Source organism: Prosopis cineraria, unplaced genomic scaffold, assembly GCF_029017545.1.
Source record: "Prosopis cineraria cultivar Desert tree isolate PC_DT_omini unplaced genomic scaffold, ASM2901754v1 PC3, whole genome shotgun sequence".
Classification (NCBI taxonomy): domain Eukaryota; kingdom Viridiplantae; phylum Streptophyta; class Magnoliopsida; order Fabales; family Fabaceae; genus Prosopis; species Prosopis cineraria.
The window spans coordinates 35,809,902-35,881,990 of NW_026555334.1; the positions used below are offsets into that span (position 1 = coordinate 35,809,902).

At 33.5% G+C, this 72,089-nt stretch overlaps 4 protein-coding genes and 2 pseudogenes across 4 annotated transcripts in view; 3 read left to right on the plus strand and 3 right to left on the minus strand.

Moving 5' to 3' along the window:
• Positions 1–7,496: 7,496 nt before the first annotated feature.
• LOC129305563 (long chain base biosynthesis protein 2a-like) lies at positions 7,497–23,568 on the plus strand (annotated as a pseudogene).
• Positions 23,569–23,694: 126 nt separating this feature from the next.
• Positions 23,695–24,504, plus strand: LOC129307324 (B3 domain-containing transcription factor FUS3). The gene is made up of 3 exons (XM_054948260.1): positions 23,695–23,763; positions 23,877–23,953; positions 24,133–24,504. Exons 1-3 carry the CDS (start codon positions 23,742–23,744, stop codon positions 24,418–24,420), a joined length of 387 nt encoding a protein of 128 aa, XP_054804235.1. The 5' UTR covers positions 23,695–23,741; the 3' UTR covers positions 24,421–24,504.
• A 9,586-nt stretch (positions 24,505–34,090) lies between these two features.
• Positions 34,091–40,781, plus strand: LOC129305740 (long chain base biosynthesis protein 2a). Its single transcript, XM_054945774.1, has 12 exons — positions 34,091–34,751; positions 34,834–34,899; positions 35,296–35,384; positions 35,512–35,657; positions 35,738–35,862; positions 35,952–36,045; positions 36,316–36,479; positions 38,901–39,062; positions 39,385–39,511; positions 39,638–39,804; positions 39,912–40,019; positions 40,393–40,781. The coding sequence occupies exons 1-12, from the start codon at positions 34,626–34,628 to the stop codon at positions 40,483–40,485; spliced, it is 1,467 nt and encodes a 488-aa protein (XP_054801749.1). The 5' UTR covers positions 34,091–34,625; the 3' UTR covers positions 40,486–40,781.
• Positions 40,782–41,143: 362 nt separating this feature from the next.
• LOC129305741 (mitochondrial phosphate carrier protein 3, mitochondrial-like) lies at positions 41,144–46,734 on the minus strand. The gene is made up of 6 exons (XM_054945775.1): positions 46,229–46,734; positions 44,659–45,020; positions 44,505–44,548; positions 41,880–42,094; positions 41,545–41,669; positions 41,144–41,466 (listed from the first exon to the last, which is right to left on the minus strand). Exons 1-6 carry the CDS (start codon positions 46,532–46,534, stop codon positions 41,403–41,405), a joined length of 1,116 nt encoding a protein of 371 aa, XP_054801750.1. The 5' UTR covers positions 46,535–46,734; the 3' UTR covers positions 41,144–41,402.
• Positions 46,735–53,179: 6,445 nt separating this feature from the next.
• On the minus strand, positions 53,180–56,709 carry LOC129304628 (uncharacterized; annotated as a pseudogene).
• Positions 56,710–58,979: 2,270 nt separating this feature from the next.
• The window catches only part of LOC129304513 (nuclear cap-binding protein subunit 1), an 18,313-nt gene continuing 5,203 nt past the window's right edge, over positions 58,980–72,089 (minus strand). The window contains exons 5-19 of the mRNA XM_054944199.1: positions 71,007–71,069; positions 70,428–70,604; positions 69,540–69,671; positions 67,513–67,579; positions 64,819–65,018; positions 64,245–64,315; positions 64,022–64,106; positions 62,850–62,918; positions 62,565–62,683; positions 61,797–61,935; positions 61,034–61,531; positions 60,454–60,753; positions 60,143–60,321; positions 59,903–60,014; positions 58,980–59,639 (exon numbers count right to left, since the gene is read on the minus strand). Of these exons, the coding sequence (XP_054800174.1) occupies positions 59,529–59,639; positions 59,903–60,014; positions 60,143–60,321; positions 60,454–60,753; positions 61,034–61,531; positions 61,797–61,935; positions 62,565–62,683; positions 62,850–62,918; positions 64,022–64,106; positions 64,245–64,315; positions 64,819–65,018; positions 67,513–67,579; positions 69,540–69,671; positions 70,428–70,604; positions 71,007–71,069 (2,322 nt within the window). The 3' untranslated portion in view covers positions 58,980–59,528. The remainder of the gene's footprint in view (positions 59,640–59,902; positions 60,015–60,142; positions 60,322–60,453; positions 60,754–61,033; positions 61,532–61,796; positions 61,936–62,564; positions 62,684–62,849; positions 62,919–64,021; positions 64,107–64,244; positions 64,316–64,818; positions 65,019–67,512; positions 67,580–69,539; positions 69,672–70,427; positions 70,605–71,006; positions 71,070–72,089) is intronic.

Below are 72,089 nucleotides of genomic sequence, written 5' to 3' on the forward strand. Positions count from 1 at the left end.
TTTTGCTCTTTTATTCCTCCTTACCCTTCCCACCTACTCAAGTCTATTCCTCTGTTCATAATTGTGGATTAGGATCGCCATTATTGACTCCCATAATAGTCCCGAGTTTCAATCTTCTCCATTCATCTTTTGTTTGGCCGGCTTCATTTAATTATATTTCTGCTGCCATGCCACCTGTGCCCCGTTTTTTTTTTTTTATGGATATATACACTTTATTTTAAATAATTGCTGTAGCATTTGAAACACCATAAAATTTGATCTTTACAATTTTCTTTTACCATTATGGCATACTAATATAACTATCAAATGGTATACGGTTTTGTTCGATTGAAGTGACATATGTTAGTGAATTTACTGATTTTTAAAGCTCAATAATATTTTTTTTTTTTTTTCACGTGCTTTTCCCTGTGATTTCCAGTGATAATCTACCAAATTTCACGATCTACTTTTATTTACAATTTTTTAACATCATACCATGTGTGAGAAGTAGGGAGGACGTACTTCCTAAATAATTGATTAAAGGTTTGGTTTTTAATTCCTATACACGTGACAAATCTAATTTAAAGAGGTTTATCTCCTATCTTCTATATTTCAAGGGAGATTTTTTTTTTTCTCCTATTGGCAGATCATGATACTTCTAGTCTCACAAAAAAAATAATTTTAATTTTAAATGAAAGAACTTTGGTCTATTAATTAAGTTTAATTGTAATCCCATGTTTCAGAAAAAAGTTTTCCTAAATGAATTGATAATTGATGCTGGACTCCAATTATGGAACGTGCAAGTAATATAAAAGACTTGAAGAAAATAGAGTGGGGAAAATGTAATATAAATAATTGAATGTGTGTGCGTAAAAATGGCGGGAGTGATGTGGCCCCCGCAGGCAAAGCTAAAGGCCATTCAATTAGGCGAAAACGCACCGAATCAGGCTTTGGCTCCAATTGTAGAATTGGAGTTGCTTTCATTCGTTTCTAAAAAGCCTGACCCTGTGCTTCCCCTGTTTTGTTGTTAACTGCTTTGTACCTTTGTGCTCTCTCTCTTATTCCCTCTTCTCTTCCTTGGACACTCTTACTCATCCATCCTTTCTCTCTCAAATCCTCAAATTCACTCTTCGATTCCTCTTTTTCTCTCGTCGCTCTTTCCACGTTCATTCCTCCACGCAGCCGCCAAAGAAAGAACACTCCATATTCTACATTTCATACTTTACATGAAAACACCTACCCCAAAAGAAGACAATAATCCCCACCGATAAATCATAGTTAAATTATTTAAACACTTGTTATTTTTTTTTAATAAAACACATGATGAGTGATTTTCAAAATGAAATACATCCCCTGACATGTACTAGGATTCGTTGAAGAACTTGATAGCGATTAGCGAGTATCCTAAAGTCCATGTTTAAACTTCTGTCCGCGACGGTTCATATAAAACAGGCTTCATGCGGAGGTTCAAACATACGGAGCATTGAATCCATGAGGTTATGTTTTGGGCCGTAATGAGTCCAGTAATTTGGAAGCTTCGTGATCTCATCTCATATTCATTGAAGATCCAGCATGTGTCACGAAAGCCAAACCACGTTGCTGACAGGTTAGCCAGTGAAGGAATTTCTAGCTCTTCACTGTTTGATACGGTTCCTCATTTCTCGAAGACCTCAGTGCCCAACTAGTGTTTGGGATCTCAATCCCGATCCCCTCTGGGTTAGCTTTCCTGATGTAATTGGGCTTTGCCCTATCACCAAAAAATATATATATATATATATATCGCCAGATCTTCTTCGTCTCTCTCCCTCTCTCTCGATGTCGACCTGCAATCAAAACAATGAAGTATATGTAGCTATTTCATGGATTGAAAAATAACGGTTTATAATGACATCCGAATAATAATCGCTTCTACAGGTGACGTTAGATTCCTTGGTTGCACAAGGCCTCAGGACGCAGGGTGGTTTGGTAAATTCAAACCTAGAATGAAGTCAATGAATGAACCATAGACCATGGTTCAATATTGCTTGACTTTGTTCAGGATGTCTTTGAAAAAAATAAAAAGTTATTAGAATTATAACGCGCCAAATCAAAATATTAAATATGTCTCATTTTTACATTGCATCTGTACCTTTAATAGCTTTCTTGTAATTTGAGTGCAAAAATTACATTCCTTTGAATGGCAAGGGCATAATTAAAATGCTGTTTAACATGCAAAGCAACCTAACAATTTTTTTTTTGGCAAACTGAGTAATATTCAAAACATATATGATGCGATCTATTTATTTATTTTATCATTTCTTTTCCATCTAACATTGGCAGATCAATTATTATTAACTTAGCTATAAAGATAATTGTGGGGGATCAATATTCAATGACAGGTCCAAGAAAGGACCGTAGTTTGGAGAAAATCATTACTAGCACCGCCAACGACTTCCCTGCCCCCCACGGTCCATGCTCCACTATCAGTACTCAGTGGACCTGGGAACGAGGAGCCTGGTCCACATGGGCCTAGATGGTATGGGCTGGTTTAAAAGCTCATTTATTATTGAATAATTAATTTCTAAATATAATTTTTTAACTTTTTATTAATTGGACTGAGATGAATTCGAAAGCTTGCTAATTTTTTAAATTAAGCTCAATATATTACATATCTATACTCTGCAGTAAAAATGAAATATCATAAAATTTAAAATAAGTAATAAAACATCTAATTTTAAAGTACAAACACATTCTCGAGTCTACATCTAATTCAAAGATATAAAATGCATTAATTATTTGGATATAAAATAAGTATAAGCTCAAATAAATAGTCTGAGCTCTTTTTTTTTCAATACTTGAATACGTGAGGCTCAAAAGTTATTTTATACAATGTTTTGAAATTTAAACCAAATTAGCATTCAATTGTCACTCGGGCACCTAATTACTTGTTTCAAAATTTTACACCACTTGAGGGGTTGGACTGGTCTGAGCCATTCAAAACCAATTTTTAAGTTGGAAACTCTAGAACCCAGGGCAATTTGTAAGGAATCGGACACCAAGAAAAGAAGGAAAAGAAAGGGAAGGAGAATGAAAATGAGAAAGAGGAAGAAGATAAAAATGTATACTGAGAAGAAAATGAAGAATCAAAGAAGAAGAAAGACGGTGGAAAATTGAATGCCTCCCTTCTCATTTCTTTTGGTAAATGTTCCTATTTCCACTATTTATCTTCTTTTAAAAATGTGCAATTTAGAACTGACTCAATTGAGAAAGTGTTTATTTCAACTTTATTGTGGTGAAGAAGAAGCTACATTTGAGATAGACAAACAAAATGAAAAGCAAAGAGGCAAATTTGATTTAATAAAAAAGGGGAAAAAAGGTATATTCGCCTTGGAAATTTTCATCAAGGATGCCTATTATTCTTAACTTTTTGTTAGAACAATGTTGAGTTTCATTTTTCAAAAAGAGCACAATGTCGCTTGACAGTAACTTCAAAAAATTTGATCATTAAATAGCTACATTTGACTAATGGATGCACATGTGGAAAATCTTTTACACTGAATGGGACTCTCGTGTGAATTAGCATAAAAAATCCCACTCTCCTAGCACCCCCCTTATGGCCTCCTTCGACACACCTCTCTCTCTTGCAACTGTACAAGTCCCCTTTGTCTCCCTCTCGCTCCATTCTTGGCTGTGGAATTCATTATCCTCATAATTTGTTCCCTCTAGTGCCACCATCAGTGTGGAACATGCCATCCTCATTTATGGCGTCACCAAAACCTCAACCCTAATAGCGGCATCATTACATGTTAGGTTTGCTTAAACCTTGACCCTTTCATCTTTAAAGGAGATGTAGCCATGATTTTTATCATTCCCCTTACCATAAAATGCCAGCTCTACATCTTGATTCTAGGACAACCTCCATCTATGCCTTGAAGCCAATTTGAAGACCACAATAGGTCGGAGACTCATAAGTGCTATGAAGATTAAAAGCTCATGACCAAAATAGGCTAATGAAGGATACAAACCTTTTTTTTATTGTTGTGAAAATCTTGTTTTGATTTTTTATTTTCTCTTGTTAAAAATCTGGAACTCAACCTCTATTAAGGGCATCTTCGTTTCTCTCTTGTTCTTGCCCTGCCCTCCTATATCTAATTCTTTCTCCAGCTTTTAAACTTTTTTATGGTTGTTAAAAATTTGAGTTTCATTTTTCTGCTTAGTGTTTCATTATTGTCTTTCAAAATCTAATTGGGGCTTATATTTTTAGGATGCTAATTGAAGTGAACAAGTTTTCTGATTGGAGGTTGAGTCCTTTTAAGATCGAAGTGAATGCACCAAAATGTTTTGAGAAATTGTCAGCATTTGTCAACAGCAATGCAGATGGTTTAGTCAATAAAGAAGAAGAAGCAGATGAAGATAGCTAGAGAGGAGGATGTTGTGGATGAGATCTTGGTTTTGGGTTCAAGCTAGGAAGAGGATGCATATTTTTTTTATTAACCAATTATCAAACTTAATATGCAGCGTACATCTGTTGGTCAACATAAAGCTATTTAACAGTAAACATCTTTAAGGGTTAATAACAAGGCAACATTGCTTTGACTTTAAAAGAAGGATGACAACGTTGTTTTAACAAGAAGTTAAGGATACCATGTACCTTTGGCAAACAAGTTTTAGGACATAGTTATCCTTTAATCCATAAAAAAAAAAAAAGAATTCCCAAGGTAAAAAAGTTTGACTTGGTAAAGAAAAAGTCAAAAACATCATGAAACCTCACTCACATTTTTTAATCAGCAGTACACAAGCTGCTGCATATCTAATCAACCAACATAATGTATTAACATATTGCCCATTGTCACAGCCTTAAAACTCCTCTTTTTTTGAACTGTATTGGCCTTAGCTTGATCAACTTCTTGATTTTTGCTAAGTTAGACAAACCTCAAAACATAACTAAAGAAACTAAAAAGCTTATAACATGTGAGAAAGTAGAAAACTTAAATGAGAGAACTTGAAAGTTTTATTGCTTTGCTTGATGGTTACAAATGAGGGGTATGAGAGTATTTATAAACTTCATTCTTTGTTCTGAAACTTTCTCACCTCCTTAATGGACAGTGGTAATCAATTCAATCTAACAGTCTATATATCTAAGTAATTATTCAAGATATTTACAAGGACTTTACTAGATACTTTATTCAAGATATATCTCGAATATTCTAAAATATTCTAAAGGGTTGATGAGCAAAATGAATGCTGAAGTATTGTGCAAAAAACACCCTAAACCTTTAAAATGTGCAAAATAGACCATAAACTTTTAAATTTATAAAAAGTTAAATCCTATCATTAACTTTTTGTTAACATCATTACTATTTATCCTGAGCTCCAGTCAAATGCTGATGTGGCAATTCCTTATTGATGTGTCATTTGTTAATTAGTACCACAAATCCTAAACTATTATGCGGGCAACATCTTAGACCCTAAACTTTAAAATTTTGAGCAAATTAACCCCTACTGTTTATGTATAGAATGTTGATTATTATGAAGACTAAATTAGCCTCGGTATGGTTTACCATGATGAATGCATAGTTGGCTGTGGCGAACGACCCATAATTTTATAAAATGGCATTTTCGCCATTTTTTTCCAATGTTTTTCAAATAATTGATATCTCATGCTTTTGTAGACTATATAAATATGATTTAGTCTTATTTTAAATAATAATTATTTATTTAATGGTAAAAACTTGGGATCCCATTGAAAAAAAAGTTTAAATATTAAAAAATTTTAATTAATCGGTTAATTTGAATTTTAAATTCGTTGATGTAATCGTCAACTTTTGCATCCATCATTTATAAAACCCTATGACACTTAAGCTTCCTTTCAAACAGGGTCTCAAGTTATCACCATTAAATAAATAAACATTATTCATAAAAAGACTAAATCAGAGTTATAGAGTATACAGAAGCATGGGATATCAATGATTTGGAAAACATTATAAAAAAGATCATTTCACAAAATTATGGGTCATTCACCACGGCCAATGATGCATTCATCATGATGGACCACGCTGAGGCTAATTTAGTCTACATAATAGTTAACGTTCTATACATAAATGATGGGAGTGATTTGTTCGAAATTTCAAAGTTCAAGATTTAGGATACTATTCACATAATAGTTTAGGGCTTATGGTGCTAATTAACAAATGATACATTAGCATTTAATTTGAGCCCATGGTGAACGATAATGATGTTAACAAAAATATAACAATAAGGTTTAATTTACTATGAATTTAAAAGTTTATGATTCATTTTGTATATTTTAAGAGTTCAAAGTTCAGGACGCTTTTCACACAATACTTCAGGGTTCATTTGCTCATTAACCCTATTCTAAATATCACAGAACATTTTAGACATCTTTGCATTCACCTACACGTTTCTAAATCCTTATAGTTTTCTTTAGATATTTTAAAATTGTTTCAAATGCTTTTAAAACATACTAGATTCTTTTTAAATGTCATGAAATTCTCTACATCATCTTGGAGGTATCCAAAAACTTTTCAGCCTTATAGGCTTTGCTCTTTTTGAACACAGGTTGTGACACTATGCCTTATACCTAAAGATGTTTTTTAAATATAATAAAAATTTAAATGGAAACATTTAATTATTTTTTACCTTCTAATTTTATTTCCAAATTTTTCTTTAATTTTGTTGTGAATAATTTATTTAAAATCTTTATTGTACATTATTTTTTTTATTTAAAAGTTAAAATAAATAATATTAAATTTAAAATATATATCTAGTTAATTATTATATCATTAGTTTGGTCACCAATTAGTTTTATTTAACTAGTTCAACCACGAAAGTTGAGACACACCTTGTCTGTATTTTCCACTTCACTGTTAGTACTTCCAATGCACAACAATACTGTTTTTTAGAATAGGAAAACAGGGCAAAGCCCAAACAATTAAAAAACTAAGACACAAAATAAAGGACCGAAACCTTCATGAAATCTTGATACAATGAAGAATCAAGTTTTTTTTGGAGATATCTCAAGAGTAAGGCAGTTGTCAAGCTGGCTCACACTCTTCTTCGTGAGCCAATGTATACATCAACATGCTTAACATGTTAAAACATGCTTAACAACAACATCAATACCAGGATTAAGAAACTTGACACCATGCTTGAGTAGCCAAGAATACGTTTGTCCGGAGCCAAGGGAGGATTGAAGAAGTTATTAAGTACTTGGCTTGTCATTAAGAAACCTGATGCACCGCAATACTTTTATTTATATTTTATAATTTATAATTTATACAGCAATTATTTTCTATAGTGACCTGTCCTCTGGGCCACGAGGAAAACCTGTCCCCCAAATGAATAACACATGCAAGATACACAGCATCGACGACTGTAACTTAAACCACTAACAACAGCACTAGCCCTCATTTGTCATTCTCTCTCCTCTCACTGGTGCACTTCTCCGCTAGCTCGTCCTTGATATTTTTTAGCGTTCCGGCTTTGATCAGTTTCAGGTTTATAGCTCGTGATTCAACATGACTGCAGTTCCCTACTTCACTGCATTCTCTGCCTACTTCACGTTTGGCTTGCTCTTTGCTTTCGCTCATATTCGAGATTTCTTCAGGAACATTTTGCGCTGCTGCATCTCTAATTACAAATTCCAGGTTTCCCTGTTTTTCCTTCTCTTACGATGCATCAGCTTGATTTTGTGACTCGCTTCTTCTTCTATCCTCACATTTCTTTCTTGCAAGTAGGATTTCGAATCGATAGGATCAGGATTCAAAGATTTCTATCTTCCTAGACTCTATTTTCGTTTTCAGGTATGTATGTGTGTATATATATATATATATATATGTAGATCATTATCAACCTCATCGGCTCGTCATGTTCATATCACATGTAGTAATTAAGATACGGAAAATCATTGACCGTGTTGTATATGATTAACATGAATTGACGAAGCAGTTGATGGTTTGATCTTTTTGTCCTTGCCAGGACTGCTTTGAAAAATCAATATCAAGTGCTCCTGATGTGTGGTTTGATGTGGTGGAGCACTCCTCGAAGGATGATAACAGGACCCTGAAGTACAGCTACTCGCGCTATTTTTTCTTTTTTTGAGATTTATTTGGATATCTAAATTTGTCTTTACATATTGCTTCAGTTGTAGAGAAGAAAAAATTTAGATCAAGCACATCTTTTAAATTCACTCACTTATGAATGCCTCGTTATGCTTATTTGGATTTTATCAACATTTAAAAATTATAAAAATAGATTTTATTTCAAAAATTCAAAATAACATTTTCTATTAGAACACTCTTCATATACGCTGTTTCATTCAAAAATTTAATATTTGATATTTTTGGAGTATCAAATGAAAAAAAATTTATGACAATAGTTTAATTATATCAAGCGAGTATTATCATGTTACGTTAGACAATCATATTAAATTAGTGGATTTGTACTATTCACACGGATTTAAGTCCATAAAAAAGCACGAATAATTCAATTATTCATTCATAACTTGGCATGCAGAAGAAGAAGGAAAACGAGTAGGTGCCTTGATTTGGGATCATACAACTACCTTGGATTTGCTGCAGCAGATGAATACTGTAAGCCCCGAGTGGTTGAGACGTTGGAGAAGTATTCTGCAAGCATGTGCAGCAGTCGTGCCGATGGGGGTATGTCCGTATATGTGGCCTTCGGGGAAGCCAAGGGCCCAAGACTACTCCTAATCATTAGTGGGGTCTTTTTTTTTTTTTTGAGGTTTTTTCATAATTGTTTATAGTTTATCGTCCAAAAACATATTTTTAAGGCATATTATTTAATTATAAGTATTATTTTTGGAACTTTTAGATAAAGAGAAAATTCAAAAAATATTAATCATACTTTCTTATCAAGGGGTTTCATGTTTACATAATATCCATTAGCATCTCATCTTGTAAATCGTCAGTATTCATCTAACATTTTCTAAGGATAGAAAAAAAAAATTGACACTTAAATAACATCATAAACTTTAATTTAATGAATAGCAGTTCAAAATATTTTGGACAATTATAAGGACGGTTCAAGTAGAAATTGTATTTATGGAGAGTCACAAAATTTATTTTATCTAACAACACATGATAAGGTTCCTCAGTATTTCTGCAAGATTAATATATTTAAAATCATAATTTGACCGAGATACAATAAGAAGGAGGGAAGAACATCAAGTTGAAAAAAAATATTGGGGTGGAAAGGAAAAAAGAAGCAAGGTGTGTAATAAAATATAACTGAAGTCAAGAGCTATTCAACAAATAAAATGAAATGTGGGGAAGGAAAAAATAAAATAAAATAAAATAAATGAAGAAAATAATAAACAATGCATGATAGGAGTTCAAATCAAAATATCAAATAATAATATAATGTATACGTGAGTTCAATAAATTTATTAATTAAACTAAACAACAGTTTAATCATTTCGGACATTACAGGTATAATAATATCAAAATTCACTTAACCTCTTGGTATGTGTATTATTAGTTGTAGTTTATTGCCAAAACAGAATTTTGTTTGTCAATGTATTCACAAATCATAAAAATATATATATATATATATATATATGTATGTATGTATAATATGGCTTCTCTAATAGGCACAACTGTACTGCACAATGAATTGGAGACGTGTGTTGCAAACTTTGTTGGAAAGCCGGCGGCTATCGTTTTTGGGATGGGCTATGTCACAAACTCTGCTGTTCTTCCAGCTTTGATTGGGAAGGTCTGCAAAATATTATTAAACGGCACCGTTATGAGCAGCTTTGATTATTGTTTTAATTTATATCAACATGACTTTCTTTAGCTGCAGGGAAGTTTGATCATCAGCGATTCATTGAACCACAACTCCATTGTCAATGGTGCACGAGGTTCTGGGGCTACTATTCGTGTCTTCCAACACAATAGTGAGTGTTTTTCATCACCATTGTATAGAGCATCCGGTTTTCAATTTCCTGAGGCCACGTTTTAGATATAGAAATAGAACCCTCACTGATGAACTACTTTATTTCGAGTTTAGTTCTTCTCCAACTCCTCATGTACTCAACAAAAAATGCGGGTGTTGCATGCTTCGAATTCCTGTCTTTCTTTTTCTCTTTCTGCGATGTTTTGTTTTAATATCATGGTGCTCCCAAAGATATATAGAGTTTTACCCGTTTAACCATGTTATTATTTGCAGCCCCATCACACCTTGAAGAGTTTTTGAGAGAACAAATTGCCACAGGACAGCCAAGGACCCATAGGCCCTGGAAGAAGATAATTGTTATTGTGGAGGGCATATACAGCATGGAAGGAGAGCTTTGCAAACTTCCAGAGATCATAGCTATCTGCAAAAAATACAAGGTACGTAGATCAAAATGGAACCTCCTCTTACCCGCACCAAAAAAAAAAAAAAAGAAAGAAAGAAAGAAAAAGGAAAAGGAAAAAAATGGAAGCTCTATACGACACCAGCATTTATCCGTACGTCGCTTCTGTTTATCATCACATGCCTTTCTGTTCAAGATGAGGGTGGTTGTTGTATCTTGTTAGTGTCCATTTCCATGTGAATTCATAATTTTTCCGTCCTCCAAATGCTAACAGCAGCGGAACTTCAAAAAGTTGAACTCAGTAACTCCATTGAGTAAATCATGCAATGTTTCTTCAAAAAAAAAAAAAATTCATGCAATATTATAAGAACTTGATGATCGGTATGGTATAAGTTAGGTTTCGGATTAACTACTCTTACTTAGATAGTCTATGATAACATGATAATATTTGGTACCTTGATTACTTTGGAGATGTTTGGTTGGAGTGAAAGGGAAGGATTTTGCCTCCGTCCCTAGAGGGGATCAAAATCCCTCCACTTCCCTCCAAATTATTTTTAAAATCTCTCCTCCCTTCCTTTTTAAATTGGAGGGATTGAGAGGGAAGGGGTAAAATTTTTCATACCCTGACTAATATGTCTTTTGTGACAAGTTTAAAAAATACAAATATACTTTTTTAGTATTTCAACATTAATAAAATGAGAGCAAAATTATTTATATATAATTATTTTTTTTCTCCTTCTCTCTTGAATTAGACAAGATAACATCAAACCCATCTCCTCCTCTCAAACCAAACACATTAAGTTTGTTATCAACTCATTATCAAGTTTTGTTTGGAATTTCCCACATTCAGTTATGCTTTATTCATCGTTTAATAATTAACCTCACAAGCATATTCGTATTTGGATGAGGCACATAGCATTGGAGCAGTGGGAAAGACTGGAAGAGGTGTCTGTGAGCTCTTGGGCGTTAATCCTGCTGACGTTGACATCATGATAGGGACATTCACCAAGTCATTTGGATCGTGTGGGGGTTACATTGTAGGGTCTAAGGTTTGTAACTTTCTGTCCTTAAATGTTATTTAGTTTGTTCAAAAATGTGAAAATTGTGTGGAAGAGAAGGGTTTAAGAAGCAAGGAAACTTAAACTTGATCAATTTGTTTCATGCAACAAATAGATGTCGATCACTTGTAGCACAACTTTTGAAAGTTGTTTATCGTTTTTTTTTTGGTCAAAAAGTTGTTTATCGTTTAGATTAGTGGTTGTCTGGTTGATCATATTGCTGAGTGATAGTTTTGATCATTGTACATGTTCCTAAATCTCCATGTCAATTATTTCAATTTTCAAGTCTAGTATGATTATATTGATGAATATTTTGTATACTATTAGGAATTTATACAATACTTGAAGTACACGTGCCCTGCTCACCTTTATGCTACTTCAATTTCACCACCAACTGCGCAACAAATTATGTCTTCCATAAAGGTTATTCTTGGAGAGGATGGTTCCAATAGAGGTTTGGCTCCCATTTCACTGTTCTCTAACTTTTTACGTGATCTGTCCGCTTGGCACTAAGGTCAGCTGTTTGACTTGCACACACACACACACAGGTGCTCAGAAACTTGCCCAAATCTACGAGAATAGTAATTTCTTCAGGTCAAAACTGCAGAAGATGGGTTTTGAAGTTCCTGGGGACAATGATTCCCCTATAATACCAATCATGCTTTACAACCTTGCTAAAATCGCTACCTTCTCAAGGGAGTGCCTGAAGCAGAATGTGAGAATAACACTAAACCATTTAAGATCCTTGTTTATGTCCTCCAGATTGGATATGCATTTTTTAAAAAAATTAATTTGCTACTATTGTTGAATTATACTATATCCAGTAACCCCAATGTTGCTAGCAAGATCTCGCATATGCATATTTGCTGCTCATTTAAACAAGACCTTATCAAAGCCTTGGAGGCACACATTTTAACCTTTACCTAATGATTAATATATCTTACAGAAAAATGCATCATTTAAGTGATGTCGTTACATGTTATGATGTAAACCACAAACGCTCACGCTCACGCTGATTTAAATAGAAAAGGAAAAGTGAGATGAAACAAAAATAGAGAGTGGTAGGGAGAGAGACGAGAACAGGGTAGTAGGGGAAGAGACGAGGAAAGATAGAACAAAGAAGGGGGAAGAACTGAGAAGGGTAGGACGCAGACTGGAGGGAGAGAGTTTTCAAAATATATCAAATAACTTCATTCATTTCATCCCCTTCTGAATACACAAGTCATGCTATTTATAAGTATGAGGTTTCCTTCCTAAAAAGAAAACGTCTACTTGTGCTGCCTGGTTTCCTTCACAAGAAGGAAACTTACAAAAGTTAAGTGAAAAGCAACAAAAACTAATAAACTAATGAAAATAAATAAAGAACTAATAAATTATTTCCTCCTAAAGTAATATTTGCCATATTTTTTATCAATTTCCCCTGCTGTAAAGAACTCTCCTCCGGAGAGGTAGAGAGTTGATAGGCTTCTAGTAAGGCAGGATTAAGTTGTTGGAATTCATCTTTTGAAATTGAGGTGGCATCTTCATCAGATCGACCTCTCTAATGAATCAAATAACAATAGAGGGGCCCCTCAGAGGTAAAGACCATTTGATCATCCATAATGGTCTCAATTTCATCAACTGATGGTGAGACAGTAGGCAATAATGGAATTGGCACCTGTGAAGGCCAAGTACTTGTAGAATCATCAGAAAGCAAAAGGGGAGGCTCAAAAGTTCTCCAGTAAGGCATAAGATCATCCATATTAAAAACTGGACTTATAGCCATATCAGAAGGTAATTCTAAAAGATAAGCACCAGGTCCTAATTTATTTGTTATGCAAAAAGGCCTCAAAGCTCGAGCATGCAACTTTTTAAAAGCATGTTTAAGGTAATGTTCCGGACAAATACGAGCCATAATATAATCACCTATATTGAAGCTTTAAAATCGGTGATGAGTATTAACAGATAATTTATATTGATCATTACTTATCGCTAATTTGTGCTTAATTTCAGCATGTAATTCATGAAGGCGATTGGCAAAGGATTCTGCAGATTCAGAGATGCGAAATGTCAATGAGATTAGCAGGAGGTCAATAGGCTGTTTAAGATTAAAACTTTAAACAATATGAAAGGGACTCATGCCTGCAGACCTATTCAGTAAATTATTATATGTAAACTCTATAGTGGATAAAACCAAATCCCAGTTCTTCAGCCTATCTCTAACTAAACTCCAAAGCAAATTACCCAAACTACGATTAGTAACTTCAATTTGCCCATCAGTTTAGGGGTGGAAAGCAGAAGAGAACTTTAATTGGGTACCAAAAATTTTTCATAGGGTCTTTCAAAAGTAGCTAACAAACTTAACATCTCTATCAGATACGATAGTAGTAGGTAACCCATGTACATGCACAATCTTCTTAAAGAACAACTTTTCCAAATGTGAAGCATCCATAGTTTTGCTACAAGGAATAAAGTGAGTCATCTTTAAAAACCTATCCATAACAACTAATATAGAGTCATGACCTCTAGCTATGTGAGGCAATCCTAAGACAAAATCCATACTTAAGACTTTTCAAGGTGCCTTGGGAATCGACAAAGTAGTATACCAATTGGTATTCTGTCACCTGGCTTTAGAAGTTTGACAATTTTAACATTGAGACATTATGCGAGCCACATCATGCTTGAGTGAAGGCCGGTAGAATCTATCTTCAACTAATGCCATTGTCTTATTAACCCTGAAATGACCAGTTAAACCTCCAACATGTAACTCCCATATAAGAAAATCTCGCATAAAAGTACGTGGGATGCATAGCTTGCTTCCGTGACAGAGATAACCGTCTTTAAGGATGAAATCAACATACTCATGATGGTTACCACTGCGAACTTCTTGGTATATTATCCCAAAATCTGGACATGAAACATAGTCTTCCTTTAAGTTTTCAAAACCGATAACACTAACGCTCATAGTGTGCAACAAGTTGATCTGTCGGCTCAGGGTGTCAACCACTGTATTTTCTATTCTTGAATGATGCTTGACCATAAAAGTGAATCCCTAAATATACTCAACCCATTTAGCATGTTTAGCATTTAAGTGCCACTAAGAGTTAATAAACCTAAGCACCTGATAATCAGAGTAAAGAATAAATTGTTGTAGAAGAAGATAGTATTTCCAATGCTCAAGGAATCTCACAATTGCATAATATTCCTTGTCATAAGTGGAGTACTTTTGTTTGGCATCATTGAGCTTTTCGCTAAAGAAAGCCACGAGGTGACCTTCTTGGCTTAATACACCTCCGATTCCTATCCCAAATGCATCATAAGTAACTTTAAAACACTTTGCAAAATTCAGTAAAGACAAGACTGGAGCTTTAGAAAGCTTCTTCTTAATGTCTTGAAAAGCCACGGAAGCTGTAGAAGTCTACTGGAACTTGTCTTGTTTTAAGCAATCAGTGATAGGAGCCATAATAATATTGAAGTTTCTAATGAAGCGTCTATAAAAAGAAGCAAGGCCATGAAAACTTCGTAATTCATAGAGAGATTGTGGCTTAGGCCATTCTCGAATGGCTTGGAATTTTTTAAGGTCAGCTACTAAACCCTTTTCAGAAACTATAAGACCCAAGAAGATGACTTGATTTTAAAGAAATGAACACTTAGGCAAGTTAACATAAAACTGTTCTTGATGCAAGATGAGAAAAGTTAACTCAAGATGTTCCAAATGTTCTTCTTTTGACTTGCTAAAAACTAATGTTATCAAAGCATACCACCAAAAATTTTCCCGAGTATAAGCAAAGGAGGTGAGTCATTACTCTTATGAATGTACTTGGGGCATTTGATAAGCCAAAAGGCATGACAAGCCATTCAAACAACCCATCTTGTATTTTAAAAGCAATCTTCCACTTATCTCTAGGTCTAATCCTGATCTGATGATAACCACTTCTAAGGTCAATCTTTGAAAACCAATAAGATCCAAACACTAAATCAAGCATGTCATCAAGTCTAGGAATGGGGAACCTATACTTGATGGTGATCTTGTTGATGGCTCTACTGTCTACACACATTCTCTAAGAGCGATCTTTCTTTGGGGTTAAAAGAGCAGGTACTGCATAAGGACTCATACTATGCTGGATATAACCCCTTTCCAACAATCCATTAACTTGTCGGTTAAGTTCTGCCCTATCTTTAAGGTTCATCCTGTAGTATGGTAAATTGGGAAGTTGTGAACCTGAAATGAAATCAATTGTATGTTGGATATCTCTCATTAGTTCATCCTATAGTGTACTAGGATTCAATCATCCATTAAACTCAAGAGCTTCAACTTTAACCTTTTTATTGATATCATCAGTATGTGTCCTTTTAAAGCCTTCTCTACCATTCCTATAGACTAGCTGGTATGGTCTATAATGTTATTCTTTAGGCCCTTGTCCATCCCAAGTATCATCTATGTCATTAAAATGATGATTGGTAAACTCATTAGGAGATGGTCTACTGTGTCTTTCACCCATAGCTCTAAAGGAATGACTAATCTTAAGAGAATTACCTCTAAGTTGATTGTGGACTGGGAATTGCTCATTTTTAAGACTTGACTCTCCTCTAATGGTAGATCTTTCAAGTAACCCTTCAATTGTTTTCCCTGTATCTTGTCTGTATATTAACTGAATTGTACCTATTATCTCTTTAAATTTATTGTTCATAAATTCTTTAGTTTTATCTAGCTGCTAATCCACATATGCCCTTTGAGTCCTTTCAGATTCCTCAAGATGATTTTGGGTGATTTGGGAGTTATTGGCCATGGCAGATTTAAGGACAGTAATTTCTTAGTCTAATAAGGCTTGCTTATCGTATAAATCATGAATGGTCATACAATGACAAAGATGATACAGTAAAGTACAAGTTTAGAGTGGATTTAATAACCTAAGGAAGAAAGGCTCCCAAGTTTCTCTCACCTAAATAGGTGAAGTCCCTTTTTAACAACATTAATCCTCTAAGAATTTAAAGAGTCCATATAGATCGTATGCTAATTAGGTAACAACTAGAGTGAAGTCTTCATAGAAATCTCCGAAGGTTCAAAAATCTTTCAGGAAAATCATTAAAAACTTCAACTAACCTAGGATAATTTTTGAACATGGGTATAAGGCTGAATTGTGTGTGAGGTAGGTGTCCTAGGTTATATGAATACTATTATCAAAAGTCACAAATTAACAACATAATGATCAATGTAAATTCCTTTTTTTATACATTTCAAAATATTAAATTAAAACATGATTAAAAAAATAAAAATAAAAATTACAATGCTCAAAGAAACCAAAGTACCACACAATAAAGATTTCAGAACTAGCTATGAATAAAACACCTCCCTTTAATAACCACATAAGCTAGTTAAATGAGAGGGTCATCGACCTTACTAGCGTTGCTTTAAGAGCCTAAAAAAAAATTTTACCCGTAAATAAGTTTTAAATGATGACTTGTGCCCCTCAGCTTCTTCAGAGTTGAAGAAATTCTGCAAAAACACAAGAAAATGCTAAAAATTAGGTCCTAACAAAACTGTTCGAATGGCGTGTGTGATGGGACGTGAGGTGCGTGACAACCACAAGCAGAAACTCCTCAAGCACATGATGACCATGAGCAGAAACTCTTTCGGCGTGTGCCAACGCGTGTGCCTGCAAGCGGAGGTGGTTTTTCCTGGTTCTAACAGAATTTCTCCTCCTAAGCACGATGGTGGCCTCTGTTTTTAGATTTGACGTTGGGAATTGTGGCTCTAGGCTCTGGCAGTGTGAACACAGAGTATGTTGACTTCCCTGTGAGTTTTCTTCGATCTCCGACCGCAAAAACAGCCTAGGAACATTCAGAGCCTTGCTCTGATACCAAGTTGATGTAAAACACAAATACTCACGCTCACACTGATTTAAATAGAAAAAGGAAAACTGAGATGAAATAAAAACAGAGAGTGGTAGGGAGAGGGACGAGAACAGGGTAGTAGGGGAAGAGACGAGGAAGGACAGAACAAAGAGGAAGGAAGAATTGAAAGGGGTAGGATGCAAACTAGAGGGAGAGAGTTTTCAGAATATATCATATAACTTCATTCATTTCATCCCCTTCTAAATACACAAGTCATGCTATTTATAAGTATAAGGTTTCCTTCCTAATAAGGAAACGTCTACTTGTGCTGCCTAGTTTCCTTCACAAGAAGGAAACTTCAAAAGTTAAGTGAAAAGTAAAAAAAAAACTAATAAACTAATGAAAAGCAATAAAGAACTAATAAATTATTTCCTCCTAAAGTAATATTTGCCATATTTTCTATCATTTTATTATGTCACCGTATTTTGGAAAGATTGTTCCGCCATAATTTCCTTTTGTTTGTTACACACACACACACACGTGTGTGTGAGTTTATAAGGATTTTCTAGTAAACTAGGGATGAATCATATGTTGTCGTTATTGCTTGCTAAAATTATTCTTGTTTCACAGGTCATCAACAAGGTTGGTGATCTTGTGGGTGTAAAATACATCCCTGCTGAACCACGAAGTTGAAGCAGAGGGGAAGAACTAAATTAGCTTGAGATACAGGGTATAATATGCTTATACTCGAAAATAGGAGAGGAGGTTGATTGGTATGGATTTGGAGTAATCGAAAATATTTTGCTTTCGACACTAGCCTGTGTGTAGGGCTCTATTTACTAGGGTGGTTTGATGACGTTGATCATAAATCATAATGTGATGTTCGTTGTTGCCATTATTATATGAGTTTGATGTTTTTGAATGCAAATTAAGGGAATAATTCTCTGGTGCTTTTGGCGTTCCCATTCATAAATTGCCTGGCTTAAAATTTGTATAGCTAGCTGTAGCACAAATAGTCCTCGTTTTCTCCCCGACAAGGATGGCTCTAGAGTTTTGCATGGAGCAAGGGGCCAAATTTCAAAGTTCAAAAAATATGGGGTCATAGGATTAACTTTACCCTTTTTTACAAGAAAATTTCAAAATTTGCCGTGGAAAGTGGCTCTTGATAAGAAGAACGATAACATTATAGAAAAGCAAAAATATATTGAGAGAATTACGTGACAATTTCCTCTACACAATTAAATATTATAAAATTTATTCATATCTTAACATAACAAAATGATAACTAGACTAATTGTTTTTTTTTTTTGCCATGATAATTATTTTGGTATATTTAAGTTATGAACACTTACTTTTGTTGCGGAGACATTATCTGTAATTCTTCCTAACATCTTTGGGCTCAACTATGTCCAGGTATATTTTAACAATCAAAGTGGCCCGTTAAATTAAGCATCGAACGAAATCAATGGTTTTACATCATGAGGATTTGATTTCAAGTACAATCTGCTGGTTCAGCAGCAGGAATGTGTGAGTGCGGCATCTTTTAAATGTTTAAAATAATCAGCGCGAATACAATTTTACATCAAAATAGTTTTGAGATCAATTAAGATGTGATCAAATTCAGATTCATTTCCACACATCTCACCTCATCTTTTTAGCAAATTAAACCAAACAGGTTTTTGGCTACCAAGTCCAACGGATTTTCCGCTCGTTTATTTTAGATTAAAAAATAAATAATTTTTAAATAGTTTAGAGATTTTATAAAAATAAATTTAATTTGTAAATATTTTATAAAAAAATATATATTATTTTATGTTTAATTACAATAATAAAAAATAATTACTCCCTCAGTTAAAAATGTGAGACATTTTTTGAAGATTTAGATGTTAAAAAATATAAAGCATTTTTAGTCTTTTGAGATATAATCATTATCTTTTTAAAAAAAATATCGCTATTAATGAATGACCTTATATCTATTATAGAGTATTTTTTCTCATCTATTATATCAAATTATCTTCAAAAGCTACTCAAAAGTAACTTTTTAAAATAATGAGAAATATATATTTTTTTGTATTCTAATTATTTTTAAAATTTTAAGTAAACATCATAAAAAATTACAAAATAGATTTTTTTTTAAAGAATAAGTAGCTTTTCTATGAAAATAAACTAAAATAAATGAGCCCTTTATTGGAAGATGGGACAATCCGATGACTCAATCCAGGAAGATTTAAATTTCCAGATCAATTAAAGTAAGATTTAATAAAATTAAATCATATTTTTGAAGGTTACGTTTAATCTTTTTTCTTATATATATATATATATATAGAAATCAGATAGCCAATATTGCTAGATTAAATTAGAGTCAAACATTCTATAATTCCATTGACTAGAGCCAACACTTACTAGTATATTCAATTTAATATTCAGAATTTTTGGCTAAATTATAAATTTAATAACTTGCCAAATTGTTGCCGTGTGTGTATTTTATTCTATTGAATTTTCTTGCAAGTTTAATTACCTCTTTTCTCCTTTTATTTTTCCAAAATTATATTGTTAGTATGCAATTGCCGGGTAATTAGATGGTAACCTCATTTATTGACCCTCTTCCACCACCTCTGCATGGCGTCCAGGTGGAATCGCGAGCGAGGCTGGGAATCCAGCTATGATCTCCATCCCATATAAATAAGGAATATTAGTGTAGGGGAAGCAACAGCAACATCCCCACAATTTTACTCTGCTTCGCACCCCACTATAACGCGCACTCCACCTCGCTTCGCGGCCCACGGTCGGGTCCAAATTATAATCATGCGAGGGTAAACTCAGGGACAGCCTCCACGTGTTCAATAGTTCAAGGCGATCCCACCTTGCTCACATAGAGCATACCGCGCCCGATAAAAACCAGAGAGTCCATGAACAAGTTTCCGAGTGGTTGCGCGCAGTCGAACGAAGCCAATTATGGCAGTTTGTGTCTTCCCATGCACTTGGTTTCAAATACAGAGCATCCTCCCTCCTTCGTTTTATTAAAGATGAAAGAAAGACGGAGAGTCCAATACAAAGCCAAAAACGCCATTGATTTCTGTTGTAAGACTCAGAACTTTTGCTACACCTGGACGTTCTCTTCATCGTCCATCTTTCGTCTCCATTCATCGTCCATCCGTCTCTCCCTCCTTGGCCACTCTCCAAAACCATATTCACAGCACCAACCCTGCCATGCTCCAACCCAACCCAACTCTTAACCCTGGTTTCACTTCCGAACCCACACGATCTCTTTTATTACTTTACAAGGCAACCAAAGAAAGAGGCAGGGCAATGCGCGGCCGTCAATGCGAGTTTCACATTTGGCACTCCTCGCACCACTCTGATCTGAGACTAACCCATTACCCATAACCCATTTAGGGATAAAAATCTGGCGAAAGAGGGAATTATATTGTATCTCTATGTGCGTGTCTGTGGTAAAAGTAAAAGGAAGGGGGAAGAGAGGGGGAGAGGGGCGTGAATGCTGAAGGCACAAATGTCATGAAAACCAGGGAGAGTAATCACAGCAACGGTTGCCAAAAATAGAAAAAATCCAAGGGAAAGGAAAAGGAGGAGATAGGGGAAGGTGGGGGAGAGAGAGTCCACCATTGAACTCTTTTAACACCAAACCCCACAGCCATTTCGTGATTGCCGAGCGTCCATTGCCCCTCGTCTATCCACTCTCTGCACACACACTGAGACTGAGAGAGAGAGAGATAGCGCTACAGTATCACAGAAACCAAAAGCACCCACTGTGAGTTGTGGTGTTTGGCGGGGAAAACCCTAAGCTAATGATGATGGATCAGGGAGAGAAGCTGCTTCGCAAAAACGAGGCCTCTGCCTTCATGGCAGGTGTTGACGCTGAGCTTGCCCTTGTCGCCGTACCAGCAGACACCCACATTAATCGCGGGTCGGGTCCTCCTCCCATCCGAGACCTGGGCCTTGTCGCTGCCGTTACCACTTCTTTCGGGACCGTTCAAAGGAAGAAAAGGATGGCCAGGCAGAGGAGGTCTTCCGCCGTGCCGATGCGTCTCCCTCCGCCACATCCTCCTCCCTCCTCCTCGCACGTGCCTATCTCCCCGCTTCGATCCTACGATCCTCTCCCGCCCCCACGTGTGAGCCCTCTGTTCTTTCTCTTGTTCTTCCTTTTTTTTTTTTATTGCTATTTTCTTGTGCATTGACATGGAGATCTAGCTAGTGTCTAGCAGCTTTATTCCCTGATTATATTCATTATCTTTGCCTTTTACTAATCGTCTTAATTCTCTCTCTTCACATATCTTTCCTTTGATCTCGTCCCCGATCTCAGGAGCTCTAGTTTTTCCTGATCTACATTGTGTCTTTCACTCTTTTGTTTAGAGCAGTGTGCTTGTTTGTCTCGTGATGCTCGCACTAAGTTTAATCAGTTTTATGTCCGAACTTGTACGGGCAAGTCTTTATTCCCCAATACATATATTGTCAAGATATGTTATACGAATTTTAAAAATCTAGACTATACTTATTTGCCATCTCCAATTCGCAGAAACGCTGAGGCAATATTAATGAAGTAGAGTCAAATATACTTATAAATGGACGATTCCTAATAGGAACATTGCACAGGCAATACGTGTGTGTGTGTGTGTTTATTGGACCCCAAAAGTTAATTGATGTCATCAATATAGGAGATAGTCTCTTGGTAAGAATAAAAAGAAAAGACAGATAGTCTATTGGGCAATTCCTTTTGTAATTGAATCGCGTAGTAAATAACGAGGTGCGTAATTAGACAAAAGTCAGGCGGATTTCGAGTTTCAAGCTTGTGTGGATGAGTTAATCTATAGAAGTCGAGCGGAGCAAGGAAGTAATATATATATATATATATATATACGGTTCATTCACAGACACAAAAAAGGAACGTGAAACAGACTCCAGTGTTGAAGGGTACTGTTAAATGTTTATTAATGGAGCATTTTAATTAGTGTTGGTAGTGTTGAAGGATACTGTTAAATGTTATGCTGTCTGCTTTGCGAATTTGGGAAAATGTGTTGAACGCAAACGATAAGAGCATGCGGGACAATATACCTTGGGCACTCTGCCCCTTTTATTAGCATTACTATAATATTGACTCGAAGGGCTGAATATGTTAGGCATGGTGGTAGCATTTTATTTCTCAAGCCCAAAAATCTTGTTTGCTATATGTAGCATGTTGCATTATACTATGTTTGGAACAAAGCCACATACACGCATGACATGATTGCTATAGTTTTAAAATATAAAATATTTTGATAAAAATAAAATTTCATTAATGATACTATTTCAATATTAACTTTTTTATATATTTTTTCTCTTCAATATTCTTTTATCAATGGAGTATTAAATGAAAGACATTTTTTAAAAAAATTACATATTTATCTTAAAAAAATAAGGCTATAAAGTGTATTTAATAAGTTTTATTGATATGTGAGATTTTATCTAAAAATATCTTATAATGTAATATGGAGGGAATATATATTATGTTGTATTGTAACATGTTTGCTGTATATCTATAGTATGGTTAACTGCAAATTTTTATTTGCCTGCAATCGACACTTGGTTGTAGTTTCTAAGCAAACATGGTGTCATGTACTCTTGCTAAGAAATCAAATCGCCTTCAATTTTATTTCTTGACAAAATTTATTACCTTTTGCTTTGCGTCTAGTCACATGGATGCTTCATTTAAATAAAACTGACTCTCTCAACATTCATACCTCCATGCTTTCAGGAAATTGATCACAGAAGGTTGAGATTCCTTTTCCAAAAAGAGCTCAAGAACAGTGATGTGAGCTCCCTCCGGAGAATGGTGCTCCCAAAGGTCTAGTTTTTTTTTTTTTAATTATTTAGTGTTTTAGCTTCTAATAAGTTTTTTTTCTTAGAAAGATTGAGGGATGAAATGATTGTTTTGAATGAATTTTAACTATTCAGTTAATTTAAATATTTTTAATTTAACATAAATTTTTTCAAGTTGAATAAATTGTTATAATTTATTAAAAATGAATATTTTTCTCATTTAAAATTAAGAGAACTTGAATTCTACTTTGATTATACATTTTTTAGATGTTGTTCTTAAATGAGCTAAACTTTTAGCGTGCATGATGCACATAATTTGAAGTGAGTTGCATTATTTATAACTTCTAAATAATATAGTTTTTTTTATAGATTTTTTATCATTTGTAGATTATATTGCCTTAAATGAGCCTTGATAAATAGAAGGCAACTATTCCAAATTTGCAGAAAGCAGCAGAGGCTTTCCTTCCTATTCTTGAGTCTAAAGAAGGAATTCTTATAAGCATGGATGATATAGATGGTCTTCATGTTTGGAGCTTCAAGTACAGGTCCCTTATGCATACCATATTTATTCAATTCCGTGATTAAAAAGAAAGAAAAACAGATTAATTTATGTTGTGAACAAGAACTTAAATTGATATAAGTTGAAATTACAATTCAAGGTTTGTTTGTATGAAGTGACATATATGGACAGATCCCATATATGAAAGTTCTCTATAATATAAATCTCATGCAGGTTTTGGCCAAATAACAACAGTCGGATGTATGTGCTTGAAAACACTGGTACCTCCTTAGCTCTCCATTTGTCCCTTAAATTGAAACTTCTATATGTTCTACTAATTTCTATGTTAGAATACATCTGTATTGAGGTCTTGATTCTACTGATTTTTTTTCAGGAGAATTTGTTAGCACACATGGATTACGTCTTGGAGATTCCATGGTGGTTTATCAAGATAATCAAACCCTTAAATATGTATGTGTCGCAAACTGAATAACTTTTCATTATCAATGAATTAGAAAATCATTTCTTCTATTTTAACCATATAACTTTCGTATTTTCCTCAAAAAGAAATTACAACTTCAGTTAGAGGAGAAATTATTTATTGCAGGTAATCTTCTTTCAATTAATATAATTTTTATGTGAACGTGTAGGTGATTCAAGCTAAAAAGGCTTCTGAGCAAGACGATTTTATGGCTATATCTAGTGATAACATTAACGATCTCTTTCTACAGGACTATGAGGTTAACAAGTCAAATAGTTTGAGTGTGATGACCCATCCCACAATGAATGACACTGACATGTCATTCATCTATGAAACTACATTTTCAAATGATTCTCCACTTGACTTTTTGGGTGGATCAATGACCACTTTCTCAAGGATTGGATCAGTTGAGACCTTTGGTTCAGTTGAGAATTTGTCACTCGATGACTTCTATTAAGTTCGGATCAATGGCTGTATTTTGATTATATATACTATCAAGATTAACATATGGTACCAAGATGAAGACAAAAATATTACTCTATTGAATGGTGAGTGTGCGCGTTTCTTCATGTTGTATTGAGGGAACTTATAAAAGTGTGTTGATTTTGGTGTTGATATGTGTAAAATAAACGAGTAGTCTACAGACCACTTGTGTTTCTTTGACCCAAATACATGGCTACTTATCATTTATTATTTCTTATTCTTGGACATTAATCATCATCAAATTGCTCTGCGAGCCACACATAACAACGAAGATCTAGTGAACAGAAAGTGCACAAAAGATGAAAGTGCATGTGTAGAAAGTGCACAAAAATGCACAAAAGATGAACAAACAGTGAACAGATGTCGAAATGCATGTGTAAAATGTACACAAGCGATGCACAAAAAATGCACAAGGAAAGTACAAAGGATGCACGGACACTGAATAAACATCACCGATCACATTTTCTTTTTAAAAAACGTATATTGATAATTGTCATCTACATACACATTAGTTATTTTCAAGTAAAATCTCACTCAAGGACCCTTTCGGTCTATCATTAGCTAAGGACTTTAGGATTTTGAATTTTCTCTGCACACCCAAATGATCTAAATGAAAATAAAATTGAAAAGAAAAATATGAAAATAGCCCAATTGAGATTTATCTTCATATTTCTACCATGTTTCCTTTGGCGAATAATAGAAGCCCAACCAAATGCGCTCACGCTTGTTGGAAAGTTGGATTTCATAGACCCATTTGCCCCATTTTCGCTTTCGAATACCTTTTGTACTTGCTGGAGCAAGACTGCAAGAGTCGCTAGTTCTCAAGGTGTGGTCGAAATCATGGGGTACTGTGGAAATCATGGGAGGCACGGTGTATTGATTTGGCTTTGAGATGTGAAATTGACGGCTGCAAAGAGAGTCATGTACACACACAAAACCTTAGAGCATCAGTGAAGTCAACAACCGCTACTATAGAAATAAGATTTGATTAGCGTTTAAAATTTTAATTTTATGTCATCTAATAAACACTATAAGATTTAATATTAAAATAAGTTTTTTATAATATTTTATTAATTAATGAAACACTACAAGACTAGAATGAAGATGCTTTTTTTTTTTTCACAAGCACCACCTCTTTAAGCAATTTAAAAAAAAAATCAAAGAGATAACACTTCTTATCAAAACAAACGCCGCAGAGGTGGCATTTTCTTAACATATAAATGCCACTTTTGTTAATTATTTTTAAAATAAATTAATGTAAAAAAGGTGGCCTTTTTAAGTATGAAAACGCCACGTAGTTGATTTAATTTTTTTTTTTAAATTTGTGACACATAGGTGACATTTTTTTGGAGGGATAAAGCACCACTTATATGATTTAATATTTTTAAATTAAATTTATATATTTAAGGTGGCATTTTTGATGGTGAAAACACTACTTCTTTGAATTATTATTTTTAAAAATTATTACTAAAGAAGTGGCATTTCTTCAAAAAAAACCACCTCTTTGTTTAATTTTTTTAAAATAAAATATATTTTTAAAGAAATGTCACCTAATATTATTTTTTTAAAATAATTTTTCTTAAACTCTGTAAACCTAAATTTTACACCTACACCAAAATATATATATATATATATATATATAGCAATATATATATATATATATATAAACCAGTCCAGCAGTACAAATATTAATCTCTAAAATTTTATGTTATTTCATCACATTTTTCTTAGATCATAATCTATTTTAACTCAATTGTATATGTTTTTATTGCCTAAATTAAAAAATGTGTATTTTATTTTGAGTTTATATTCTTGGCTTTGATTTAATATTTTTTGGCCTAATTTTGTATTATTTTGGTTAAAGATTTGATTAGAAGCATTTTAGAAGTTTTGTGAATGTTTTTGAAAAGCTTTTAGATGAAGAAATCAAGCATAAAGTGAATAATTTTCATTAACTACAAAAATAGTGTAAAACTGTCAAAATCGTTCTAAAGTTATGACTTTTGTTCTCAACTTTCACCACTGTTAGAAAACACTGTGTTTTATTAAATCTAAAATTGATTGGGTGGGACACTTATATTCAGAGAGCTCGACCCAAAAGTTATTCTACTCACTTTTAGACATATTTGAAGCTTGCGTGTGCTAGGGTTTAAGCATTGGAAATGCTTAAAGTAAGAAAACAGAGTTTTAAAGACATTTGGAGCTCTTTTTCTTTGATTTTTTCTATTCCTCTTCCCTTTCCTTCTTATAATCTTGTAATGACTATGAATATCTTGTGTATTTATAGCTTTTTTATGTTTATGAGTAGTTAAATTTTTGGCTCTAAAATTATTTTGAACCTTTGTATGGATTAACATTAAGTTCCTCCTCTCTTTTTATGACTAATGATATATATGTGTTTATTTTACTCTTTCCTTAATGCTTCTAAGTGATTGGCCACCATTTAGATGTTAGGTTCACTTAATTGTTGCTTGAAAGTGTTAGATTGAGTGTAAAATTTAAGTAAAATAGTGCAAGAACTTGATATTTGCATGTTAAATGGATAATTTTACTAGTAAGATAGAGATATATTTGCTAGCCTTGCATAGTCACATTAAGGTTGGAGTTTAAAATTGAGTTTTATTAATTGTAACAAAAAATTGAGCATTAATTTAACTAAACACTTATTCATGACTTGAGAAAGTTTTTCAAGTATTTTTAAAGTCCTAGATTTGCACTTATTTTCATTAAAAGCATTTAAGAGAGGAGATGATTTTGGTATTATGAAATGCAAGAGGAATAAATAATTCTCGATTCTAATTTGTGTTTGAAGTTTGTGAATTAATTATTTTTCTTTATTTTCTAGTGTTAATTTAATTAGTAATATTATTTTCACCTAACTGTATATGGCTCAACTTGATTGAATTTACTTAGTCTTTTATTTGATCATTATTTTTGAACAAATTCTCGAGAGAATGATACTTTATACTTTATTTTCATTATATTACTTGCTACAACCCGCACACATGCAGTGAGCAACAACAAACAATCCAGCTATATAATAAAAAGTTACACTACATATCTTTGCAATACAACAAACAAATCTACAACTACATTAATATAATTAAATTCTCCAAGTAGGTTGAAGCCTATAATGAAAAATTTCAAAAATCTAACAATACTATTTAACAATTACTTATATTTTGGCATCCTAAATCCAAAACAAAAGATAACATTTTTTCAATTTGATCATAAATTTACTCATTACTATATTTCAAGCACTTTGTATCATCATAATACTATAAAATATATTAAAGAATGTCAAAAAACAACAAAAATTAATCAAACCCAAATAAAATTAAATATTCATACCTCAAGTGGGACAAAAGTTTGACTATGAACAATCACATCCTTCATAAATTTCATAATATAAAAGTTTTCTAAGTATTAAACCCTCTATTCAACACTTGCAAATACAAAAAATAATTAATTTAGTATATTCTAACCAACAATCAAATTAATAATCAACAGTAATTAAATAAATCAATAGTAATTAATTAAATGTTTTTTCTCCTTCTATTGAAAAAATGATTTTTTTCCCCTTATCATTTAGGAAAAACAAGAAAATTTTAGGGCAGTAAATATAATTCTCTAGAATTTTGATCTTAAATTTAGAAAATAAAAAAAATATTATATTCAAAAGATAAAAAAAATACAAAGTGTACATGGAGTTGAAGAAACACATGAAGCACAATCTATCGGTGTTAAGAAAATAATGTTTAAACCATAAATGAGCTGAATATCATGAGGACAAAAAACACAAGCTGATCAAGTACAAGCTAAAATAAAAAAATATAAATTGAAGGAATTTTAAAATAGATCTGTGGACTATATACAAATCACCTTTGAAAGAAAAAATTGTGCTGCAACTTAGTCCAATTATAATTTTTGTTTTTTTAACAAAATGATCCTCCTTTGATCTATACACATGTTAGTTTTTATAGTTTGCACAATGCGAGAGATGTTCCCGCCAAATTTTGCCATTTCACAGATATGCACTATGTCGTATAGGATCTATGTGGCAGGGGTGCTTCTTGCTTTGGAGAACTTGCACATGCTGGGGATCATCCACTAAGACCTTAACATCTGTAGAAACTAGAAAGTAATAAGTGATGCACCAAGGATGCAGAGTCACTGAACAAACGTGGGGGATCACATTTTCTTTTTTATTAAAAAAAAACTATAAACCAATTGCAACTTTTAATTGATATTGATAATTGCCATCTATATCTACATTATTTATTTTCACATTAGTATTCAATTTCATAAAATTGAAAATTAACAAAAAAATAATAATAATGCAAATGAATTTGCTAGCCTGAGCCGCGGCCTAAGTAACTGCCTACTACAGAGTACACAGCGAAAAGCGAGCTATAACTTGCACTGCTAGCACTATTTAAGTTGACTAATTTGCTTAACCCATTTGGTAAATAGGGTTTTGACTGTTCATCAATAAAAAGTAATTTAATTGAGCTAACCTATTTAACCTTGCAATTCGTGAGAGGTTAGCTTGTTTAGCCCTTTTAATTTGCTTTGCTGGTTTCTAAAAGGAATTTATACACGAAAGTCGTTTCAATATTTTATAAATGTTTGCCTTATTTTTTTAATGTGAGTATATACATTACTGTGGTGCTTTTCGTTTTTGGTAGAAAACAGTATTATATATATATAGTGATATACACACGTATATACTTGAAATATATGCATTATAAGATGAGTGATATTAATTTATAATAATTCTTTTGATTAAAAATTTATATTTCATATTAATATCAGTTGAAAATTGATTTAGCCGGTAAATACAAACGATTCCATAAGTGGGTCCCACAAATAAAATAGATTCACAAATTTCAGTTTTTGTAGTCTACAAACTAGAACATCAACATTATTGCATTAACAATAATTAACACCAATCGAGATCAATATAACAACAAATATCAGGTATGTCAGAGATACTGAGTGGTATTATATTGGTGGAATTATTGTAGAGAAAAAATTTGGGTATACATAATTTTATAAAAAATATTTAAAAAATAATATCAGAGGTGGCATTTTTAGGTGAAGGAAATGCCAGCTTTATTAATTTTTTTTAAATAAAATAAACCTAAGAGACCACCCCTATTTGTTTTTAAAATAAAATAAAAAATAATTTAGAGAAATGGCGTTTTCACTTGAAGGAAATGGCACCTCTGTTTGTTAAAAAAAAAAAAAAGAGTATATTTAAGCAACAGATGTGGCATTTCGTTCAAGTAGTGCATGTTTCTTCTGTCCTTTTATTTTTTAATAATCAATTAAAGAGGTCATGTTTCTTAGACTAAACATCGTCGCGTAAACGTTACAAAACTAAAATTTTAAATACTATTAAAGTTTTAATCTTTTGGAGTAGTAGTGGCAGCAAAGGTAGGAAAATAAAATTACTCTTATGGAAAGATAAAAAATCAACGTAATAAAGAAACCATAGATACTGATAGCAATAACACCTAAACGAATTGAACTTCAATGTATTTGAAGTACAAAGGGAATCAAATAAAGCAATTTTTGTTACTGCTGAAGGGCATTGTTGACTTGTAGCCCTTAAATAGCAATTTTTTTTTTTTCATATGATTCACCATATTAAAAAGTTAGCAATGTAGCTTGTGTTTTGTGATGCTAAACAAATTAAAACACCATGCTAATTGTCCCAAAACATTTTCAATTATGCGTCAAATGTCCTATTATGGTTGCATCTCCAAAGAACGAATATCAAATTGAGACAACAAAATCTAAAGAGATGGATGTAATTTAAATCACAACATATGCCACTAATGGTCAAAATGAGGCTAATTATTTTAAGTTGCAACTTTTCATTTATGAATTATCACTATAAAAAATAATTGATTAGTGATGGAAAATTTTTCTTGCTAATTAGTGAAAATTTCATTGCTAAACAGATTAGCGATAGAACATTTTCATCACTACAAACACCGTCACTAATTCATTAGCAACAAAATTTGCAATTCAGTCTCTAATTAGTTACGGAGTTTGCAATTTTTTGCCAATTAGTGATAGAAATTTTTTATAATTAAATAAGGATAAACTATTTTGACTTAACAACGAATATATTCCGTTGTTAATTTTTAGGTAGACCAAAACATCATTACTCATCACTTAGTAGATTAATGTTACCTCATCACCTAGTAAACTAATGCCACCTCATTGCCATGTCATTTATTACTGCCATGTTAAATATTATTACATTCAATTGTGTCAACCTCACACTCTCTAGTGCCTTTGTGTCCACTTTATTATCGATTGAGCTGAAAGGAATATTCAGTCTTAATTAATAAATTAAATATATAACACTTAACTACACACATATATATTAATAAAATATTCCCTCCATTCAAAAATGTAAGTAATTTTTAACCCAATCTCACCCCCAATAAAATAATTATCTACTTCCAAACTAACTCTATTTTTTATATTTGTTCCTATTAAATACCTTACAATAAACATAAAGTCATTTATCAATAGAGGTACTTTTGATAAAAAGGCAATGATTATACCTTAAAAGATTAAAAATGCCTTATATTTTTGAATAGAGGGAATATTATTTAAACAATTATTAAATATAGTATTTAAATTTACTTATTTATTAACATTATATTTATTTATTAATATGAAAAAAATAATTTATATATAATAATTATTTCTATTATATTTTATTTTTAAAAAATATTTTTGATAATAAATTTAATATCAAATTGAAAAATATTTTATTATCATTATATATTATATTTCAATTTGCATCTATATAATATATAATATTTTGAATTTTTGAATTTTTATTTATTATTTGTTATTTTATTTTTATTTTTAAATAATATTGATTAAGTATACAATTTAAATTATTAGTAATAATGTACAAATAATTTAAAATAATAAATTATTTTAATTTATAATTTTTAAATTATTTATTCATAGCATAATAATAAATTATTAAATAAATTATATATAGATAGATATCATAAATAATAAAATTAAATTAAAAATAATCTATGACAGACTTAGCTACAGAATTATGGCAGAAAATTTTGTGAAAGAATTTTCTATTGTAAATTCTGTCACTAAATTAAAATAAAATATCTTAAAAATTAATGACAAAATTTTCTGTCGGTAAATTATTTTTAAAGGATTAATGATAAAATAATGATAAAAATTTAGTGACAGCACATTTCATTATTAATTTAGCGATGAAAATTTATTCTATCGCTAATTCATTATTTTTTTGTAGTGCATCATTGCAGCAGAAACTATGTCCTCCTCAAGATTGCATGATTGTTGTAAGTCTAGAATATTCAAATCTTCACCCATCCTTTGCCTTGAAAAAACTGATGTTGAAGATCTAAAGATCGAAGTTACGTTGAAGAGCCGAGAGTTGATGAAGATGATTATGCGTCGCATCTCAGCTTCTCAAATCCATTATGCATGAGAGCTGTAGAAAGACGACAAATAGAAAGAGACGAGCATGCTCCCCCCATTGGATAGAGTAGCTTTACCCTGTGGGATGCTCTAATGACTGCAGTTGGTGAAGATAAGGTCTGATTGGAGGGGGGGTGCTGGAAAGTCGACAAAGGATGAGAAAATAATACTCATCTATCAAGAACGATTAAAAATTCTTAAGGGCAAGACAATGCTAAGAAGATGATAAATACTTGTATCCAATCAAATTTAAAATTTGAATTTTGAAAAGAGTGAGAGCTAACAGATGTGGTTCCTGATGCATGAACATAGGAAAATGAAAGAACTGCAAAATAAAGACATAAAAAATACACCCATGAAACATAGAAAATGGAAAACAGTTGGCCAAAAAAAAATTCAGTCAGTTACTCATGCCAGTTATTAAGGATGAGAGATAAACGAATACAATGAAAGAGTAATTAAAAACAAAGGAAAAATAAAGAGACAAATGGGGAAAAAATTGAAAAGAAAAAAAAAAGTAAAAATTGACCAATGGGGACAATTCTACAAGAATGGGGAGAGAGAAGGAAAAACATTCTATCAAGGTACTTAAAACTGGACCGATTATTGAACCGGTCAAGGCATTAGGTCACGGGTTAGTGGTTCAATCAGGAATCAAACCGGTGACAACCCAGTTACTATTAAAACAATACAATTTAAATAAAAAGATATTAATTATAAAAATATTCAATTAAATTTAAGATTAATCTTTAATACAAAATACTAATACAACTATAATTATAAAAATATAATCACTTAAAAGTCTAACAATAATAAAAAATAACAATAGAGAAAAACAATCAAAAATGTTAAGTAATAATAGACAAATTAACAACAACAAATAATGTAAAAACCACTTCTGAATTAAAAATGCAAAGAAGGAAGAGGTATAGCAATCAAAAAAATAATGATTAAACGACAAGGAGATTCATTGAGAGAGATAGAAGATAGCAACGTTACGATGAGTTCTATATCACGGTGAGAGAGAGGATAGCTGAGAGCGACGCGAGTTATGCATCACGATCATGGTGAGTTTTGCACTTCTGCTACATGGTGAGAGAGATAGAGTTCGAACTAGGAAAGCAAGAGCCCATAGAGCAACAACGATAGAACGGGCAGCGATGATGGTTGATGACTAATGGGTGGGATTCAATTTGAGCTAGTGTTAGGGATGAGTGTCCAGAGTTAGTGAGGGTGGGGTTTGATCGATGGATTTTAGAATTAAAAAATAAAACCAGTGAAGCCTTTTTTTCCAAAACGTCATATTTTAAGAATTTTGAAGGACAAAATAGGAATTTTTAGGGGGTTTTGAAGGGCAAAATAAGTGACCCAATTGACCTAATTGACCCATCGGGTTATTCGATTTACACCAGGTTGACCTTGAGTTGGTTGGGTCATACCGAGTCACCAGCTGACTGGGTTAGGATGAAAATTGAACCTGTGAAAAGGGCAGGTCATCAATTCACAGGTTGACTCGACCAGTCTAGTTTTCCTTACAATACATTGTATTCAAACCAAATCTTATAATTAAAAAAATTGACGAATGAGCATCATAATAGACCTTAGATTAAAATTATCTTAATGTCAATCCACCAACAGCTGATGAATCAAATGAGTTTTACAACTTTTGTATAAATCTGTTGATTAACTAGGTGAATTATAGTAATTTGTTAATAAATATGATTTTATTTATATTTTATTTTCTTTAATTTTATTTATAAGTCATTCTCAATATATTTAATAAAAAATAAAAAATTTAAATTATATTTTAAAATTTAATAAATTTCTACTTCTACCCTAATAGAGACAAAAAAGATTACTTTTAATATTTTTTTAACATTTAATAAAGACATAAAAATAAATATGCATATTGAAAACAGTGAAGCATTGCCTTATAAATAAAATTAAAATTAATCTTTTTTCTTTGCACCATAAATAAAATCTGAGGGGCACAGCAGTATTAAAAAAGAAAATTCATTGTAAAATTTAATGAGACAGGGCACTCAAACGAAAATTTGATCAACAATCCAGTGGATGATGAATGACGAGAGGAAAATCAATGTTAAGCACAATCACATGCCAGACGAGAAACATATGAAGCCGCTGACACGTTTGCTCAATGTGGCCCTCGAGCTTCGAGGTCAAGCTGAATCATGCATTGCATTCTTCGTGACCTACCAGCACCACCCCTCATGGAAGTAGAAGGGTCGGTGAGGAGGAATGTTTTGGGGCTTTCTTAGTTCCTCATTCTTTGTTTTTTTTTGTTAAATAATTAAGATAAAATTTGACCCATTGAAGCTTCAAAATATCCGTCTCCCGTCCGATTTTTCGATTTTGGGGATCAAATAAAACAAGGCTCCTGAATCATTTTGGAGTTGGTAAGATTCAAATAAACGTGCCATCTGAATTTGGGGTTGGTTCGGTTCGAGTGATCTCATCCTTTTCTTCCTTCTCCTACTACACCTGCCTGCTGCTATCAGCATTGACACTTCCTTGTCATTTTTGCTCCTCTGGCGGGTTTATCTCCTACTACACAGGGGCAGTTCTATGCACCTCTTTTAGAATTTCCAGATTTTGATGCCAGATCCGTGTCTTCGTCTTTGATTCCAGCTTTGGTTTCTCTTTTGGTGGAGATTGAAGATGATTGCAATTCCATACTTGACTGCATTGAGCACCTACTTTAGCTATGGTTTGCTCTTCGCCTTCGGTCAAATCAGAGATTTCTTTAGGAAAATTATGGACTGGTGCAGCTCTAACAACCTTCAGGTTTCTCCTGTTTTCCCGCTCTTAATATTCATGCTTTTGCGATATGCTTTTGTTTTACCAACACGTTTCTTCTTGCAAGCAGGGTTACGCACCGATATGTTTAGGACTCGAAGATTTTTATATTCGCCGACTGTATCTTCGTATTCAGGTATGTAATTAACGACTTTATGGGTTCATTTTTCATTTATGCTGTACTTTTTTCTGTTTGCTTGATCGTGCTTAAATTGAGGTCCCAATAATTGTGCGTAGTGTTTGTACCTTGTGAGTTTGCGTATTGATATTGGTGTCGAGCTAGTAACATGTGGGAAATTGTTGAGCTGTGCCACGATTGTTTTACCGGTTCTTCTATTCTTGGATATTTTAGTTCTTATCTTGCATTTGCAGTACATTTGATTCTTAAATGCAAAATAAATTGCTATATTACTAACAAATACAAATACTGCATATTTGTGGTAGTTCATATTCAATTATATGTTTAACAAATTCATGAAGTGTTGACGTCTTCGTCTTCTTCTTCTTCTTCTTCTTCTTCTGGCCCTGATAGGATTGCTTTGGAAGACCAATATCAAGTGCTCCTGATGCGTGGTTTGATGTAGTGGAGCGCTACTCAAACGATAATAACAAAACCCTGAAGTACTAATTTCTTGAATTACAGGGTTTTTTCTGGGATTTATTTGGATGTTTGATTTTACTTCACGAAAAGTTTATTACTTGAGCTTTTGTGTCTCAAATTATGTATAACCCAGTCATTCTTATGCAGGCGAACGACAAAAGTAAGTAGATGCCTTAACTTGGGATCATACAACTATCTTGGCTTTGCTGCTTCAGATGAATATTGTACACCCAGAGCAATTGAGTCATTGAAGAAGTATTCTGCAAGCACATGCAGTAGTCGGGTAGATGGGGGTATGTGTCGTAGTTGTTGTTTACCTGCAAATGAAAATTTTGTCTGTTGATGTATTCATAAAATATGGCTACTCTAATAGGCACTACTGCACTGCACAATGAATTGGAGACATCTGTCGCCAACTTTGTTGGCAAGCCAGCTGCTATAGTTTTTGGAATGGGCTATGTGACAAACTCTGCTGTTCTTCCAGTTCTGATGGGGAAGGTCTGCAAAAGATGATGTAATAGTACCATTTACAGCTGTTGAAGAAATTGGCTTGGTTTTTTCATCAGTGATATAACTTCTCTTTGCAGGGAAGTTTGATCATTAGTGATTCATTGAACCACAACTCCATTGTCAATGGTGCCCGAGGTTCTGGAGCTACTATTCGTGTTTTCCAGCATAATAGTGAGTATTTTTCCTGCATGCCAAATGGAGATCATTATCATAGTATCTCTCTGGTTTTCAATTTCCTGAAATGTTTGTAGATATAGACGTCACTGAACTACTTTGATTTTTGTTCTACAACCCCACATGCATTGAAGAATTAATGTGGGTGTTGCACTTTGAATTCTTGTGCCTCCTTTTCTCCTTCCATGCTGTTCTGTAGTATCACGAATCTTCCAAAGATAACAATATTTTATTCATTTACTATTTTCTTAATCATGTTATCTGCAGCTCCGTCTCATCTTGAAGAGGTTTTGAGGGAACAAATTGCTGAGGGACAACCAAGGACCCACAGGCCCTGGAAGAAGATAATTGTTATTGTTGAGGGGATATACAGCATGGAAGGAGAGATATGCAAACTTCCAGAGATCATAACTATCTGCAAAAAATACAAGGTAAGTTATAATGGTAGATCTGATATGGTGCCAAAATTTTTCTGTACTTTTTGTAATTTTTTATCTTATGCCTTTCTGTCTATCAATATATACCCTTTCTATGAAAAATTTTAAAAAATAATGTAATTTGCAGGATAATTGAACATTTCTTTTTTGTAATATCTGCCAAATATTTTTTTTTTGTAATTCTAATCTTTTATCATCATAAGTTGTTTTCTTAGAACAAATATTTCTCTCTCAACCTTTTAAAAAAAAAAAAAGATTTTCTAATTTGTTTTATGATTTTCTTTGTTCTATAATTCAGATCTTTTTTTTTTCCCCTGTCAATGAACAATCTGTCCAATTAATAGATTGAATTGGAATGGTGGATTCATAAATCATTGGATTACTCTTACTTTTTGTTAAATCTTTTTGAATTTCATTCAATTCATATAATTTTCTCAACCCAAAAATAAATAAAAGATTTGATAATGCCTTTTTGTCTAGGGGGAGGGTTGTTGCTTTTTTAGTAAGCAAACTTCAGTATAAAATCTTTAACCCATGAAAAGTCTTAATAAACCTGATAAGGCTTCCCATAATTTTTTTCATGAGATAGTGACATTTGTAATGATTCATGTCTACATGAAGTCATAATTTTTTCACCTGTAAAATGCAAAGAGCACCGGATCTTCAAAAGTTTAACTCAGCAACTCAATTGAGTAAATCATGAATTCTTGTAAGAAAATCCTTCGCCTGGTTGACAAGTGATGCGATTTACTTTTACATGGGTAGTTTTTGACATGACGATTTTTGTGTTGGTGCTGTAAAGAGGTTTAGTATCAATTTGTTCTCATCAAGTTTTGTTTGGATTTAGTTTTGCCTTCTTCGTCATTTCATTGCTATATAGGCATATATATATTTGGTAAGAAGCCACTGACTTAAATATAGGATCATATACATGCTTTACTTAAAAATATTTAGTACTTAATGCTAATACAATTAAATATAGAGAGTGGATGATCGCCTTTAAGTGTAATGTCCTCTTTGACATTACCAAGACACAGAACACGAGACACAAAACACTGTTATGATAACCAAGATTAATTAAATTTCTTATATAAGGTTATCATAGCTCAGGTTTAGAAATTTGTTTAAAAGATTAGAATTCCAAGAAACCTTTTTTAAAAGAATGTTTGACCTCAAACCATAGTTTAAAACAAATTAAACAAGGTAACGAAAGCATAAAAATCAATTATAGTCCTTAAAATCATCAAATGGAGCATTTTGGAAATTTCTCCAAAAATGCCTGTGCGGATGGCACATAGAGGGGACCACTTGCTGCACAGTGCATCGCGGCACATCTGCTATCATGATAGCTCCTTCAACAAATTTTTAGAGTGTGCCGTTTTGCCATTCGATATCCAATTCGAGCGATTCAAGTATCCACACGTAGTTCTTAGAGCCACCTAACTATTGACACAAATTTCATAACCAAATACTTAGCCATTTAAGGTTTGAACATCTGGACACAAATTGGTCCAATTTTACTTCAAAACCACAGCATGGGTGTCCAAACTTACCAACCTAATGCCAATAACCTTGGAACCACTTAAACCAATTCAAACAAACCATAAACAACTTGATTAAACAGTTATACAACAACGATATCATTTCAAACAAGAATTGGCCATTAGAACCCTATATTGCATAATATTTCAAGGGGTAACAACAAATTACATAATAATCTTTGGCCATCCTCACATATATAAACATCACAATGACTTCACTTGCAGCAATATCTCGGCCTCTTACAACATTTTCACTACACTTATGTCAAGCTAGACCGAGATACCCACAATTCATACACCAATGCAAGTGACTCCAAAACATAAACATGATCCTAACTTGGCATCAATATCAAATAATATTCGTCACAATTACAAAAAGGAGAAAGAGAGGACTATAGAAACTCAAGCCTCTCAAATCTCAGCAGCACCTTCCTTCCATTTGCCTCTATTGGAGTCTTCACCTGTAAAATACAACCACAGGGTGAGTTGAGAACTTAGTAAGCAAACTTCAGTATAAAATCTTTAACTCATGAAAAGTCTTAATAAACTTGATAAGGCTTCCCATAATTTTTTTCATAAGATAATGACATTTGTAATGATTCATGTCTACATGAAGTCATAATTTTTTCACCTGTAAAATGCAAAGAGTACTGGATCTTCAAAAGTTTAACCCAGCGACTCAATTGAGTAAATCATGAATTCTTGTAAGAAGCTTCTTGGGCTGATTGACAAGTGATGTGATTTACTTTACATGGGTAGTTTTTGACATGACGATTTTTGTGTTGGTGCTCTAAAGAGGTTTGGTATCAACTTGTTCTCATCAAGTTTTGTTTGGATTTAGTTTTGCCTTCTTCATCGTTTCATTGCTATATAGGCATATACATATTTGGATGAGGCACACAGCATTGGAGCAGTGGGCAAGACTGGAAGAGGTGTCTGTGAACTCTTAGGTGTGGATACTGCTGATGTTGACATCATGATGGGGACATTCACCAAGTCATTTGGATCATGTGGAGGTTATATTGCAGGGTCTAAGGTTTGCAATTTTTTGTGTTTGAATGTTATTTAGTTTATTTATAATGTGCTTTAGTTGTATAAAGAAGAGAATAACGCATAGAGGAGAAGGGTTTAGAATGTGAGGAAATTGAGAGGTGCTTATTTCATTTCATGCAACCAAAGTAGTATTGTGGTGCTTTTGATGCTTCGTGTAGCACAACTTCTAAGTTTGAAAGTTAGCACAACCAAAATAGTTGTTTCATATTGCTTTGCGACAATTTTGATCACTGTGCTATTGAATCCTGGTGATTCCAATTGTTTGAAGTCTAATTGTATTGTTGAACATGTGGGCATACTATTAGGAGCTTATCCAGTACTTGAAGTGCACTTGCCCTGCACATCTTTATGCTACTTCAATTTCACCTCCAGCTGCTCAACAAATTATATCTTCCATAAAGGTTATACTTGGAGAGGATGGTTCTAATAGAGGTTTGGCTGCCTCTTCTTTGTTCCATGGCTTTTTACTTGCTTCGTTCAGAATATTCCGAGTTCTGTGCATCTATTTGCTTTGTCTTTTGGGCACTAAAGTTTCTTGTTTGACTTCTCTGCTCATAGGTGCCCAAAAGCTTGCACAAATTCGTGAGAATAGCAACTTTTTCAGATCAGAATTGCAGAAGATGGGATTTGAGGTTCTTGGGGATAATGATTCCCCTGTAATGCCCATCATGCTTTACAACCCCGCCAAAATCCCTGCCTTCTCTAGGGAGTGCCTCAAGCAGAATGTGAGAACATCCAACCATTTAAGATCCTTGCTAACGCCCCCCAATTTGGATATGCAATTTATTCTTTTTTAATTAATTCGTGCCATTTCTGTTTCACACTCTTTCAGGTTGCTGTGGTGACGGTGGCATTTCCAGCAACTCCACTATTGTTGGCAAGAGCCCGCATATGCATATCTGCTGCTCATTCTAAAGATGACCTTATCAAAGCCTTGGAGGTACACATTTTGACTTTCACTCAATGAGTCTAAGGAAAAGGCATCATTTAATTGTTTTTTTTTTCTTTTCATTCAAAAGAATACCTTACTATAGCCTATGACTTAGATCAGGAGATTTCATCTTCCAGTCAATCTTTTAAGTGGGTGTGAAATATGCGTCACTCTACTTTCGAAAAGTAAATTATTGAGTTTTTTTACGTCATTTCCTTTTGTTTGCTATATCTGAACGTGCAAGCGGGGAATCAAAAAGCCATTTTTTATTTTATGTTCAAATCATTCGATGCGCCACACAATTTGTGAAATTTTGTTAAACTATATTAATTCCATGATATGTGTGTTGTTGTTGCTTGCTGAGATTGTTCTTCTTTGATAGGTTATCAGCAAGGTTGGTGATCTAGTGGGTATAAAATACTTTCCTGCTGAACCAGCGAAGCTGCAGCAGGGGGGAAGAACCAAGTTAGATTGAGAGAGGTGTATTGCTCATGCTGGTACTCGTAAACAAGAGCGAAGGTTGATTTGGACTGGTAGGGTATACTCCATGGTGTAGTGTTTTCATTCTTGTAGGGTTCTTTTTTTGGAATAATTCTTGCAGGGTTCTCAAACAAATGAATCCTCGTGTTCTTTTGGAGTAGTTTCTATTAGTAAATTTGCCGAACTGATGTGTCCAGTTGCAGTAGAAAGCAGAAACATAGTCCTAGTCTTCTGCGCGTGTTCAATTGGAATTAGATCTATTCGTAAATTGCACGAGTTCTTTCCTTTAAATAGTAATTACTTAAATTTTTTCGTCGATTAAATTAGATTTGATATGGAGTCTCTTATTTTTCCTAATTATTCAAAATTGAATCAAACAACATTATAGGTAAAAAAAAAAAAATAATAATAATAATAATAAACATGAAATTAGAAGAAATTGAACAAAACTGATCACAATTTACAAATATTGTTTGGGTAAAGCTTTTACGATGCCAAAACCCGTTAATTTTGTTTGGTTTTTGGTATGTGTTGGTTTGAATGGAATCAAACCCCCTTACTTTATATTTCTAATATTTAGCCTGCCTCTGTAATGTAAAAGAACAAAAAATTGATAACTAAGATTGGATGTGGGCCCATGCTTTTGCACAGAGATGCAAATATGAAATATGTATTACTATTGTATCAAAAAGAAAAATTTGCATTCCTATTTGACCTGGAGATGTAGTGATCCTGACATAGAGAGCAACACCATCCTTATCAGGGTCCAAATATTGAAAAGAATGTCATCCGCCCGAGCTTGAGTGGACTCTCGCAGCTTTTGCATGCCTGTCTATTAACGGTTCCTAATGCCCATCTGGATTTCAAAACTTCCTTGTAGAAAACTTGGCTCATATGTTTTGGACACTGCCCCTACGAAAGCTCAGCAGGAGGAGAAGCAGGGGCAGCAGCGGGAGCAACACCGCCAGTGGTTGGCCTGATTAGGGAAGAAGAATATCATTACCGTTTAAATAAATATCACGACATAAACCAACTTTCAGTTATAGAAACTTACAGCCCCACGGAGACTTTAAATGCATCGTATATTCCCCACTGAGCTCCAGTGAGAGTTCCAATCATAAAAATACGGAGAGGGAGGCCGCGAGTAAAGAGGCCCCACCAACCAAGCTGCCTCACAGCCTGCATTAGGGAGTCAAAAGCATACCGTGAAGCTGTGGAACAAACTCAAGCCTTCCGGCCTCAACCTTTTGATGCACGTCAGGATGCGTGAATGTGATTAAATGATTTATTTCATAACTTATAGTTATAATACATTTAAATATTATTTTAAACCACAGTAAAGTGATCGTTCACCCCTCCAAATAAACCTTCACCAGGTCGAGTACTCACATCACCAACAGTTGCCCCTTTCGCATTGTTCAAGAAGGAGACGAGGTTGTCAGCAGGATGGGACACTATTGCACACAACACACCAGCTACATATCCCCCAGCAAAACTCACACCAAGTTGCAGACATTTGCTGCATTCATTCTTTGGTTTGGGAATGACGGATTTGTATATAATCTCAACGACGGTCTCAAAAGAAGCAAACTTCATCATGGTATCTGCAAAAACAAAAATTCTATGAGTTCTTACATCAGATGTAATATTTTTTGGCATCAACAAAAGTTATCCTCATAATTTTAAGAAGAAAACCAAGGAAAGGTTTAAAGAATAAAACACGTCACACAGAATAAGCTGGACATATAAACCATAAAATTAATAAACAACAAGTCACAACCAATGTTCAAAGTGCAGGTTTTTCCCACCTGGAAAGCTTTAATACTTCAGTTACTTGGTGATTATTTTCTTTTTTCTTCTTTTTATCACCGGGACAAATCAGAGTAGAAAACCTAACGGACAATCTTAAATTTAGGGTGAACGAGAATGGGGATGGATAAGGCAGGATAGAACTTGCATCTTCGCATTCACCTCAGCCTTTATAAAAGGCTCAGGCCGAAACCATTCATACTTCAGCCTACAATTCATGGTGAAGATATAAAAGTAGATTTCAATAGCAAAACATATTAGATCTCTAATCTATTTCCATTAGAAACCATGCATAAGCATATATACTTGAACATTAAGCCGCCAAAATAGGACTACAAATTGATAGAACACATTATTTATACACATTTATTATCTTAAAGAGACCATTTTACACGCTCAACAAGAGTTTATATGCATTCACATCACATTTTTAGTGTAAATTTGCCCAAGTCTTAAATTGCATGTATTAGGGGTACTTTGGTCATAAAATATACTTTTTCACCAAAGTGAGATTAAGCTTGAAAATTATGTCTTTTGGTGGGCTAAAATGATTGGTCAAATTATTTTTTATCAATTCATTCTAAGTTGAGAGTCATTAGAAAAAGACAACATTTTTAGGTTGTCTCCTTAACGGTTTTCATTTAACCTTTAGTTTGGTTCAAGTGTGTGCTTGTCTACACTTGTGTGTTGTGAGACTTTTATATTAATTTTTCCTTAGTCATTTTAATACTTTGGATGGACCAAATATTTCTATCTTAATCCAATTAAATAAATGTTACAATATGGTTATTTAATAATTTGATTTAATTGTGACTTAAGTGGATTGATGTGATAATTGAAGACATAATTCAAGGCAACCAAAGAAGGCTTTGGCAATTTAGGTGTGACATACTCAGATTTGAGGAGGTGCAAATTAGGCTTGAAATAATGCATTGTATTGGATCAAGCCTAGTTTTTGAATGTCACCAATTTCCCTCCAATTTACTTGTTAGTTTTGGCCAAGTCACCTTATTGTTGAAAACAATAATCACTTTTCAAGTTTCCATCACTTTTCTCTCATTTTCTCTAAGCCTATTTCGTGCAGATACTCTCTCATTCAAATCACACACTTAATTTTCCATTTATTCTTCAATCTTCCTGCTCAATCAATCACTCATATCTCTCTCATTTCTTATCCAAATCACACAAAACCACTTTCATTATTCTCCTCTTCTCAATCTCGTCCAAACCCTCTAAAGTATTCAAGGATTGAAGGCTCAAATCAACATAGGAGAAGACAAAAGTGGAGGATTCCTAGAGATCATGGGAGGATTCCTGAGAAGGAGATGGAAGAGATGGAGTTCACACATTCTTCACTTGGTTAAGGATCTGCTAACCCTAGATTCTCTTCATTTTACTTTAGGTTGTAATACTAGATTTAGGTTACAATTTGATTGGTTTATAACTCTAATTTGAGACCATCATCTTTTGTAATGAAGGAATGCTCGCAAACTCTATTCATTTGCCTTGTTCATAGCTTGAATTTTGTCCATATCATGTTGCCACATGATCCTGTGAGTTGATTCATTGATTTGAATTGGATTGTTGCATAATCTTATGATCATTCCATGTCTTTATCTTGCTTGGTTGCGGCAATGCTTAGGGAAAACACACAAGGACACTTATGGTTGGCCGTAGCTTGCTTCACCTAGGGAATTGAGTTAGGTTAATTAGTTAATCCAACTAGGTTTAATTGAGTCTAGGTGGAACTTGATCTAGTGAGGTAGGGAACCTTAGTTAATCACTTTAGTAGGCAATGAAATCTCTAACATTGAATTCCTAGGGATCTCCATAATTGACATAGGATATTTCATCCATTTCCCTTGGCTCACTTTGCACTAGTGTTTTAGATAGCTTAGTGTGGTCCAACTCTCAAACATTTGTATAATTTGTCCACTTCATAACCTCACATTTGGATTTAGACACTACTAGGGAGATGACTTAGGGTTGAACCTTTGCTATATTAGGGTTGAAATTAATATTATTTTGATAGGTGTGTGATTAGTCTAGTCACAAGTGCAACAAAGTAGTGTTGAAGGAACAACGAAAATCACTTAATAAAAATATCAATCCCAACATGAAAGCGATATCTTCAAGCAAAACCACAGACACTAAGATAGCAACAATCAAACAAAAAGATGGCACTTCACGGTATGGTATGCTTACATGGAATCTGACGTCCCCAAAGAGGAAGTATGCCTTTGTACAGCCTAAAAATCAGCAGACATGTCATTATTTATGCATCCTAGCAAGCAGTAACAATATATACAACTTCACACTACCCCCTACCACAACAGTACTAGCTTATTTATAGCCATACCCTAAAGTTCCTTCAGATTTCACAAACTTTGGGAGCCCGTCTGCAAGACCTCTACCAAAACCAGGCTGAGTTTGAACCCGAACCTTTACTGCCTCAAAGGGGCAAAGTGCAACATCTGCAATAAGCTCAGCAGATGCTGAACCAGCAAGGTAGATCAAGGTCTTGTATTTGGTGGCATACTCTTGGCCAGCAATATCAGAATAGTATTTTTTGAAGAACTCATAGAATCCAAATTTGCAGGCACCCTGAGCACTGTAACCAAGCAAGGTCGGCACCCAGCCCCTGAAAAAGCCCCTTAATCCCTGCTCCTTGAGCAAAACTCCAAATCCTGATGAGATACTCCTGTACTTTGTAGGGTCAATCTGAAGTTAACATTAACGATAACATTAAAATTAATGCCAATATTTAAATCTAATTACATTAAACTGTTTGTTTTCCTGTGAATAAATGAAATTCAGTGTTTTGAGCATTTAAGTATAAATTAAATGCCATATTTCGTAAGCTAATTTAAAAAAAAAAAAATCTAAGGTAGAAAACTGGTGTTTCAGGAAGAAGCCAAAGATGATAGTTCAAAGAACACATGCACAAAATGCAAGAGACAAAAATGACTAAAATTCACTTAAAAGTAATGTTAAAAGGAAAAAAGGTAAGAAACTCAAGTTAATTTTTTTTTTTTATTGATCAATCGCGACGAAATACTTCAAGAATCTCCATAGCAACACTGACGAACAAAAAAGATGAAAGATGCTCAATAAAGAATGGGAAAGTAATACCAGGAGATATTATTAATTTTTAATTACTTGTAATTGTAAATTAAGAATTCGGATCTAAAGATAAGCATAACAATTAGAAATTATTTAATTGGTTTAATTTTGATTTAGTCATACTTTTGTTAGGTTCATATTAACCTTTTGTTAATTATACTAGCAATTTTTTTTTGAATTACTTTAATTAATTCATTATGAGTTACTACCAGGACTCTTATAAAGCGCTTATTAACGACAGCCAGGAGAGATTATTAATAAAATCTCTTGGCTCATTAGTTTCTTTACGGGGCATGGATTCGTGACGCTACTCTTTCCCTATTCCTATTCCTGCTTCTCCCCCCCTATTTATCTCACCATCTACCTTCTTGTTCTTCTCTCCACTTCTCTTTATTCTGCCTACTGATTCTACATCAACGTTTTTACAGAATAAAATTAACAATAAACTAGAGCAAAGCAAAGCACCGCTAGGACGCTACAAATACAAAAAATGTGAACGCGTTAATCCGAGTAGCCAAAAATCGAAGGCCAAGATCAGAAATCTTGAACATATATATGCGTCTGAAGCTTAAGAAAAGAAAAACGAAATAAATCTTGGAAAAAAGAAAAGAATCTTCACATTGATCACCAGCGATCATAACTCGCAGATGTCTTTAATGCATGCTAGTTCAACATTCACAGTAAAGTAAAAAGAAGGCGCAGATCTAAATTACCGCGAAATTATTGCCAATACGCCACAATGCCATAATCAAACACAAGTATAAGTCGAATTCAGTCCGAAGCATAAGATCAAGAGAAAATCCTACCTGCATATTACATTTGACTAAGTCAAGAGGAGTGACTGCCATGTGAGTGAGTCCACAACTAAGGATTCCACCAGCGGTACAAGCGGCAAAGTAGGTTGGTGAGTACAGTTCAATCTTGCCAAGTTCACTTGGAGCCGCAATCATGAAGCTCTTGCTCAAGGATTCTGTTTCAAGATTCGAAGAAGAGTCACGGATGAAGGAGGAGTTGAGCATCTTCCGCAGAGAAAGAGTTTTCTCAGACGCAGAAGAGGAGAAGAGGAAGTTCGGGATCAGAGATTGGCGGCGTTTGCTATCCGAAGAATCCATGGTTGAAGTACGAAGAGGGAGGATGAAAAGGAAAGTCTGAAGCGTCAAATGAAAGCGGGAGGGTAGACTCGGATGAGAAGGGTCTCTCCCGCTGCCTAACGGATCGTCCCGCCTGACAATACTGTAGCTGCTTCCGGCCGTGCGTTCTCAAACGGAAAAAGGCTTGCGTGAACCGTGTTTTTGCACCCCGCACGTCTCGAGTCTCCTGGGACAGTGAAATGACAAAAATAAAATTCTATATAAAATATATTGAAGGACATGTAGAGAATGTTATTAAAAAAAAAAATTAAATACCTGTTTATATAGCTGTCAAAATTATATCCAAACTATATTTAAAATATATTTTTATTAAATTTAATAAATAATTGAATCTTTTAAATAAATTTTATTAAATATAAATTAAAAATCAGACACATGCAAATGTTAAATCACCCTTAAAAAAAAAGTTGATATTCTTATTTTATTAGTAATCCATTTTTTCAGCATATGAACAACTTTTTTAAAGGTCTTTGTATTCAATTTTTTCATATAAAAATATAATTTTATATAGTATACACTTCATTTTAAATTATAAGATATCTTTAAATAAAATTATAGATATAATAAAACTCATTAAATATATTTTAAAAATATAAATTTTTAACAATGCTATTTAATTAATACTCCAATTTTGAAAGAATATTGAAGATAAAAAATATGTTAGAAATGCAATATTAAAAATAATAATTAATAAAATTTTACTTTTATCAAAGTTTTATATATTTTGAAATGTTGAATTTCTCCTAAAAATATCTTATTTGAAATGGAGGTAGTAATAAATAGGATATAAAGCAGCTGGCAAAAAAAAAGAATATAAGGTAAAATAATTATATTTATTATGAGTAAATTAATTAATTAAATAGTACGATTTATTTTAAATTCTGTATAAATGAATGGAGGTCGTATTTATCTAGTTTTATATTACAAAATAATACCCGTATGCATACCAAAAAAAATAATACTCTTACTTTTTATAACAATAAATGAAAAACTAACTAATAATAACCATGACAAAATAATGAACACCTTCTCTTTCTTTTCTATGTCAATGATTTATTTTTTACACGTAGAGAAAAATATATTTCTATAATATCAAAGCCAATCGCTCACACGAGTTAATCTTCTATTTTTTCGGTCCAATGTCACAGGTAATAGATTTATACTGAATGGATTAGTCTCTCTCTCTCTCTCTCTCTCTCTCTCTCTCTCTCTCTCTCTCTCTCTATATATATATATATATATATAAATGCATATATTATGCTACTTAGCACCTAGATATACTCTGATTTGAAAAAGAAAAGAAAAACTAGATACATTTGGCGCATTGCATGATACCCTTAATAAACTAAATACATTTTTTGAAGCTACATGTTAAAAAAATATGAGATATTTTTAATTTTTTAATGTAAAATTAATGAGTATTTTTTTAAAATTTATGATTAATAAATAAGTTATTTAACCATTTACTTTGAGTGGGACACATTTAAATAAAGATAGACTTAAAAAGATAACATTATTTTAAAAATAATTAACTAATTGAACGGTATAATTTAATTAAAAATATTTTATATTTAAAAAAATGTTGGCAAAAAATAACCCTTAAAAATATTGAGATGACAAATTAAACAAATGAATTCAATGAATTGATTCATTAGAATTCAGACAGGGCAGAGGCCCATCAAATCCTGACTAAATATCAACAGTGAAACAGGAAGAAACAATATAGAAAATTCTACCCGCAAAATATATATATATATATATATATATACTGAAGAGTTTATCCGTGAATATATTAAAGGTGAACGGCAATAATTTCATATCCCTAAGTGGTTTCTTTTTTTTTCGGTAAAAAAAAAAGGTTCTTTATTTTTGAAAAAATAAACTTTCAAGCCCTTATAAATTTATTTAATTTTAAATTAGTTCCTTACATTTTGTTTTGTTTTAATTGAATTCCTAAAATTTGATCAATTAGATTTTTTAATTCCTGAAAATAAAAATCCTTAAATTTTTTCTTTTTAAAAATAAAATTAAGAATTTTATAATTTTATTAAATGATTATATGATTCTGATAGAATTTTCATTAAAAAATTAATAAAAATATAAACGACGCATATTTTGAGAACATCAATCATGGTCATTGGTCTGAGACCAACCTGCCCCTACGGTACTGTAACCAGTGACCTGCTTGCTGAATTCTCAGGTTGTGCAGTGCGCACAGACGCTTGCGACCCTTTAAATGGTCACTTTTTTCCTTCTTCAAAGGCTCTGTGGCTAGAGGACCGCTGATAGAAAAGCGTGAAAGCTAAACAAATAAATGCCATGAGAAAAAGGAAGGAGATCCTCTCCCATCCTTCGTTCTCATCTTTTCCTCCTTCAGTCCCCACCCTTGGATAGAAAGATGAATGGTTCATATTCAATTGTTTTTATAAAAACAATTATTATAATATAATATTAAAATGAATAAATAAATAATTTTAGCTTGTTAAAATTTAATTTGCATTGTTTATAACTGCAATAAAATTATAACAAAAATATAATTTATTAAAAATTTTAATGACAGTAAATAATTGTGAACCGTGAAGGTCAAATTTTAATAATTTAAAATTTTTAAATATTATGATAATTAATAAATCTAGACCATTCATATTATTATTAAAGGTGGATATGGGATGAAGAGAGAAAAGGGAGATTGGGGGTGAGGACATCATATAGATTATAGAAAGCTAAACAAGTTAAATATATTTCATGGCGGGTGATATTGCCTAACATGTATGCAAAGAGTAACGGACAACCTCTAGTAGGAATCATAGATTAATATTAATATTCTTAATAAAATTCAAAGAAATGTCCATTCCAAAAGGATTGCCGCCTTGTGGAGGCCTTCTATAGGATGATCGTAAGTAGTGGATAAGACACCTTGCGACATGCCAGAATACTTGCTTTACCCTGCAGCGAAACTTCTAGACATCCGAAAAAAGTATAAAACTTTGTTGAATGTTGAGACAAGGTGCTATGAAGTCAGCATCAATAATGACTCGACAACATAACGGACTGATTTTATCATAATTTTTTGATAAATAAATATTTTTTAAAACAATATATCTATCCAAACAAAACAACATTAAAATTAACAATCATTGTTGAGTCTAAGCAGATGAAGCTTAATAAAAATTTGTAGTAAGTATAGAATTCAACAACAGTTTATAATATAATCAATCTTATTAACACACATTTTTTATACCATTAATATGTATAATTCAAAATAAATGAGCTTGGCCTAATAGAAAATTATGGTAAAGATTACATGTTTAAAAGTTATTTAACTCAAACAAAAAGATTAAGTAGTTACTATTGAATAACTTATAACAATTATTTAAAATAAAATTTATAAAGTTCTCTAGGTCATAGCAACTATAATTACAAAATAAATAGAAACCCACATGTTAAGTCAAAAAAGGGAGCCAAGCTCACTTCTTCAGTGCCTTCTCTATACACTTGATTACTCACCTAAAAATAATAAGAAGTAATATGTGAGATTAAAATCTCAGTAACAGTTGATTATTCTAACATATACCAATATACTTTTAAACTAGTTTGCAACATATATATAAATATACATATGTATTTCACAACCAATACACAAAACAAGAAATGCAATATTCACAGTTATATAACAATTTTTAAATCAATATTAAATTAAAACAATAGTAATACATTTTTCAACCTCACCTTCATTACTCTCAATTCTCTTATTATCACTAGCTGGAGCCTAAACTGAGGTTATACCCAATTAAAGTATATTGCCATCAAAATATGACTTAACTCCTTAAAAAGGAGGTGCCAATCATCCTAAAATATCAAAAACATTGGGAACTGTAAGAAAAATACCAACCATTGCGTGCACAATGGAGATAAATCACACAGTATAAATATTCAATTATCAATTCCAAACAAATAATCATATTATTAGCCATCTTTATTATCTTTTTTGCATCATATAAATAAATGTTACATTCCATAATAAGATCACACAAGTATTAATATATTCATATACACACACACGCAATAATAAAACTAATATTTCAATATATAAAAGGATATTTTAATGTTACCCTTTCTCAAGCTATAACTAACTCAAACATGTAGAAAAATTTTTAGCTACAATAATATATTAATCTATAACATCAAATGATATAAGTACCATTAGATATATATATATATATATATTGTGTGTGTGCATGCGTGTGTGTGTTGTAATTTATCAATTAAATATAAACTTTAACTAAATTTTTTTAAATTTATAACCATATCCTTTCAATTTAAATTCCTCCAATAAAAATTTAAAATAAAATTAAATTAACTTATCTAAATTCCAAAAACATAATTTATTCAATATAGATATCTTATACATAGAAATCACAAATTTTATAACTAAAAACTTAATTTTAAACTCTCAAACTAATTAATAGAACAAATCTAAACTAATAAAATTTAAGTACTAATTTATCTTTATTGATTAATAGTTTTCATTTTTAAAAGTTAATACTTACTTTAAGTTTGAACTTTAAGATTTGTTTTACCTATCAAAATTTTATTATCATTAGAAACTTTAGATGAGTAGAAAAATATTTATAAAAAAATTTTAAAAAATAAAATAATTTTGAACATAAAATCTTAACTTAAAATTCCTTCAACTCCCCCCCCTCCTCCCCCCTCCCCCCCCCCCCCTCCCTGCCTCTTCTTCTCATTCATTGTTGTTATTATTATTATGTTATAACTTAACAATTAAGCTAACAGACCTTAACTCCTTTTTTTTAATTTTATTTTTTAAAAACATATCTTAACATAAAATTATATTGTTTGTTAAACTGAAAAATCTTCTAATTAATTTATTTATCTTCAAATATTCTTTCTATTTTTTATTAATTCTAATTAATTTTAAAAATTAAATTAAAATGTTACAGACAACGCCTTTTTCAAAAGAAGTATTCCTGGAATCTTTCCTCTACTAATACTATCAAGGAAATTAGAAGTTTGATAATGAACGACTTGTTGATTACTTTTGAACATGCTTTTAAACAAGTTAATAAGCGTGCAATTGGCTTGTTTGTCTAGCCTAGTACATGCAGATTCAGAATTCTTAACATCCCTCTTGTTGGGTGTAGTAGTGTTTTAATTTGCCAGTTTTCTAGCCCATTATCCAATATATGTGTGTGTATTTGTATATATAAAAGCATATAGCCACTTTTCATATATTTTATATTATATATATATATATCAATGATACAATGTATATAGATTGATACATTTTATTATTTTTTATTCAATCAGAATTTAACTACTATTAATTATTTAATTTCGTTGTCAACTGTAGGATAGCTTGCTGTTATTTTACAGTGCGTTGACATTTGAAAAGAATCTGCTTTGGGGGTTTTATAAAGAAAATCTTATTTACCTTTTTTTTTTTGTCGGAAAAGATTATCTTATTTACGACAGCAAGGCATTTCGTTCGCGAAGAATAAACGTACGGAATCAAGGACCTCTGCTCATTCACACCACTATGAATTATGAATGGCTCTAAGCACCTAATCCAGGTATCCTTCTCTCCAATCTCTACTGGTGAACTCGATTTGGCCGTAAGGTTTTATTTTGGCGTTGAATCTCAATTGATGTATCAAAGGAACAGTATCTGGTAATCTTCAGAAATTGATTAACCGTGATTTTTTTTTTTTCAGTTAATCACTGATGAAATAACGAGATATTATTCGAATTACCGATGCAAAGGTTAAGCCACGGGACCAATTGTTCCATCACGTAATTAAGCAAGCACGTCACTAAAAATGGATAAAATTGAAGAGAAATTAGTAGGTGAAAACTAGAACCTCCATGAAACAAAGATAGCCTCAAGCCCCAATAAGCAAAAACCAAGAAATTACAGAGCAATATGCCAACAGTGGCTCCTCCAGAATCCAACCTAGTCGAACCAGAACTCTTCTTACCAAGAAATTCACCCGAGCTTGGCGCCAATATCGCTGATGAATCTGCCTCATCTGGCTGACCTGTAGAACTCATAGGTCGATCGTTGGTCGGAGTGGGGAAAAACGATGAAGCTTCTGGAGAAGCGGCGTATGGTAAAACTGCTTGAGAAGCTGAAGTCATAGGTTCAGTAGTTGAAATCAGAGACACTGAATTGGCCAACAACATAACCAGAAAGGCAGAGGCAGATAACTTAATGATAGTAGCCATGAATTGCTGAGAACTTGAGCTAAACTAGGAAGGAGGCAAATAGAGAGAATCAAGGAAGATGGGTGGAAGTGTGGGGAGGATAAGCAGTAACTGCTACACCAATGCATCCCTGGGACTGTTGATATGGGTCACTGCTGAGGTTCACGGGCTTGGCCGGAGCTACAGTGTTTCTGTTGTCTCTTTGCATAGATATTTGTGCATGGTTTATTACTGCTTGTGTGCAGAACAAATTGTAACACATTTAAAAAGAATTATCATGAAATTCAATTTGAAGAATGCAATATGGCTGACAATCTTTATTTTTTTTTCGGGGTAGGTTTGGGCTGACAATTTTTGTTAGTTAAGTTTTGTTAGTGAGAATATGGAAAATATTTACATATCTTTGAAGTACTAGAATACATAGGCGTGTCAGACCCAAAGAAATAGAAATAAATAGAAAGATACATAGATGATACGGCCAGTTAAGATTAAAAAAAATCAAAATAATTGATGCAACAATCTAACTCCAGCAACGTTTCTCCTTCGGAGGCGACTAGGACGGTATATATGGTTACAAGGGCCAATTCATGTGAATTGGTAGATAATATCAACTACGCAGAAATTATCAACCCAGCCAGTGCCAAAATCGAATTTCTGTGAGTACAGCTTAGTGATTAGAAAAGCCTAAGGTGCGCTGTATCATTCACCCTCTTTATCTGCCAACCAGCTCTCAAAGAATGCTGCAATACTGTCACTGAAGAATCCTCTATGCATATCATGTGTGACATAAGCGGGCTGCATCCAAGAAGTCCAGTCAGAAGACACTTAATAGGCACAGAATGACTAAAAACACCTATACAAGAAACAGATGCTGAATGGCTGCTGAAACTCGAACTACGCAGGGAGCTCTGGTGGTTGACTTCACTCCGGAGAAAGTTCATCTTCAATCTCATCTCCAGTGGTTGTCACAACCTGTAGCCTGCTCTTTCCAGATTTTTTCCTTAACGGTGCCAATCTATGATTATTGACCAAATCCAATTGGTTTGGATGGAGAGAAGGTCCATCTTGTTGATCAATTGAGTTACTCAGAATTTGGGAATGGTTGTGCAAATGCCTGGTTCTCATTTTGATGCAAGGAGAAATCTAGTCTCAATTTCTCAGAAAGTCCCAAGACAGTTTCATTTAAGAAGTGAATCATTCGGAATTCCACTTGTCTAAGTGACTCCCCAGATGGGGCAGTAAAATCTGGCTGAAACCTGTCAATGATACTGAGAATTTCAGGTGTGTATATTTCTGAGCAAAGGCAGTCCTCCCAATTCCCTTGACTCATATCTGCAAGTGCGTCTGAGGATTGAATCCGTTCCTCTGAAAAATTAACTTCCTGTCAATTGAAGCTATAGAGGATGAGAATTCAAGCACTAGATTCTGTTATAGAATATGTCCTTTTCTCATAACCATTGTTGCATCTCAGAATTAGAGTTCTAAAAGTTCATAAATTCAGAGTAAAACCATCATATACTATATAAAAGTGTCATGTTGCATGTGTCATTAAACTAGCATGTCAAGTCAAACATACACCCCTTGTTCTTGAATAGAACACCGCTACAAGCAAAATTTCCTTCTCGATTCACTATAAGATTCAAGTGAATTATTTGGTACTTAATTCCTCCTGGGTCAAAATCATTCAATGCATTCAACCACATTTTTCTAGACGAGTTTATTTAGTGCTTAACCTGGAAAACCAAAAACATTTATCTTTTCAAGATTTTAATATTTCCACCTTATACAACCTACTTGTTTTTGTTTTGAGACATTATCCATACTTCTTTGATTAAAAAGACAATTGACTTTTGTGATTTATTCAACAAAGTGATCAATCAACACAAAACAACAGTAAGAGTCAAGAGTAGTAACTTTGGCTAATATTTTCCATACGGGCCCCTGACTTCAAAAAAGCGTTCTGTGATTCTGTCTCTCCTGCTTCATGACTTGCCTAACAGTTCAACCCTACGTTGCGAGTATTCAACGTGACACTGAAAAGTAAACTTAAGGGTTGGCATAATTATCCAAGTATTGAAAGGTAATTGTGAAAATGTCATAGGCATCTACTGCTAGTTTCAGGCTTTCAGCTAATTTTCCCTCATGGACTTGACCAAATGTTTGGCGTCAATCTTTTTAGGCTCAATACACCATTTAAACAAGAATAGAATGGAAAACTGACTTGCACAGAGAGTACCGAACTTCCATTATCATTCCCCCCTCTACAATTATGTCTAATATTCATTAAGTCAGAACCTTCAAGACCTAAAGAATAAAACTATAGTGACAGGAGATTGGAGCTTGAATTTTTGTTATGAAGAAACTATTTGAAGAAATGCAAGTGTAACAGATAAGAGAAGTGAAAACTAACAAGCGTCACAAGAGAGACCCACGAAAGAGGTCCTCAAGCTTAGCACTTGGCAGGTTACCCAACCATCATCAACAGCAACCTTATTATAAAATAAACAAGGTGATATGGTATATTCACATACAGTTATCAATTAGAAGATTCCAATCCTGTTCGCGTTGAAAATGTTTGAAGGAAGAAAAAAATATTAATGAATAAATAACTGGCATGTTCAATGTTCAGGTAGATATGATCATCAGCTAAGATGCTGTCTATATCTATGACCAATTGACCATTCAAGTATGGTGATAAATAATTTTCTGTCCTAAGTATACCCCAAGATATAAATGTAATGTCATTTTCTCGCACTCAAGCTCCAACAAATTGAATCATCTAACAGAGATCAAATGCTTGTCCTAAGCGTTATCTAAAGTCCTTAGAGCTTTATTCTAGACTTCATCATGGTATGGCGACGATTATAATTACCAAACTGAGTATATGCAAAAAGTGAAGTACCTTGCAGACAGAGACAGCAGTTGAGCGTGCCCGATCCAATGGCGACGAATACACGGCATTGAACCGAACACCTTGAGACTTCAAAAACACGGCCATAGCCCTCGCTTGTCGCTTCCCATTCGGCGTTAAAGCCGCTTCGGGGGAACGTCCGCATATCAAATCCGACCTCAAATTCAATTCGCACTCCCCATGGCTGATTAGAAACACCTCCGTCACAGTCCGATCATCGTACAACGCATTCGAAGAGAAGCTCCTCAAGAATAACGGCCCCGGCGGCGGAGCCAGGACATTGTAAGGATCCCACATCTTGGTGGCAGGCCCAAGCCGCGGGGTTCCCAGGGAAGAAGGCTGCGGAGAGAGCGGCGACGCTGATGAATGCAACGGAGCATCTCCGGCTCTTGCTCCAAAACCCTTTTCAACAAATGAGAATCCGATCCGGTCCTACTCCTCTCATCGTTGATGTTTCTTTCATCATCATCTTCTTCGTCTTCCTCGTCGCCCCCTTCGATCACTTGCCCCGATTGATTCGAACCCATTGCCGCTAATCCAATGAACTAACTACTGAAAGACAATATATCCTGTTAAGATTTGGAATGTCAGGCATTGTACAGAAAGAGAGCGCGAAATTTATCTCATTGAGTCCGCAAATCCTGAAGAATCATATTTGAAATCGAAGGTGAACTCAACAAAAGGGAGAAATAAAAGATCCACGGAAAAAAATGTAAAATCTGAAGCAACTCACGGGACGTTATCGGCACAAAGATTGGAGATAACACGGGGACTTGAGAACAGGGAAAAAGTGGGGTTTCACTGCACTATTGACAAAGATTAACAGAGTTCTTTCGTAATGTCTTTTGTGGTGAAATTTCATTAATATGGGTCTTGATCACCAAGCGAAGCAATCAGAATCTGCCTATCTCTACAAGGGCATACATGCTGCGAAGTGCGAATGAATATGAAGATCCCGAAGTTTTAGCGAGCTATTGTTTTGCTATATCTAATTTTAAATTTAAACATCGTACTTAAATTTATTCAACTGATTTTCTACATGGCCGAAAAAGTATAAAAAAAAATGGCATTTTCTTATTCACCAAAATTCGGGCGGTTCACCTTTAGTCCTTTATAAAAACCATTTTTAATCCATCATTTTGTTTATCACTAAGATCTGATCTTATACTTGTTCATGGAACTTCCTATGTAAATTTTGACAAATACAGTTGCTACAGTACCAGTAAAAGAGAAATGGAAAAAAGATTAAAAAATCGAAATATTAGGTTAATGCAATTTATTGAGCGGTAATTGAATGATCAGGATCTTACATACTTTCAATATCAACCTCAACCTTAACATGTCTTCGACAAGCTAGAGGCACCAACCACAACACCTTGATCATACCAAACACCATGAAACTGCTCATATTTGCAGCTTAATCCTTTCAATGGACACTAGAAACCGCTCCTAGTATTGCTGAATATCATCAATGAGAGAATAATTGCTCCATCGCTTTCTTTAATTTCCTCCACAATCCATGTTATTCCGTCCTTCAACTCCCCTGCGTTTGATGAACGAGCAATGAGACGCACCATATCAAGGGCAAACACCCATGGCATGTTCATTATCAAATTCAGGGTGTGTTTGGATTTGTTACTTCCTACTTTTTAAAAGCCTTTTTCAACTTTTCAAATGTCAAATATTGTTTGAGTAATTATAATAGTGAAAATTAACATTGTAAAAGGACTTTGATAACTAACTTGAAAGTAGATTTCAGAATGTGTAATTTGAAAGTTTTTTAAAAATCCTTTCCACCTTATTTATAGGGTTTTGATCTTATTTATAAGATACAGAATATTTATTTTGGTTTTATTTATAGTGCATTTTAATAATTATTATATTCATCTTTACTCTTTTATCTCATTAAATGTTGAGAAAGTTATTAAACGTTAAAATATTTTATTTTTTAAGTATGTATATTTAATAAAGTAAAGTTAAAAAATTGTTAAATACATGTTATTCTATCATAATTTTGTAAACATTTATAATATATTACATTTATATAACAAAAATTATAAATTATTATAAATCAATGTTCTTTTTAATAATTGTATATTTAAAAGCACATTTCACCATCATAATCTAAACAACTTTTAGTGTATTAAACTGATTTTTAAAAAATGTATCCAAATATAAATTTTGTTATAACAACTGACTTGTACTAAATTAATTTTTGTCAAATGAACTTTTACTAAATAGACTTTTCACAAATTAAAAAACCAAACACACACTATATTCATATCATTCTACTGGAAAATTTCAAACATACTTAAATTCTTGGTAAGCATGTAATTATGCTTACCAGCTTCGCCCGGAGTTCTAATGGAACAGTAGAATTGGCTATGCACGGCGCAAGTATTTCGATAACTACATTTTTCCCTACCCCAACGAGGCAGGGATTATTTTTCTTCTTTTTGTAAAGTGTTTGTTGGATTTCCTCTATTTCTTCGTGCCTTCCGACGCATGGGTCCAAGTCTAACTTGCCTTTAACGAACTCAAAAACGCCGATCATCATTACCGTATAAGTTATTGGATAACAAGTCTAGATTTTCTTGGCAAGAAACTATCCATCTTTAGGCATCCATAAATAAAAGTTTTACGCTTGTTCACCTTTTTCGCAACCTGCGTGAGGTCAGTGCATTACATGTTTAGCAGTTCTTTAAGAAGAAAAAGAGACACCCTTCCAATGTATCGATTCGCCTTCTCCAACTATCCAAATTGGGACCACATCTGATAGCATCCAGCAAAACGATACATCATATATGCTGGCAAAATATTGAAATAATATCACATCATGTCACAAATGGTAATTTGCAACTTCTAATCATAAAATAGCCGGAAAAAAAAAATCACCAATTGCCAAATGAACGTGTATTGGCAAAAACAAAAATATTTTTGGCTGAAGTGATTATCTCGGTATTTGCCCTAAAAAAAAATTATATTTGCCCATGTTACTGATGAGATACGACCAATGCCCGCATTAAAAATAAACGAAAACCACACGTTAAAAACATATTGGTCAAATTAAATTTTTATTTTTGTCTTCAGATAAAAGATGCAAAAGCATATCTTGTCCCTTTTTTATTCTTTTTAAATGTAATTACTCATTACGAATACAAGAGAATCTAAATCAAGAAATTAACATGCAAAATAAAACCCTCAGGGAGTGTTATCAACAGAGCTATATAATTTTCAAGTAGATAAAGTAACAGACTAATCATACACAAATTTAAAATAACTTGTTAAACTATTTTTATTTAAAAAACTTGTGCATAACACGTCCACAATTACGTCTAATCTAACTTCAAGATATTTTCACATGGCACATAGAAGGGAGCAACTTAGTCCGTTAGTCGACTCGATATGTGTATTCACTACGCCCATCAATAAGTAGATGGCAAATGCTGTAAGCTCCACAGTAGTCCTCTCTTTTGGGCTTCATGAACCTCCCCATCGTGTAGAATACCTACTAGAGAGTAAAAGATATGCACGTGTTCAAGTGGTACTGGGGACACGAGGGTTAAAACTTTCTAAGCAAAACAGCCATTATAGACAGAAAAAATATTGAGCCGCAATGGTCAAGTCTCATTCACCATTGAACTACACTGATTCTTATCTACCAAGAAATAAGAGTCTTTTGTATTACAACAGAATATGGTCAAGTCCATTTCTATCACTAGAAGGAGGATCCTAAACCATCAGCCTAAATGGATACTTTTTCCTTTTCCTTTTCTGCTAAATAACAGTGAAAGAAAAACGAGGGAAATGAAAAATAGATCAAGCCTCGTTAATTGGTCTTCGAAGACCAGAATACACAGCCGTCTGAAAAAGAGGATGTGTATCTTCTGTCAATACCTCAGCATCCAACTTTTCAATATGGGGCCATATCTGCAAGCATCGTCAGAGAAGACATTGAAAATTCAGCTGACCATCATACAGCAGCGAAATAAGCAAATAAGTAGCATACTAATATGCGTTTAATACGTTTTTCCGGAGAACACAAAAGGCTCAAACATGATCTAGGAAAAGAAAGTCATGCATCATGGCACACCAAGAAACAGACTGACGTGCAGCAGGAAATTGAGACAGCATACTACTGTTCATTAATACAAAAACTCAGTCAGACTCCAGAACTGGAAATAGGGCAATACCTCAGCAGCGTACTGCCTAGAGAAGGCCTTGACATATCCCAAAGTGGTGATACACCACTGCTCTTTTTCACCAACATTATAAGCATTCTTTGTCCTCCCACCATTCGACTGACTGCAGAAAAGATACAAAAAAAGAAAAAGAAAATTGCCGCATTATCATCCAGAGAAAATTGCCGTATTATCATCCAGATATTTCACATAAAGAAAAATTGAGCTATTATTTCACACAGGTGCTGAAACCTGTTTTGATGTGTCTGATTTTCATCGTCCACGTCCATTGCTGATTTCTCTTCAGGGCCAACAGCCATCTCATCAACATGCATAGACTTCAATTCATGAAGTGTTTGGGCTGCAGATGCTTCTGGAAGACGCTCCATTAACACATTCGAAAAGCCTTTGTACAATGAGAGAAACAATGCCTATACATGTGACCAACCAATGTCAGAAATAACAACGAAAAATAGAAAACCAACTGTGAGGTAATCAAGTCAGGATTCTATACATGAATTAGACAAAGCACAAAATAAGTGCTATAATATTTCATTATCTACCTCATTTTCATCAGCTGCCCGTGCAAGAAGAGCTTCCTTAGCTTCTAAAGATTCCTGAAGGGACACCACTTCCTCCTTTGCTTTCTCAGCTCGTGATTTCAATCGGTTCAATCGCACAGGATTTTCCCCGAGAACTGGTTCACCATCTACCAGTGTAAGCTTTGACTCCGCAGCATCTAACTCTGCTTTTGCCTCCTTGGCAGCTTCTACGGCTGGGGCAATACTCTTTTTAAGAGATAATATCTCTTTCCTTAGATCAGAAATACGATTAAATGTCTTGCTTACTGCATTTCTAAGAACCTGTCGGTAGGAAAACAACAGAGGGAGGGGGTCAATAAATAATAGTATGAGGTATATATGATGAAGACCAACTAAAACCAAGATATAAAGAGATATTGTGATCTGTCTACAGCGATAACAATGCCAGCCACAACAAAATCCTAAGTCTCTGGCATTCTAATGTAGAAAAATGACCTATCAAAAGCCAATCACGTTAAATAACAGTTTAAAACCTAAAGAAACAAAATAACTAGGAAAAAACTCGGAGGATCTATCACTTATGTCAAATTATTGAGAATACCTCCCATGGACGATCTGAGGTATGGAATTGCTCAATATTTTCTGGAGAGAAAACCCATCTGACAATGGCTAAATTGGATACAAGTCTATAACCCATCATCCTGTCAATTGCTATAGCAGTCATTTGAGTATTGCTCTTCCAGAGAGAACTCACTTCAGCAATCAACATGACTTGCTTATCCTGATCAGGACAAACTTTTGCAATGACTTGTCCGTATCTCTCTAAGACTGTTATTAAATGAGTGAAGCTCTTAGAACCAATATTTAGAAGAGTTTGTATCGTCACTCTGAGGCTAACTTCTAGACCATTATTGGGGAGCACATTTTCATCAATCCATGCAATTATTTCACGGATAGGCACCCTTCCTTTAACCATGTTGTTGAGTTCTCCAGAAAGCACATGCTCAGAGTTTTCTTTATCATCTTCTGCACCATATTTGAAGTTTGGTCCACCCTTTGGAGGAAGCAACTCTTCTAGACCAGGTGCATTCTCAATGCTCTATGCAAAATACCATGAAAATATACCGTAAATTCCACAATTTCCAACCATAACAAAGAAGAAATTCAATTAACCAGTAAGATAGGAAGAGAGCACATTGTCAACAAAAACGAAGTTGCCATTTTCTTTTCATTTTAGGCAAAACCAGAAAATGGTGCAATCCAACTATAGTGCAGTATAGCAATGCCTCATCCTTCCTGAGGCTATGTGCAAGAAAGATCATCTCTATTCCCTACCAATGTCTATTTCAAGCATAAACTATTACCTGCTTAACTTTGTCCCAATAAGACAACCTAACTTCTCTATCCAAAACTTCCTGAACAAATACACGTTGTGGGGCCCACTTTGGGAGGTCTAGGACGTAAGCCCACTCTTCCCATGGCCATATGAACTGAAAGTTTGATCTGCATAGCCAGAACCGTCAATCAAAATCTAATGTTAATATCAATCCTGCCCATCTTTCTATTTATATATGTAAATTGTTAAACCCATTTGCAAAGGAAAAAAATAAGACTGTAAAGTCAAAAAAACCAGACAGTACTGCACCTCGTCCAATAAGTCCATATTGCACGAAAATTGTTAACACTAATTTGTTAAAAACAAAACATAAGTTTGTTTGTAAAGCCAGGCAGAAAAAACAGTTAGCAAGTAGCAGTCTCCCTGTGACGAGATTGCATCAGTGGTTGATTAAGTGAATGACTAATAATTTTCCAGTGATATATCATCAAACAACCCATACAAATATTTATATGAATTTATATATTAACTTGACAAGTTTACCATAACATGACAATAACAGATTATTTTCCTCAAGACATTTTATCTGATCAACAAGATAGAATCAAATCTTCTACCATTTGCTACAGAGCCCTATAATGTGGACCACAGAAATATATCAAAGCAATTACTCTTCAAATTTTGTATACCTTTTTCAACAAATAAACTCAACGCACACTCATGAAAAAGCCATATTATCTTGAATGTTGCACCCACATGCATGAATACTCAAATAGACTTCAGATTTTAAACTCACAAATGGTGTGAGAACCAAAGAATGAGACGGATCCGACACTCCATATCCAAATCAGCAATCTTCTCAAACAGAGCACGAACTGCTCCTGCTACAACTGCAGGGAAAGCTCCAGGAAGAGCCTTTTGGTGCAGCCATATGATTATAAAGAAATGAAGCAGAGATAAAAGTCAAACATCCATTAAAAAAATGCTAATCAGGGCAACAATAATCACTAAGAATATATGGGCTTGAGAGTGATTGCAACTAAGCAGAGAAGCAAGCATAATTGAGTCAGTTTAACTGTACCTTACATAAGTCAATAATAACCAGTGTGTAATATATGGGCTTGAAAGGGGGCTGGGGTAACATCAGCAACTGCAAGAAAAATACATATACCATTAACAAGTCTGCCAATGTTCTAAGGCATAGTAATTCATTTTGTTGACTATGATTGACTGTTGATTGAGAGTAATTGCATTTGATTAGGATTAATTTTACATAACTAGAGATATTCGATTATGTAACTATTAGCCATTATTATGTTGTATCATGCTGTCACTAAGTCACTATGAATAAGAAATTCATGAGTCACAACTCACTGACCACGTTTCTCCCACTCTGTCTCACTTTTTCTAAACTATCCATACTACAGCTATATTTCAAATTATCAAATCATAAAGCAAACAACTTCACATTTTACTGCATTTGATTATATCACAAACAGTTGCAAGTATTTCAAGTTAAGAAAAATTTATCTGGTAAAAAAAAAAGTGAAGAAAAATTTATAAAAGGGCACACTAATCAGTAAATTAGTACTCTACGAGAGAAATATGAGAGCAAAAATAAAGAAGGCAAGGAACAAGAGATACAGGTGCAGCAACCAGAAATTTTTTTTTTTTTTTTCACTCTAGGCGTAGTCCCAGACGCTAGCCAAAGCCAAAGCCTCAGTCAAAGTAATTAATTGAGAACTAATCTGATCGATAAAATCCTCATGCCAAAGTCAGAGAAAGATCAAGCATAGTTGACCTATACAAAATTGTACGTTTCATAGAGCAATCAAAACCCCTAACCCAATCACCAAGAGGTTGTTTAATAAGACTAAGGTCAACAAACCCAAAATGAAGATCACAATGCAGATACATGGGATTATCTGCCATCTCAATCATCTTTTCTTGGAATATATGACTTCTTATTCTTATATCCTTAAGATAATTTCTAGTTTGCACCCCACTTTGGACACTCGTTGGTCAATGTGTAATCAATAACATTCTCTCCTCCTACTAAAGACATCATCTATCAAGAGACAGGTGGGAATTATTTCATTTAACGATTCCATCAATGCTAGATGTTACTCAAATCATCTTTCTACGTAGTACAATTTGGAAGCTTCGACAGATAATTTTGCAATGCTAAAGCTTTAGAGTAGCCACACCAGAACACATAAGCAGAGGAAAATGTCTTAATTTTCAGCATCATACCTGAGAGAAAATTGTCTCTGCCATAAGGTACTCATATCTGAAGGGCACTGGCAGGCCAGCCATGAAAGAAGCACATTCCTTTCGACTAGCTTTGCATGAATCCAAATATGAGAACAGTTACAATTGTGAAAACAGATAGAAAATGGCGACTGTTGACATAGGTAAAACACGATAGAGCACACACGCAACAAAATTGATTAAATCAAAAACAGCAAGTACAAACCATCCATTGAAGAACAGAAGCACATCTAGGAGATACTCTTCCATAACAAATCGATCTATAGGCTGTAGATCCTGCCACCCATAAGATTTTAGTAAGTTTTTTCATTGAATCCACATAAATAATTTTGGCAAATTAGAAAGTCCATAGAATTAAAACCTCAAGAGCTAGCTTAATTAGTACAGACAAAACGCAACATACATATAAGCTGATATACCTTGTTGACTACACAGAGAGTTGTTAAACAGCATGCCTCAACCGGAGGGCAGAGACAATCCTGTTCTCAAGCCCTTAAAATAATTGTTTACTAGTTTTTCCATTTTATTAGCGTTTTATCTATTATCTTTATCAAGTTAGTTTTTATTTTATTTTATCCTTAAATGGATTTAATTAGATTTAACCTAGATTTTTATCTTAAGTAAGGAGACAGGCTTCTTGCCTCAATTAGTTGTATATAGACGTTGATTACCATGAATAAATATATCGATAGAGAATTTATTTTTACTTTGCCATCTTTCAACACTAGTAACCTGCAGATTCCTGAAGAAAAAAAAAATCCAGTGGAAAGCAAACCAACCTCAGTTTTACTAGGAGGAAATATGTTAAGCCGGCGTATTCTTTGAGGATATTTTAATTCTGCCTCATGCCTTTGTTTACCATAAGCTATGCCAGAAGGGATTGGAGGTGGGTCTGGTATGTTTGGGCAGCTTATCGGTCCCAATTCATGGGACTTCCCGGAAACTAGCTGAGCTTCAAATGAAAGATGAGGCCTTGGAACTAGCAATGGAAACAGTACATGAAATGAAACAGCAAACAAGGCAAGAAAAGTCAAGGTGAGAAAAAGTGATAAACCATTAAGTATAACCAGACGAGAGAATGGAAAATATCGTCACTATGCGTCAAAGGCTTCCACTTAATACTTTTTTCCTGCCTAACATGCTTTCCAACTCACTAGTGCAACTTATGAGAGACACAATTTGATCATATTTGCTTCATATTATCATATTGAGAGTTACATTTAAGAGAAACTGTGAAACAGAAAAAAGAAAGCAAAACTTGAAAATAAGTATACTACTTTGATGGCAGATTGCCAATAAGACAGAAAAACACATCAACAAAATAATGGACATCAAATCAAGAAATTAAATCACTTTGGGGATGATAAAAATCCTTCCTGTGTCCCCAGAAAACAACAGCAAACTCTGCTCCCATTTACTTTTTTACTCATAGTAAAATTAATATCCAGATGGGTAAAACATTCATATACCCCAGCCAAATAGCTCCAGTATCCATTTTCAATCTCCGCATGCCCTCCAAGCATCCCCAGGAGTGAATACGCCAGCAATGGATATTAAGCTCCAGCCATTTCCAATTTAGCCTTCCTAATGTCATTTCTGACTACAGCTTGGCATGGATCATAAAGGTTTCTTCTGTTTCAGGTCGTGTCCAGGATGATCTAATGCATTTCTTGGTCCAGAGAGATGTATGGTTTTTCTTTGGTAGTTTAAATGGTTTAAAATTATGAACCTAGTTATGTGAGATTTTGGTGCATGAGTTAGAATCTTGGTTGAAATAAACACAAAAGAAAGGAATGAAGATTTCAGTACTAGTTTGTGCTATAGAGGGTGTCGTTGTGGGCATACCAAGTACTGGAGATCAGCTTGAAGAATGTTGAACAGGCCACTCTTGGGAAGTAGGTCAAACATTGCTACGAGCAATTTGTCTATAAAGGATGTCATTAGAGAAAGTTTTAGTTGCTAAGACATACTAATCCAGAAGATTGGCTGATAATGTGAGTCATCAAGTTTCGTCTAGGTGATAGGATCCAAGATAGAAAGAAGGAAGGAAGAAAAATCTTCATAAAATCTGAATCTAACTTCATAAATTAGTAAAGGAAAATCTCTATTGAATATGAACATGGATCTTAAACTCATGCAACTAAGGAGGATCTTCCATAATTACAATGAATCTGAAAATTTACTCTGCTTATCCCCACTAGCTAATATATTTTTTATAATATAAAAAAACATTAAATAATAACAAAATCAGAAAAAAAACTTATTAGATCCTAACCAACATTGACTCAATAACATACAAATCCTAATTGAGATATTTATAAATGCAATCTCTTTATTACTTGTAACAAAAATGAAACTGATCCACTAACCTCACCCACAATCCCATGATGGACGCTATCACTAGGTTTTTGGGGTTCTAAGTCAACATATGCCTTTCTTTCAACTTTGATGAGGTCTTGTTTGGGATAATTTGACGTTCGAAAATTTTTCAGCTTGAGTGTTAGCAATGCTTGTAGATAACAACCAGGCCAAAATAAATGTGTTAGCCATTGGTATGTAGGCTTATATTATTGAATTAATCATAGTACTCGACCTAATATACAATCATATGCAGACGCAAAATAACATGCTAGGGACTTCAGTTATTCCATTTATCTATGTCTAAAATTTAGAATTACAATTTTCGGGCTCCAGATCTGCATCCATAGTTGTCCAACCAGGTGAACCAATTCATCAACTGGATTTGAAAGCAAAGTAAGAGAATGTTTGGAATCCGTTTGCATTTCTCAAAAGTAATTTTGCAAGATCCAACAAATTGCTGGATGTTGCAGAAGTCCATCTCAAACAGAGGTCAAACGGAAACAGACTTTGGAGGGGGGAACCAAACATGCTGTAATTCTTGTTCATAAAAAATGCATTCTAGATGAGAAAAATGTCTGGAAAAAACACATTACAACTGGCAATAGGCTTTGAGAAAGTGAATAGCCGATATACTTTCCTAGGGCAAAGATTATTAATATATATGCGGCCCTTTTGTCTACTGGGTGTCCTTAAATCCAACCAACCCCTCCAACAAATTCATGATAACCAAACCCGTTAGAGGTCCTAAAAAAACGTAACCTGTATAAACTCTATTAGAGGGTATCTGAGCATCAACTCCAAATATGTAATCGAGGTTCATGAGCAAGCATCACCATATACATGGAAACCAACTTAAGATGTGAAGAAAAGAATCCAATGGGCAGCAAATTTCGAATTTCATAGCTTGAATAAATCCTATAGATCTTTGAAGAAAATACTTCCAGTTTGATTAGCTAAACCTTATCAACTCATTCTAAACATATCTATAGTGACAATATGGATCCATGAAATAAAGGGAAAAAACTTAGATACAGACTTTGCATGAGAAAAAAAATAATGGTAGTTCAACAGTAAGATAGCATCACTAATGCTATTTTCTTCAAGAAGATTACCACTGTCAACTTTCCATCCATTGCTGGATAAAGATTTGACTCTATCCCATAAATCTTCCAAGAAGTCCTGCATAATTGCTTTGAGAAGATTAGAAATATAAACTATTGTAAAGTCTATGCAACAAATTTTAGGTGGAAGAATTAAGATACTAACACAGATAAAAATAATAATAATTGTGTTTGGGCCTCAACAAAGTCAATAACATTACATGCATCTTTTTCCTAAAAAGAAAACAAGAATTCATTGATATAAAAATTTGAACAATCAAACCCTAAGGCATATTTACACCTAAAAACGGGCCTACCATAGCATTGATTTCAGAAAGTGGGCGCTCACTTTCTAACCGACGCAACACATCTATAGCATTCAGAATATTACACCTCTTCAGACAAGGAGTAGACCCATCATAAAAAATAAGATTCCAAAGAAAGAAGAGTGGCAAGGCATAGAAAAACAGTAAACCAGAAATGAGAATCTATCAAGACTTTTAGACAATAGATGACTCTTAAACAGTATTCAAGAATGGGAATTGCAAGAACAAAAAAATGCAGAAACCAGAAAAATAAAAGGATAACTGATAACAAATGCCGGTTTGGCAACTAATAGTTTCATCAGAAAATCTAAAATCCCACATCAAGGCAAGAGCTAATACAGAATCTATATAGTGCGTGTTCGGATACGTATTTTAATAAATTGAGTTAAAAAATAGATTTTTCCATCAATTACCCAAACACCAATTTATCCAAGAAAACAAAAAATTGATGTTTCCATCAATTACCCAAACACCAATTTATCCAAAAAAAAGGAAAAATTGACTTTTTCCACAAAAATCAATTTTTTTCCATAAGCTACAAGAGTTAGCTTCTGCGCTGGAATTACAAAAGCATGTAGGAAAATTACAAGAAAGGCTCAAGAAAAAAATTATAAGAAAGGCACAAAACTTGATAAAAATAAAACCAAACTCTCTTCTCTTCTATTTTTTTCTAGTAAAATTTGAATTTTGGATTCTCAAAAAAATTACTAGCATAAATTCTTATTAACCATCACCCTCCACTTAGCACTTACTATAAAACTAATTTAAATAAAATATTAATTGATAGAGGAAAATTAATTTAATTCAATTTCAAATTAAGGGTTACTACAAAAATTGTTACAAAGGTCCAAAGAGAGAGAGAGAGATATTTTGCATCATTTGTTACATTGCTACAATTTTTATGTTGCCCAAATTTCTAGACAATGCTTAGCATCTTTGCCAGATATGGCTCATATTCGTAATGTGATTAGCGATTAACTTGTATATTATCATCTTCATTGATTATTGTAAAATTGATGTTTGGTATTTAAATATTAAATCTTTCTCTTTTATTAAATTTATTTGAACTAAAATGTATTGAGTTATTTATTTACATAAATTAAAATTCTTAATCTTAATATAATTTAAATTTTTATAATTAATCAGATATATAATTTAAATAATATATTTTAGTTTTTAAATAAAATTTAATAATATTATATACGAATTTATCAATAATTTAATTTTGAAAAGCTGGTAATGTAAACAGCTAAAATCGATTCTGAATAAATTATCCAAACATCTTCAATTATATTAAAATCAATTTTTAAAAAAATAGTATCCAAACAAATTGCGTTATAACATAATCAATTATGATTAAAATCAACCATGTAATCAATTATTTTCATAATCAATTATACCCAAACGAAATCCAAACGGGCCCATAATCTAACACAGAAAGTCCTTTATTCTGTAATCCCAAAGTAGGCTCATATTTGCTTCCATCTAGCACTAACATATTTCAATTTCTAATCTTTGCCTTCCACTTTAACGGTCAATATTCTACAGGGTTAAGAGTAATAAACTTCAGAACTTGGAAGTTCTGCAATGCCTTGGCTACATTAATAACTGACAGCAGATAAGACTCAAATCATACAAAAATATAAGGGGAATACAGAGATATAATATGCTTAGTAAACAAATTGATCAAGTAATAGCTAAGAACAGGCCAACCTTGTCCCCAAGACTTCTCTCAGTTTCGTTATTACTGTCAAAAAAGGATAAACCAGCGTCAGAATTGTGCCTTCTGATGCTCAAATAAGCTTCTATGCCAAACATTACTCCCTCAATCTCTTCAGGAACTTGCTGCAAATAGATATACAAAAGAAGAGGTAAGAATATCCATAATCTCCACAAGAACTTCTCTACACCATATCCTGAAAGAAAACTCAACAGCTGCAGGAATTAATTAAATTTCAAAATTGGCCTTCCAATACTATCAAAATCGCCAAACCATAGAGCCAAGAAGCAAACAAGGTATAAATTGACTTCAGATCTTGCTAGCTATATAATGGCGAGCTGCAACCAATAGCATAGCAGGGATCATATTGCCAGCAGGTGTTATCACACAACGGGCACTGATGTGTTACTTCTGGAGTTTGCTTAGTAGATAGTTAGTTTACACGTATTGAAAAAATAAATTACAAAATTATTTGTACCAAAATTTACAATCTAACCATTTTTAAGGTAAAAGTTTCATTAGCACTATGTAGTTTTCTTTCCCCTCATGTCCCTAAACAACCAGAGAAAATAGTATTGTCCATGGTTTTCCTTATCCTTGTGCTGTCTTCATCCACGCAGGATGAGGAAAAACATCCCTTGCTATTTTTTTTTTAATTCTTTGACTTCCATTTTTTCTCCATCCTAAACAAGGTGCAATGAGGGAAATAAATTGCTTAAAAATAAGAGAAAAGCATTTCCAAGAATATAAACACGTTAAAATATGTCAAAATAAGGTGATGATATAAAAAGACTTTTTGATCCTGGCTCCTGTAAGTTTTCTGAAGTTTAGGTTGGGGGGGGGGGGGATGATACGTTTTTTGTCAAGAACAGAAATATTACCTCCATAAGTTCTGCTCCACCCCATGGAAGACATGATAAAATGCAAGTTATGTAAAAGTCAGCACATGGTTGCCAGGAGGGATTCCCTTTTTCCTCATCGACTGTTGTGGCAGCTGATGATAACAATGTTTCAAAGACAACTACCAAAGAACTTGGTTGAAGAACCTTACTGCACATCTAAGGAATAAAGGAAGGCACAAATTTTCTTTTAAAAAACACATTAAATCACATGACAACATTTTACAATACAATTGGAGGATTGAAAAATAAAATGGTGAACAAATTATACAACGAAGAGGAATGTGAATAAGCAGGCATTGCATGCGCATTAAAAATGAGGAAATGAAGAGGTTAAATGGGGAAATAAATAAAAGTGTGAAACAGTATACACAAGAAGAACCATGCTCCGCATAGGACAGTTATTTGACGTAGAATAATCAATGAACTGTAATTATAAAATTTGTGAAAAATTAGAGAAATTCCTATCTACCCATATGATCCAAAAATACCAGAAAACAACCATAATGTCATTATAGGTAAACTGCTTTCAATGATAATAAATAATAACAGTACACATACCATGACAGTCATAAGCCGCATTAAAATGCGTACCCTGTTGCAGTTTCCACAATTCAAGGCATCCTAATGAAAAAAGAGAGAGAGAGAAACAATTAAGATATAATGAACTAAAGAGAGTCTGCAAAGGCACTCAAATATCAAACTAAACTTTGAATGACATCTTTCCATCCAAAGGAAAAAAGTCCTCCAAATGGCTTCTCACATCTAACACGCCAATCCCACAGTATGGCAAAGCGTTATACTTAATTCCTTTCAAGATTTTCATAGCAAGCATTATGTGCCAAACTACTTAAATAGAGTTTATTACATAAATAAGAGCCCTACTTGCAACAAAGCCAAAAAGTTAGTGATGAATCACATCATGTATGCATCTATCAAAATTTAAGGAAGCTGCATGTTCACAAGGGCTGAGTAATGTGGCTTAAGCACTCGCTCCAACTATCTGATGTAAATACTCATACAACAACAACAACAACAAGCCTTTATCCCACTAGGTGGAGTCGGCTACATGGATTGCAAGACGCCATTGTGCTCTATCGTTTATCAAGCTTTTAGGAATATTATTAATTAAGAGATCGCGTTCAACAACTTCCAAGAGTGTTCTCTTAGGCCTTCCTCTACCTCTCTTAATCGGACTCAAAGTTATATGTTCCACTCTTCTCACTGGTGCCTCCCTTAGTCTTCTTTGTACATGCCCAAACCATCTCAACCGATTTTCTATCATTTTCTCCTCAATAGGTGCCACCCTCACTTTTTTGCGTATGTGCTCATTTCGAATTTTATCTTTACGTGTATGTCCGCACATCCATCGTAACATTCTCATCTCTGCTACTCCAACTTTATGCTCTTGCTGTCCCGTTAGAGCCCAGCATTCACTACTATATAACATTGCCGGTCTGATAGCAGTGCGATAAAACTTTCCTTTAAGTTTATTAGGCACCTTATGGTCACAAATAACTCCTTTAACTTTTCTCCAATTAAACCACCCAGCTTGAATTCTATATGAAATATCTCCACTGATTTCGCTATCATTTTGAATAATGGCTCCCAAATATCTAAACTTTTCTACTTGGGGTATAATTT

What these genes read in the sequence shown, in the direction of transcription:
- LOC129307324 (XM_054948260.1), top strand. Translation starts at nt 23,742, where the DNA reads ATGTATGTGCTTGAAAACACTG. An exon ending in GTATGTGCTTGAAAACACTG is followed by an intron (nt 23,764 to 23,876) that starts GTACCTCCTTAG and finishes ATTTTTTTTCAG; the next exon opens with GAGAATTTGTTAGCACACAT. An exon ending in ATAATCAAACCCTTAAATAT is followed by an intron (nt 23,954 to 24,132) that starts GTATGTGTCGCA and finishes GTGAACGTGTAG; the next exon opens with GTGATTCAAGCTAAAAAGGC.
- LOC129305740 (XM_054945774.1), top strand. Translation starts at nt 34,626, where the DNA reads ATGATTGCAATTCCATACTTGACTGCATTGAGCACCTACTTTAGCTAT. An exon ending in CAGTAGTCGGGTAGATGGGG is followed by an intron (nt 35,658 to 35,737) that starts GTATGTGTCGTA and finishes CTACTCTAATAG; the next exon opens with GCACTACTGCACTGCACAAT. An exon ending in ACCTTATCAAAGCCTTGGAG is followed by an intron (nt 40,020 to 40,392) that starts GTACACATTTTG and finishes CTTCTTTGATAG; the next exon opens with GTTATCAGCAAGGTTGGTGA.
- LOC129305741 (XM_054945775.1), bottom strand. Translation starts at nt 46,534, where the DNA reads ATGGATTCTTCGGATAGCAAACGCCGCCAATCTCTGATCCCGAACTTC. An exon ending in TAGTCAAATGTAATATGCAG is followed by an intron (nt 45,021 to 46,228) that starts GTAGGATTTTCT and finishes TGTTAACTTCAG; the next exon opens with ATTGACCCTACAAAGTACAG. An exon ending in AAATCTGAAGGAACTTTAGG is followed by an intron (nt 44,549 to 44,658) that starts GTATGGCTATAA and finishes GCTGATTTTTAG; the next exon opens with GCTGTACAAAGGCATACTTC.